Source organism: Impatiens glandulifera, chromosome 3 (genome assembly GCF_907164915.1).
Source record: "Impatiens glandulifera chromosome 3, dImpGla2.1, whole genome shotgun sequence".
In the NCBI taxonomy this organism is placed as follows: Eukaryota; Viridiplantae; Streptophyta; class Magnoliopsida; order Ericales; family Balsaminaceae; genus Impatiens; species Impatiens glandulifera.
The window spans coordinates 15,585,825-15,657,913 of record NC_061864.1 but is presented as its reverse complement, the minus strand read 5'-3'; the positions used below and the strand labels follow the sequence as shown (position 1 = coordinate 15,657,913).

The following is a 72,089-nucleotide window of genomic DNA, read 5'->3' as shown; positions in this document are numbered from 1 at the left end:
ATTAATCTAACCAAATCAACCTAATATATAACATATAACCTAATCTAACATATTAACATATATCCAATTCAAACCAAATATCCATAAATCTAACCAAATTTTCATAAATCTAACCAAATCAACCTAGCTATATATAACATATAATATAATCTAACATGAATCCAACAAAATAAACCTATATATATATATATATTATATACAACCTAATCTAACATTAATTAACCTAAATATATAACATTTAAACCAAATTCAAACATATATTCTTCAAAATCTAACCAAATATTCATTAAATTAACTTAATCTAACACGAATCCAACAAAATCAACCTAAGTATATATTATATATAACCTAATCTAACAATAATTAACATAACATAATCTAACATTAATCAACATAACCTAATCTAACATTAATCAACATAACATAATCTAACATTAATCAACATAACCAAATATTCATTAAATTAACCTAATCTAACCTAAATCGAAATATATTCATCTAATTCAACATAATTATATCCTAAAATTAATTAATATAATTCTAACCTAAACCCTAAATTAACATAAAAAACTAACCTTGGAGGCGGCTGTAGGTGGAGGAGCGACAACGAGATGGCGAGACGGCTATAGGAGGAGGCTGAGGCGCAGCGGCAATGGTCTCTTCAATCGGCAGAGGCGCGCGACGATCAATATGGATCTTCAATCGGTAGCGGGCGACAGTAGGTGTCTTCAATCGTCGGAGGCGTGGGCGGCGTCGTCTTCAATTGACGGAGGCGTGGGCGTCGTCGTCTTCTGGTCAGGAACCTTCGTCGGATGGCTTAATGTGGGAGGCGGCACGGGCAGAAGAGGAAGCGGGGAGAGAGAAAGGGAAAGAAATTGGGGGAAGGAAGAAGAGAAAAAAAGAGGGTTTTGTTTTTTTATAAGGTCATTACCGAAAGTTATATGAAAAATTTTGGTTTTGATCAATTGATTAATTCCGAAAGTTTTCATATAACTTTCGGTTTTGATATTTTATAATTCGAAAGATTTATACATATCTCTCGGTTTTTATCATTTTAGATTCCGAGAGATATTTCTAAATCTCTCGGTTTTGACAGATGCACATTTTATTTTAAATAGACAAAACCGAGAGATTTGTGTATATCTCTCAGTTTTGATGATTATTTTCGAAAGTTATACCAATAACTTTCGGAATTATTACTTGATAAATTGTTAAAAAATTGGTTTTTCACTCTCTAATAACCTTGAACAATATCAATTTAACACATTTGATATCTTTATAACATTACACAATTCATGCGATCAAATTTTACACACATTCATATAATCATCAAACACAAACATACATATACACTTATAATCAAACACATTAATCATAAAGATTTTAAAATTAAACACAATCTCAATTCTTAAAAAATAACACACATGTGATTACATTAGTTAGGAGTCTAGATTAGAAAGTGAAATGTTAATTAAATTAACAAATTATGTAGTGGTAATACCGAAAGTTAATGGTATAACTTTCGATTTTGATGGTTATTTTCGAAAGATATACATAAAACTTTCGGTATTATCACTTCATAAATTGTTAAATTAATTGGTTTTCACTTCTAATAACCTTGAACAACATTAATTTAACACATTTGATATTCTTAAAACATTACACAATCCCAATACATCATTACAATCAAACTTTACACACAATCTTATTATCGTCAAACACAAACATACATATACATATACTTCTTTATATTATCAAACACAATCTTATACATTTATAACATTAAACACAATCTTCATTCTTAAAATATAACACACTTGATGTGATTAAATAGTTTAGACAAAACAATTGCAAAAAATCAAATAAAATATGGAATGAATACCGAAAGTTAATTAATTAACTTTCGGTACCTATATTCAAAACCGAGAGATTATTAAATATCTCTCGGTCCTTATCTTATTGGAAAAGCTTCGCAATTAATCATTCCCAAACTTTAAATTATATTTCATTTTTTTGGAATTAGTCAAAACCGAAGGTTTATTGGGAAACCTTCGCAATTAATAATTTCAGGAAAGGTAAACCCGAGGGTTCTTTGAATAAATTTATTTCTCATATATAAAAAAAATGGAACAACGGATTAAAAAAATATATATATATATAATTAATGATAATTAAAGTTAACAAACACTACATTAATCAATGTCAGTCATCAAATATTTTATCTCTCCTCTCTTTCTCTCTTTCTCTCTTTCTTAACTAAATTTAGTTTTTCATTATCACATATATTATATATATAATATATTTATATACTTCCTTATCCTATATCATCTAAAAAATTATCTATATTAATATTAATTCAAGATATAAACAATTTTTTTTTATAAATGCACTTACCTTCATAATTTTTATATTTATTTTATTTATATATATATAAATATTTTTTTTTTTGTTATAAATGCACCTACCCTTCATAATTTTTATATTTATTTGTTACCTTATATATTATATTATTTTTCATCATTAATTTTATATAAATACATTTTATCTTTATCATCCATTTTTTCACTCATCATATATATATATATATATATATATATATATATATATATATATATATATATATATATATATATATATATATATATATAATATTTTCGTTATGAGTATAAATAATTTTTATGTTAATGTAAAAATTAATTAATTGATAATAATATTAAATATAAAATATATATACATACACAAAATAATAAAATTATTTCAATAATCATAAGTGGTTTAGCGGTTTAAGTGTTCACATTTCATTCTTAAAACTAGGGTTCAAATCCCAAAACATGTAAATTTATATTTTTAAGAATGTATTGTTGACTATAATATATGATGCCGCAACTTTTAAACAAATGATAGGTATCTGAAAGTGTGAGGTCGGAATTAGTGGTTGGTTTGACGGACATTTGAAAATGTGTGATCACGAGATGGAGGTCGGAATTAGTAATTGGTTTGACGAACATTTGAAAGTGTCTGATCACGAGATGGAGGTCGGGTGGTGGGTAGTTTGTCGAGTGTGAGGTCGGAATTAGTAGTTAGTTTGATAAACATTTAAAAGTGTGCATGATACATAGTCGTGAATCTCGGTAAGTCTAATAGTAATATTTTTATTCATTATATTATAATGCAACAATAAAATTATCTTAACTCAATTCTTTTATTGAAAAAAAACAAAGCAGAAAGAATACTAAAAACAAAACATGCCTCATTTAGGGTTTAACATGCATTCTCCAAAATTCTTTTCATTTTATTTCAACTAGAAAGATCCCCGTGCGATGCACACGGAAAAAAATATATTGTTACAACGTCCCGCGTTCATCAAATTTAGTAATAAATTTAAAATATAAAGTGTAATTATTAGCCTAGTTGTTTACAGAGTTGTACTTGTTTTTGTTAGGTTGCGAGTTCGAAACATACCTATAACATTTTTAATTGTTTTAAATTTATGATCATTTTTAATTGTTTTAAGTTTATGAGCAGATCAATCTCAGAATCCGACTCAAATATCCATTTACTCTGACATATATATATTCAAATTAACCACAACTTTCGACCCGACAATCCAGACACTTTCAAAATTAAGCATTATTATATATATATATACCTGTGCTCCATATAGTGTAACTGATCATTCTAACACATAATTATGGACTTTCTTGAACCAATAAAACATAAATGTATTAAAAATAATTTATAAAAAAACAAAAGAAAATAAATATAGGCAAAATAATTAAGCAACTTTTGTTACATAAACTAGAAGCCAAAAAGAAGAGAAACATATTCAGCCTTTGAACCCCCAAGATTACAAAAGGAAGAAGATTCCAGACACGGATTAAAAGGAATTCAATAACAATACAATTAAAAGGAATTTTATAACAGTACAAAAATAATTAGAAATGAAGAAAATGCTTGATATGTTTGCATGGGTCAGTTTCTAAAATGGCAGTTAAGCCTTATCTGGCCTTTCTTCCCGGTAAGAACACCAACCTTTCCCATCTTGACCATGGCAGCAGCAAATTTCTTAGCCCAAATGGACCCATATCTTGCATTGTCCAGCACCGCCTTAGCCGTGGATTTAGTGGTTAACATTGTCTGATCAGACGTAAGTAATCCCTTGTTGGAGATCACATCAACGTAGTACAAGTTGTCCAACCGGTTTGGAGTCAGCGGGTCTTGATTCACCGTCGGGTCGACCGAACCGGTTCCGTTGGCGGTCTGAGGAGGGCAAATTCTCTTTAGCGTTTTGGCGTAAGCTGCGTTTAGGGTGGGGTCAACGGTTGGGTAGAGGCGGGAAGCAAATGAAGTGCAGTGACTGATCCCGATGGAGTGAGCCCCGGAGAGGGTCACCATCTCGTCGGCGGAGAAACCCTTGCTTTTGAAGATCGCCGCGTTCTGGGTAGCGGTGAAGAACGGGGGAGGGAGGTTTCCGCGAATATCGCTGGCCAGAGAGGTGTTGCCATCTCGACGCCCGGCAGGAACCTCGTACCTGTTAGTAGTAGGTATTGGAATTAATATTAATTAGCTAGCGATATTGGATAACATTAACAAATGAATGCATTAATTAATTACCAGATATTTCCGAGCCTATAAACGCTATCGCGGGCAGCAAACGCAAGGATGTCAGCACAAGAGACGGTCCTTGGGCACACTCTTTCGAGAATGGCTTTTGCGGCATCGATGATTTCAAAGCCTCTTAAGCTTGGGTTGTTGGCCGGATGGTCCTTTTCAGCTGCCGGACCTCCGGGCAATGCATCCAACAATACTGAAGCATCGCAACCCTGCATTTCGTACGTACACATCCAATTTCAAATTGATCAGCCTATTCATATATATATAAACATGATTTTGATTTGGGATTCTTACCCTAACAAAGCAGTCGTGGAAATGCAGTCTTAGAAGGCCAGCGCCGAGGCCAGGATTCTTGGAGATGAACTTGTTGACGGCGTTACTGATAATTTCCTCGGCAGGTGGGCAAGTGCGTCGGTAGAATCCCACACTAAATGGACTGGTTTGGACCGGGTGGCATGTTGCGATCGAGAATAATGTCAAGCTGCAAAGGAGTAAAAGTTGCACACTCTTGTTGTTGATCTCCATTTCGATCTCTTCCTAATTACCAATTTACAAGGAAATTGGGATGTGTATGAAGATGATGATATTGGATTGGGATTATATTGCATTTATAGTGGGAGAATTTTGAACTATTCTTTATTTAATTAGGGTTGAGTTTGAGACAACATGTTGAGGAGGTGTTACCATGTCTTCTTAATTATTTAGTCACAGCAAAGAACTAGATTATCTTTTGTTATTAGGTTCTGACCTCTAATCAAAGAAATTTATAATAATCAAAACTTTAATTTCCCTCTTTTGATTATATATATATTTGAGTTATTAAAATTAGTCATCAGTAATCCTAGTCTCCTCTAACCCATGTTTCTAAGTGCATTGGATCAAGTACTCTTTGTCCCTTCTTAAAATAAAATCGAAGACTAATTAGCCAAACTCAATTTTCTTTTAGCAAAGACCATACATTTTAAAAGTCCCCTTCTTTTATTCAACGGGCAACCTTTCCCACGAGACCCAAGCAAACATGAGTTGTTGTCTTTTTTTTTTTTATTTTTATTTTTATGTTTTCTATGATATATAGACACATAATTAAATTAACAAAACTCACGAGACCAAATTTTGTTGCCTCATTTGGTTAGGTTACAACCTCTGATAAGCTTATATCGATGAGAGACAATTTCACTGCATCCTTTTCTTCAATCAACATTCGCATCAAACACCTTTGAACATATTATAGGGTTTCAAACACCTCTCTATAATTAAATTTGATTAGGTTAAGCACTCTCAATTACGCGCTCAAAATACACTAACTGGTGATGAACCTTAATAACTCTACACTATTTTACCAATTTGACTAACTGTACAGTTACGTCATTACTTTCAAGGTGTTACCATTAATATAAAGATTTTCAACTGTAACAAATGTTCCAGGATACAAAATTAGCTAAAGGTTTATTGCCCAAAACGACTGCAAATACAAACAGTGAATAAACACTACAAAAAAAAAGGCTGATTTGGAACAAGTACCCAGTTACCTTCTTTGCATTAAAACGAACTTTAACAATTTTCTTAGCACTAATTCGGAACTTAGCAACTAAATTTATAGGTACACCTAAACATTACAAATAGCGCAGTTTCAAATTTGTATTAGTGTTTACAATAATTGTTTCAACATCATTTTCACTCGATCCAAATGTAATGCAAAAAATCTTATTTTTCTGAAATTGTAACTAACTATGGTTAACATATATTTATATATTTGTAATAGGTTTTGCAAAGCCTAAACAAAATCAAGTTCTTGATATTGTTAGAGAACTTCACATCTATATATTATATCCTCGTTATTTGATAAAAACAAGTTATATTGTTGATGTTTGAAATATATAAAACGTTAAATTGAATTGCTTAATAGTAAAATCGTTGTTAAAGATTAAATCAGCAACTAAATACGTCGCTAAATACTAAAACCAACTGCTAAAGTGTCGCCAAATATAAATCAAATTCTAACGTGCCGCTAATATAATATTGAACATGCTGCCACCGAAAAACACCTAATTATCTATGCTGCTAAAGCACCAGAAAAGTCCATTTTTACCTACAATACCTTGTAACGCCCAAAGAAAGATTTGTTGAATTATTCTTATTTAAAATTTTATCTTTTTATTTTTTTATTTCTCTAAATTTCATATTTTAAATTTTAAGATTTTTAATTTCAATAATCTTAATCTCATAATATACTTCCCTCTCGAATCTTGTAAAAAAATATAAAAAATTAGAACGAATAATTCGACTAAAGAGAATATTTATTTTTGAAATTAATTCGTTGATTTTAAAAGTTGGGTTTTAGAATCGCCACTTGATTTTCTATATTTAGAAACCAAGAAAGAAATTATTTTTGTATAGGAGTGAATCTCCAGAAAATTCTAATTTGGTTCGATATTCGATATTTCGAATGTATTCCATGCTATTTTGGAAGATTTTGCGTCGGCTATCTTCTCAAAGCCAAATTCGTCGACGACTTGGTATAGTAGATACAAAGTTGCCTTATCTTTAGCTCGAACAACCTTCAACGCGTCCAGCTGGGCATTTGAATACCATCTATGTTCGCCAGTTTCTCATACATAGTCTCGACCACATCCCATCTATCTTGGAGCCGAAAAGAGCCTTCATCTATACCTTGTCGTAGTTGACACCTTTTGTCAACTTGGGTAGCAGGATGTCAATTGTTAGACATTTCATTTCTCTCAAGTGTTTACACTCAACACACATCTCACAAAGCTCTTGATCGCTCATCTTTCTCCCTCGGCCAACGCACACCGCGACGTTCCCTCGTAAGGATAAAAGGTTATCTCACGCTCACCTCACACACAACGAATCTGATACCAATTTGTTGGTAACAAGATTGAAAAAACCTATAAGAGTTGAAAGTCATTTTGTTAACTTTAACTTGCTATATTTATTCTTATTCACATCAAATGGATTATTAGAAGTCTAGACAAATTATTGTCTTTTCAAATGTTTGTCCCTTCAAATGTTAAAATAACTCATATCTCTTGGTTATTCCAGATACTCTAAAATCATTAATATTATTATAGGAATACTAAAAATAAAAAATAAAACTTCTTAATTTAAGTTTTTTAACCTTAAAAGTATTTAACGACTCAACAGAAGAGCTCAACTTAATAAATTATGTCAACTGTTGTTGAATTGAGTAAATTTGAACAGTGATATATATATATATATATATGATTATTTCTTATAAAGAGAAGATTGTGGATGCAGGGATCGTACCTCCCAAACTACATAACAAATAGGAGGGTACACATCAGAAACAGTAAAAGAAACATTGCATTCCGCAGCGAAAAGAGTGAAAGATGCCACACTGGGAATAATTTAGAAAATCGACTGGCAACAATATACATGGCGATTGTTGAGGTTGGAAAACAACGGTTGAGTGCGCTACACAGAAAAAATGGCCGTAGGTGCAAAAGATAAAACGGTGATAGTCGGGTGGGGGTCGAATTACACAACGGAGAAGGAGGAAAGTCGGGTGCCGCAAAGGACTTGTCACCAGGTCACGTAGGGTAAAATATTGTGAACGCAAAAAATGGTAGGGTTAGCGGGAGGAGAACTTAACTAAGTATACTGCGAGGAAGAAAACATATGCTGACAAAAAGAGAAAAGAGAGCGGTTGGTGATGAATAGAAAGGCTCACTACTTAATGACTACTTGAACTGAAGATTTATCATTATAAATTAGTTTTTGGCTATTTTTTTTTAGAAAATCAATCCATAAAATAGCGACATTTTTTTATCTTAATTAAGTCTCACCCATATATATATTAATTCTGAATAACATTAAACAGGGAGAGAACGATAGTGACGACATGGTTGAAGGAAATATGAAAAAGGTAGGTAATAAAGGGGATGATAATATTGATGAGGAGAACAAAGACGGAATTAGCTTGATGTCTAATAGATATTTGTCGACTAAAATGACAATAAGCTGGTTTGTGCCCCTCTACCCTATCCTTCTATTTGTTTAGACAATTTTAGAATATAATTAATTCATATGTATCTAATTTTAGTTATGATTATGGATGGCAATGATACCCATATACTCGATACCTGCGAGTACCCGATAGTCGGATTCAAGTGAGTATTTTAAATCGGATTCAGGGTCAGAGATAAGGAGTGAAAAAGATTATCCGAATGATTAAGGTACAAAACCCAAACCGATACCCGAAATATTAATATTAAATATATATATATTTGATAAAGTTTAAAATACGACTTTCAAAATTCACATCAATACAATCATTACAAATTTACAATAAATATAATATTTATTTACCTATACTAACACTTCTACTCCTCGCCATCATCATTTTAATTTATGTCCCATAACTCTTAATCTTCTCTTTTCTTTAATAAGAAGATAGATATATAGTTTTTAATTTTATTTGAAGAGGTTATATTAATAAAATAATTTAGAGAAATAAAATATTGTTCACCAAGTTATAACTAACACCTATAAAAGGTGAAAGTTTAATTTAGAACAATGTCCAAGAAAATCACACTAGTGAAAAAAGGGTCAAAATCGAGAGTATAAACTCTCGGTAATGACCATATATCTTTCGGTATAGACCTAATACCGAAAGTTTGGGTGACTCTCACCATTCCTCGGTATTGACACTTTCGGTAAATATAATTGGGCGTTTACCGAGAGATATCGTAGAGTTTTTGATTTAGATACCCGAGAGAAAAACTGAAAGTTAATTCGAAAACTTTCGGTTTTTCTTTATAGAGAAAAACCGAGAGATTTCCATATAACTCTCAGTTTTTCCCTCTGAAAAAAACCGAAAGTTTTCCAATTAACTTTCGGAAAACTTTTCTTTCAAGGAAAACCGAAAGCTTTCCAATTAACTCTCGGTATTTTCTTTCAAGGAAAACCGAAAGTTTTTCAATTAACTCTCGGTTTTTCCTTTTATAATAAACCTGAGATGTATATGAAAATTTTTCGGTTTTTCTCTTTCAAGAAAAACCGAAAACTTTTCATATAACTCTCGGTTTTTCCTTTTCTAATAAACCGGAGAGGTATATGTAAAACTCTCGATTTTTCCGTTTGAAGAAAAATCGAAAGCTTTCCATTTAACTTTCGGTTTTTCCTTTTCAAATAAACCTGAGATGTATATGTAAAACTCTTGGTTTTTCCATTTGAAGAAAAACTTAAAAGCTTTCCATTTAACTTTCGGTTTTTCCTTACAAAATGTACAAAATAAGCCGATTGTTTTGTGCGTAACCAAAACTTGTTCAGCAAAACCAATTTATCAATTCATAAAGCAAATGACATTCATAAAGCAAATGACCATTATCATTCTAAAATTCTCAACCAAACCAATCATCCAAACAACCTATTATAATTCGAATTAAAACGTACTCAATCAAATCATAAACCAGTTATAAGTCGAAACAACCAATCAAAACGTACTAGAAATAGCTGGTGGGGGGAGGGAGTGATTGATATTTCCTCATAAACATTTCAAAGCTCTCCATTCTTGTATTCATTTGTCATCAATTCTAGATTTTCTACTTATATTTCATTAATCGTTCGAGTTCTTTCTTCATCCCTCTTTTCCAATTCCTCCACTTTCATCGCCAATCTTTGATTCTCCTCAAACAATCGATTAGTGGATCGTTGTGAATTGTTTCCACTTCGACAATCCTCACGAAAGTGTGTGTCCCGGACGCCTGATCCCATACCGATCACTCCCCCATGCTTTTGGCGTCCGGACACCCTCTCCGTCAACTCAAAGTCAGATATTTCCGGTTACTTCTTACTTCCTCCATCTCAACCTGAACATTTGAAATAAATTTTCAATTATATAATAAATAAACTAGCTATATGTAATTTATTTAAATTCAATTAACTTACAATTTTCTCTTAAGCTCGTTCGTCCAGGATGGGGCTGAATTTTCTTTCGTAGGTTTTGGGGTACGGGTCCTCTTGAATACTTCAACGACAGAGGGGGTCCATCCCATTTCAAGCGCCTATTGAAATAAATAATTTATAAAATTAATAACAATCTTTATATTAAGTTATTAGAAATAATGTACATACCAACTATTTCTCCACTTGAGCAAATTGTCTACTTCCAATATAATGTTGAAATTTTAGCTTATTTTTGTTAACAACATTGGTACGACTGTTGTGCTGTATTGGAAATAAAAAATGAAGTTATAATAATTAATATCATATTTTATTTGAATTATGAAACCATACCTTAAATTTTTCCATGAAGTAATGGTTTCGACACACGAACTCCCAATCATCTTGATCGTAGTCTCGTGGAGGATTGTCCAGTACCGACGCCTCGTCTCCTTGATGAATGCAAATATAATCTCTGTTCAAATCTGAGCGCCACATATCCCCTATCTGTTTGGCGTGTGCCAATCCGGACATTCGATATTGATCAATAGAACCATCAATACACCCAAATGGATCCTGAAAAATAAATCATTCAAATGTTATAAAAAAAGTATTGAATGATTAATGTATAATTAAGTAATGATTACCGTCATAGCAATCCAAAGTGAATCCAATTGGTCAGCACTTAATGCCTTCCACATCAGAAGATGATGTGAGACGGCTGAGGGGTCCCACACAACCGACCCAAAATGTCGAGACGCCGGGCCTCCTATCAACCGCTCTAAAAGTCAGAGAAATTTTTGTCCCTGGTGGATTCCTAGATAGCACAATATTCTTGTTCTTCCCCGTCTCTTGCAGGCGGAAGATTCTTCAAAATTATCAAATTCATAATTAGATGTAAATCAATATAAACAATAACTAAGTGTAAACATGTTACTTGTCGATGATGGGTCGGGAGTGGAATGATCCTCCTCGTGAGCCTCCTCGTTGTCCTCCTCGTCATCCCCCATTGATACAAACGTACTCTCAATAAACTCTTCACCCTCAGAATCAATATCCTGGTCATGTGTATCTGCTGGGGGAGCAGTAGCTAACGGATCGACAACTAATGGTGCGTGATCTTTAGAAGACTCTTCTCGGAGCCTTATGTTTTATGACTGTACAAGTAGGTTTTAGCATGGTTTAGACATTTTATTGGGTGTTTTCCTCATACTCTTCCAAGTTTCTTTACGACTTTGAGACATCCTTAATGCATACCATTAATAAATTAGAGAATAATTGAAATAAAATAGTAATAAGAATGAATATAAAGTAAAAACATAAAAACTACCTAATTAATCTGAACTATATATTCGTAAACCGTGGATTTATTTTTGTCACAATCTTTCAATCGGGTCGTGCTGATATATCAAGGGCGTAGAATACTTGTTTCGCTTAACTCGCCAATATATACGGGTCTTGACTTTTGAGTTTTTAAAATTCGGTTTACATTTATACTTAAGAAGCCATATTTATTCACTTTCACTCTTAGTTTCTCGAGTGTGTATCAAACCACTTACTATTGAATAAGATAACTCGTTTGTGAGAAAAGTATTGTACTTCGATTATATCCGTTAAAACTCCGTAATATGACATAGTATCTGACCTGTTGTACCCTTCAACAACCACCCCAATATATTTAACTTTATCTAAATTAATTAGGCTTACATTTCTCTTACATAATTCTAACCAAATATAACCTAAATCAAATTCAATATATAACATATTAATCATAAATCAAACTCAATATAACAATATCAATCATTTATGGAATATCCAATCTAATCAAACATCTATCAAACCAATTATTCATTAATCTAACCAAATCAAATCAACCTAATATATAACATATAACCTAATCTAACATATTAACATATATCTAATTCAAACAAAATATCCATAAATCTAACCAAAATTTCATAAATCTAACCAAATCAACATAATCTAACATGAATCCAACAAAATAAACCTAAATATATATTATATATAACCTAATCTAAAATTAATCAACATAACCTAATCTAACATTAAGTAACCTAAATATATAACATCTAAACCAAATTCAAACATATATTCTTCAAAATCTAACCAAATATTTATTAAATTAACCTAATCTAACATGAATCCAACAAAATCAACCTAAATATATATTATATATAACCTAATCTAACAATAATCAACATAACATAATCTAACATTAATCAACATAACCTAATCTAACATTAATCAACATAACCAAATATTCATTAAATTAACCTAATCTAACATAAATCAAAATATATTCATCTAATCCAACATAATTATAACCTAAAATTAATTAATATAATTCTAACCTAAACCCTAAATTAACATAAAAAACTAATCTTGGAGGCGGCTGTAGGTGGAAGAGCGACGACGAGATGGCGAGACGGCTGTAGGAGGAGGCTGAGGCGCGACGACAATGGTCTCTTCAATCGGCGGAGGCGCGCGGCGATCGATCTGGATCTTCAATCGGTAGCAGGCGACTGTAGGCGTCTTCAATCGTCGAAGGCGTGGGCGGGGTTGTCTTCAATTGACGGGGGCATGGGCGTCGTTGTCTTCGGGTCAGAACCTTCGTCGGATGGCTTAATGCGGGAGGCGGCGCAGGCGGAAGAGGAAGCATGGAGAGAGAAAGGGAAAGAAATCGGGGGAAGGAAGAAGAGAAAAAAGAGGGTTTTGTTTTTTTAAAAGGTCATTACCCAAAATTATATGAAAACTCCGGTTTTGATCAATTGATTAATTCCGAAAGTTTTCATATAACTTTCGGTTTTGATCTTTTATAATTCCGAAAGATTTATGCATATCTCTCGGTTTTGATCATTTTAGATCCGAGAGATATGTCTAAATCTCTCGGTTTTGACAGATGCACATTTTATTTTAAATAGACAAAACCGAGAGATTTGTGTATATCTCTCAATTTTGATGATTATTTCCGAAAATTATACCAATAACTTTCGGAATTATCATTTGATAAATTATTAAAAAATTGTTTTTTCACTCTCTAATAACCTTGAACAACATTAATTTAACACATTTGATATCTTTATAACATTACACAATTCATGTGATCAAACTTTACACACATTCATATGATCATCAAACACAAACATACATATACACTTATAATCAAACACATTAATCATAAAGATTTTAAAATTAAACACAATCTCAATTCTTAAAAAATAACACACACTTGATTAGATTAGTTAGGAGTCTAGATTAGAAAGTGAAATGCCAACTAAATTAATAAATTATGTAGTGGTAATACCGAAAGTTAATGGTATAACTTTCGGTTTTGATGGTTATTTCTGAAAGATATACATAAAACTTTCGGTATTACTACTTCATAAATTATTAAATTAATTGGTTTTCACCTTCTAATAACCTTGAACAACATTAATTTAACATATTTGATATCCTTAAAATATTACACAATCCCAATACATCATTACAATCAAACTTTACACACAATCTTATTATCATCAAACACAAACATACATATATACTTCTTTATATTATCAAACACAATCATATACATTTATAACATTAAACACAAACTTCATTCTTAAAAAATAACACACTTGATGTGATTAAATATTTTAGACAAAATAATTGCAAAAAATTAAATAAAATATGGAATGAATACCGAAAGTTATTTAATTAACTTTCGGTACCTATATTCAAAACCGAGAGATTATCAAATATCTCTCGGTCCTGACCTTAAACAGAATGTTTTTTAGGAAGGGGCAAAAGCGAAAGTTTTCCAATAAACTTTCGCAAATACCCCTTCCCAACACTTAGAATATTTTTTGATTTTTTTAGGAAGGGTCAAAAACGAAAGTTTTCAAATAAATTTTCGCAAATACCCCTTCCCAACACTTAAAATATTTTCAGATTTTTTTAGAAAGGGTCAAAAGCGGAAGTTTTCCAATAAACTTTCGCAAATACCCCTTCCCAACACTTAGAATAATTTTCAGATTTTTTTTTAGAAGAGTCAAAAGCGGAAGTTTTCTAATAAACTTTCGCAAATACCCTTCCCAACACTTAGAATATTTTCAGATTTTTTTAGGAAGGATCAAAAGCAAAAGTTTATTAGAAAACTTTCGTAAATACCCCTTCCCAACACTTAGAATATTTTCAGATTTTTTTAGGAAGGGTCTAAAAAAAAGTTTTCCAATAAACTTTCGCAAATACCCATTCCCAACACTTAAAATATTTTCAGATTTTTTTAGGAGGGTCAAAAGCGAAAACTTTCTAATAAAATTTCGCAAATACCCCTTCCCAACACTTAAAATATTTTCAGATTTTTTAGTAATGGTCAAAATCAAAAGTTTTCCAATAAATTTTCGCAAATACCTTTCCCAACACATAGAATATTTTTCAGATTTTTTTAGGAAGTGTCAAAAGCGAAAGTTTTCCAATAAACTTTCCCAAATACCCCTTCCCAACACTTAGATATTTTCAGATTTTTTAGGAAGGGTCAAAAGCGAAAGTTTGTCAATAAACTTTCGCAATTAACCTTCATCAAAAGCGAGAGTTTTCAAATAAACTTTTGCAATTACCAATTCTGAAAAGTTAAAACTGATGGTTCTTTAAATAACCTTCGCAATTACCCTATTTTCCTCCATTTTTTTGACAATGGTCTAATCGAAAATGTTCAATGAAATTCTTAAATAAAGGAAAACAAATACATATAGAAAAACATTCATAAACAACATTAATAAACCAAAACATAATTATAATTCTTAAAACATAAACAAAAGTCAAAACGTACCAAATTATTCCAAACATGTTATCAGTCGAACGAAAACGATTACAAATAATTATTCAAACACTTAAATCTACTTAGTAGATGTGGGAGGGGGGGGGGATGGGGGTTGATTCTGCCTCCTAAAGAAATCAACTTGTTGTTCAAGATTCTCCAATTTTTGCGACATTTGTTCTTTGTCCGTTTTAATTTCATTAAGCAATTGAGCTCTTTCTGCATCTCTCAACTGAATTTGCTCCAATGCCAACGTTATGTGTCTCGCATCCTCCTCACATTTAACATTCGCAGTAGTCACTGGGTCCGCCGCGACAGACCCTGAGTCATGACTTGATTGGGCGAGCAAGTTCTGGAATGACTAGGAGAGTTTCTCTGGTGTTTTCCGAAGACGCTTCCAATTACTCATCTTGAAACCATTTCGTTAACAAATGTAAATTTTTAAAATGAGACAAATAAATATAAGGGACTATGCAAACAAACTTTCAGATTCTCCAAAATGTCAATAATATCCCCAAATGAGTTGCAAGGTGACCCAAATCAAACCTTAAAAAATTAAAAATGAAGTTCAAGACATCCGAGTTTGCATCTTTTGTTCATCTCAAGCCAAATAATCCACGTTAAGCCAAATAATTCTAAAAACCTTCGGGATCTATTTTCTAATAACGAAATATTTGCGAATCTATTTAACCAAAACCACCATGTAAAAAAATCAACCCATGGACATTAAGCTAACAAACTCAAAAGACATAATGGATTGGCGACATAACAAACTCAAAAGAAATTAAGCTAATAAACTCAAAAAAATCAACCCATGGACATTAAGCTAAATAGTTTCCAACATTTAGCTAATCCATAATTATAAAATAACTGAAGGTGTAAATCCAGAAAACAATCTCTACGAAAAAAAAGATAAAAAAATATCTAACCTTGATTGGCGGCGGAGAAGGCGAGACGGTAGTTCCGTCGAGGGCGTCGGCGCGGGCGGAAGGAGAAGAGAGGAAGTAGAGAAGAAGAGAAGAAGAAGAGGTGGAGGCAGCGCGGGCGGAAGAGAAATCGGGGAGAGAGATAGGGGGAAAAGAGAAACGACGGAAAGAAGAAGTAGGGTTTTTATATTTAAAAAGGTCATTACCGAAAGTTATATGAAAATTTTCAGTTTTGATCGTACATCAAAAGTTTTCATATAACTTTCGGTTTTGAACTTGAGTCAAAACCGAAGGTTTATAAGAAAACCTTCAAAATTAATCATTCACAACACTTAGAATTATTTTTAAGAGTTTTGGGATGAGTCAAAACCGAAGGTTTATTAGAAAACCTTCGCAATTAATCATTCCCAAACTTTGAATTATATTTCATTTTTTTTGGGATGAGTCAAAACCGAAAGTTTATTGGGAAACCTTCTCAATTAATAATTTCAGGAAAGGTAAACCCGAGGGTTTTTTGAATAATCTTCGCAATTACCCCATTTCCAATATTTAGAATTATTTTGTTTTTTTTGGGAATGGCAAAACCGAAAGTATTTGTAAAACTTTTGATAAAAAATTGTAAATCCGAAGATTTTACATGACTCTCGGAATCTATTTTTAATAACGAAATATTTATTCCTCTCGGGATCATTTCCAAAGGTTTCATAAAACCCTCAATAATTTCCGTCGAAAAATGTCAATTTTTACCAGTGTCATCTTCACAAAAAAATAATAATTTATTGAAAGCCTGATGTATGTATTGATGTATGTATGCTGAAAAGATATCATAGTAATCTATAATAAGATTACTCTAGGCTATAAAGACTGTATTTATTTCATAGATTGAAACTTTTGGTGTATTAAACTTTTTTCTCCGGAGATTAAAGTTATAAACTCTATACACAAGGTGATGAAGTTTTGTAACAACTCAATTATGGTCTTTATGAAAAATAACAATAAAGTAGTAGTTAGAAGAAATGACATGAACATAAATTTATTTGTCATAAAAATCTCTATATATATATTATATATATATATATATATATATATATATATATATATATATATATATATCAACGGATTAAAAAAATATATATATATAAAATGATACTTAAAATCAACAAACACCACATTAATCAATGTGAATCATCAAATATTTTTTTTTCTTCTCTTTCTTAACTAAATTTTATTTTTCATTATCATATATATTATATATATAATATATTTATATATTTCCTTATCCTATATCATCTAAAAACTTATCTATATTAATATTAATTCAAGATATAAACATTTTTTTTATAAATGCTCTTACCTTCATAATTTTTATATTTATTATATATATATATATATATATATATATATATATATATTATATATATATATATATATATATATATATATATATATATTTTGTTTGTTATAGATGCACGTACCTTCATAATTTTATATTTATTTGCTACCTTATATATATTATATTATTTTTCATCATTAATTTTATATAAATACATTTTATCTTTTATCATCCATATTTTTCACTCATATATATATATATATATATATATATATATATATACATATTTTCGTTATAAGTATAAATATTTTTTATGTTAATATAAAAATTAATTAATTGGTAATAATATTAAATATAAAATATATATATACATACACAAAATAATAAAATTATTTCAATAATCATAATTGGTTTAGCGGTTTAAGTGGTTAAGTGTTCACATTTCATGCTTAAAACAGGGTTCAAATCCCAAAACATGTAAATTTATATTTTCAAGAATGTATTCTTGACTATAATATATGATGCTGTAACTTTTAAACAAATGATAGGTATCTGAAAGTGTGAGGTCGGAATTAGTGGTTGGTTTGACGGACATTTGAAAGTGTGTGATCACGAGATGGAGGTCGGGTGGTGGGTAGTTTGTCGAGTATGAGGTCAGAATTAGTGGTTGGTATGATGAGCATTTGAAAGTGTGAGGTCACGAGATGGAGGTCGGGTGTTGGGTAGTTTGTCGAGTGTGAGGTCAGAATTAGTGGTTGGTATGATGAGCATTTGAAAGTGTGAGGTCACGAGATGAAGGTCAGGTGGTGAGTGATTTGTGGAGTGTGAAGTCAGAATTAGTGGTTGGTTTGATGAGCATTTGAAAGTGTGAGATCACGAGATGAATGTCGGGTAGTGAGTGATTTGTCGAGTGTGAGGTCGAAATTAGTGGTTGGATTGACGAACATTTGAAAGTGTGAGGTCACGAAGTGAATATATGTTAATATTAGTTTAAGATTAAACTTAAATTTTATCAATTAAAACTAATTTTAAATTAATTAGATTTGAATAATATTAATTTTATTTAAAATATTTATAGATAAATAATATTATATAATTTTTTATTCGCACGGGATTCATTCTAGGGATTCATTCTAGTTGTATTAAGGATAAAAAGTGTTTAATTAATGAACAAGATAAGTTGTGCATGATACATAGTCGTGAATCTCGGTAAGTCTAGTAATATTTTTATTCATTGTATTATAATGCAACAATAAAATTATCTTAACTCAATTCTTTTATTAATAAAAAACAAAGAAAAAGAATACTAAAAACAAAGACATGCCTCATTTAGGGTTTAACATGCATTCTCCAAAATTCTTTTGATTTTATTTCAACTAGGAAAATACTCGTGCGATGCACACGAAAAAAAAAATTGTTATAACGTCCCACGTTAATCAAATTTGGTAATAAATTTAAAATATATAGTGTTATTAGTCTAGTTAGTTAAAAGTTGTATAATGGGTAGTTATTGAACGTTCGTCATTTAGCTTAAAACATCTTCAACATATGACCGAGCGAACCACCCATGTATAAAGCAACCTAGCAATTACTTTAGATAAGAGCTGGAGCGAATTGGATGATTGTTGTGGGCTGCCCTTCTCCCTCTCACTCTATTTTCTCTAATGTTCACAAAGAGTCATCTAAGTCTTTTTTTTACTCATCCGATTTAAGCTTAAAAGTGTTTTCTATTTTTAATTTTTCTCTTTAAATTTAAGAAAGAGAAATGAGCTTAGCAAATAAGAAATAGAAAGTACATCCTTTAATTCAAATTTAACTAATTTCAATGTGAATGTATTTTGTCCTATCATGATACATATAGACAAGATTTTTGGTTAAATGCTGTCTATTAAGAACATATTGATAGGTTGAATATAAAATAAATAATATGTATTGAAAATGGTTCACTTACATAACAATTGTCCAAAAGAATAAAAACATTTATATTTAGCCTTTGAACCTCGGCCCGGCCCAAGAAGAAAATATTCCACACTCATGATCAAAAGGAATTCAATAACAACAAGAAGAGTACAAAAAGAGAGACAAACAAACTTGGGCTAAAATAGAATTAGAAATGAAGAAAATGCTTGATATGTTTGCATGGGTTAGTTTCTAAAATGGCAGTTAAGCCTTATCTGACCTTTCTTTCCGGTAAGAACACCAATCTTACCCATCTTGACCATGGCAGCAGCAAATTTCTTAGCCCATTTCGACCCATATCTTGCATTGTCCAGCACCGCCTTAGCCGTGGATTTAGTGGTTAGCATTGTCTGATCAGACGTTAATAATCCCTTGTTGGAGATCACATCAACGTAGTACAAGTTGTCCAACCGGTTTGGAGTCAGCGGGTCTTGATTCACCGTCGGGTCGACCGAACCGGTTCCGTTGGCGGTCTGAGGAGGGCAAATACTCTTTAGCGTTTTGGCGTAAGCTGCGTTTAGGGTGGGGTCAACGGTTGGGTAGAGGCGGGAAGCAAATGAAGTGCAGTGACTGATCCCGATGGAGTGAGCCCCGGAGAGGGTCACCATCTCGTCGGCGGAGAAACCCTTGCTTTTGAAGATCGCCGCGTTCTGGGTAGCGGTGAAGAACGGGGGAGGGAGGTTTCCGCGAATATCGCTGGCCAGAGAGGTGTTGCCATCTCGACGCCCGGCAGGAACCTCGTACCTGTTAGTAGTAGGTATTGGAATTAATATTAATTAGCTAGCGATATTGGATAACATTAACAAATGAATGCATTAATTAATTACCAGATATTTCCGAGCCTATAAACGCTATCGCGGGCAGCAAACGCAAGGATGTCAGCACAAGAGACGGTCCTTGGGCACACTCTTTCGAGAATGGCTTTTGCGGCATCGATGATTTCAAAACCTCTTAAGCTTGGGTTGTTGGCCTGATGGTCCTTTTCAGCTGCCGGACCTCCGGGCAATGCATCCAACAATACTGAAGCATCGCAACCCTACATTTCGTACGTACACATCCAATTTCAAATTGATCAGCCTATTCATATATATATATATAAACATGATTTTGATTTGGGATTCTTACCCTAACAAAGCAGTCGTGGAAATGCAGTCTTAGAAGGCCAGCGCCGAGGCCAGGATTCTTGGAGATGAACTTGTTGACGGCGTTACTGATAATTTCCTCGGCAGGTGGGCAAGTGCGTCGGTAGAATCCCACACTAAATGGACTGGTTTGGACCGGGTGGCATGTTGCGATCGAGAATAATGTCAAGCTGCAAAGGAGTAAAAGTTGCACACTCTTGTTGTTGATCTCCATTTCGATCTCTTCCTAATTACCAATTTACAAGGAAATTGGGATGTGTATGAAGATGATGATATTGGATTGGGATTATATTGCATTTATAGTGGGAGAATTTTGAACTATTCTTTATTTTATTAGGGTTGAGTTTGAGACAACATGTTGAGGAGGTGTTAGCATGTCTTATTAATTATTTAGTCACAGCAAAGAACTAGATTATCTTTTGTTATTAGGTTCTGACCTCTTATCAAAGAAATTTATAATAATCAAAACTTTAATTTCCCTCATTTGATTATATATATATATATATTTGAGTTATTAAAATTAGTTATTATTATATTATCATAGTTTTCTCTTTCTTAAAATAAAGTCGGAAGACTAAGCAAAACTACTTTTTCTTATAGCAAAGACCATAATAATTATAAGTTCCCTTTTTTTATTCAACGGCAACCTTTCCCACGAGACCAAAGCAAACATGAGTTGTTGCCTACATAATTCAACAAAACATAACTCATGAGACCCAATTTTATTGCCTCATTTTGATTAGGTTAATCACACTCAATTACGCGCTAGTTCTGAATATACCAGTTGTTGATTAAGCTTATCTAACACTAACTAATATATGATATTGAATGCATTTAACTAACAATGCAATTACGTTTTGGGAGTGTTTTGTTCTAAAGATTTTCAAAAGTAACTATTGTTGAAGTATATACCTTAGGTTATAGAGTATATCAAGTCACAAAAACTATAGTTTTATTTCCCAAAACAAATGCAAATACAAACGTGGATAGGAGCCTAAACAATGTCAAGTTTTTAATATCCTCAAAATAGTTGTTTGATAAAAAAAAAAGTTATATTGTTGTTGTTTGAAATTTATAAAATATTAAATTGAATTGCTTAATAGTAAAATCGTTGTTAAATATTAAATTAGCAGCTACAAAACGTTTACTAAAACCAATTGCTACAAGTGTCACCAAATATTAAATCAGATTCTAGAGTGTCGCTAATATAATACTGAACATTTGCGGCATATATAGTGTCGTTTTAAAAACGACTATAAAAACTCTAGCTTAATTATCAGTACTGCTAAGCGCCAGAAAAGTCCACTTTTTTACACTGAAGTAAATATCAACAATACCCATTATTTCCATTTTGATAATAAAAACTTCAAAATAACAATTTCTTGCAATTGACAATTTTCCAATATTATCCTCCTAAACATTTTAGGAAAATTCTGCATTCCAAGTTTTCATGTTTTTTGTTTTAGGAAAAAGATTTTAGACTTGTCATACCTAATTAACAATTTAAAAGGATCCAACTCTGTTACACAATCAAGCACTTTTGATTTACTGGAGCAAAACATAGACATAAACTTTGAGCTTGTTGACAAATTAAGAATAGATATAGAGACAAAGATCCTACTCATTCAGTTGATTGTTTAGCTTCATAAAAAATGTGGAGATCTTATGAACTGTAAATGGTTAATAAAAAGTAGGAGTATCTTTATTTTATTTTTTGAAAATTGATGAAGTAAACCCTATTAATCTCTTCTTTTAGTATGAAGTGGCTAAGAAAGTTTTATCTGTAGCACTTCAAAACAAAACTTCCTTTGAATCCTTCCAAACAGTCTATGAACTTTTTTAGTCAACTGGAATCAATTCTTTATCTACCTGTCCATAATTAGTATGAGCCAAAACAAAATGTGCATCCTCTTCTAGCCTAGAATATCTCCAAGTTTTTTTTTATTTTTAAGTTTTAGGTTCGAATCCGTCAGATAAAATTTTGCATCTAGTTAAATGAATAAGTGTGTTTACGGGACATGTGCTTAACCTTTTGCAACCACATTTGTTTTTAAACAAAATAAACAGTCACTAGTAGAAAAAGAGGCTTTGGTAACGAAGTTTAGTAACGGTGTTATAGCTAGTAACGGCGTTATAGCGCCCTTACTGATCATTTTTATCAGTAACGATTTAATATATTCGTTACTGTTATCCAGATATCAGTAACGGTCATATAAAACCGTTACTAATGAAAATGATCAGTAACGGTCATATAAAACCGTTACTAATGAAAATGATCAGTAACGGTCATATAAAACCGTTACTAATGAAAATGATCAGTAACGAGTATATGGAAGAACTGTTACATATATTAGTGTTTTTAATCTTTTTTTCCGAAATAAAGGTATTAATAACGGTTATTCTTAAAACCGTTACTAATATGCCTTCACTTTTTAATTTACTAAAGACGTATCAGTAACAGGTTTTCCTTCAAATAGAGTTGTGCATCGGCCCATTGATCTATAAATCGCTTCTCGTTTTACCCATGTTTTCTGTTTGTTTTTCTAAAATACCCACTTTTTTGTTTGTTTAACTTCTTACAATACTCAACCTTTTATACTCATCTCCTCCACCTAAATAATTTCTTCAGGTTCTACCTTGTTTCCTAATTTTTTTTACCAAATTATCCACATTTTCTTTTAACTTCTCAAAATACTAACTTTTTATACTTCTATTCTCAACCTAAACAAATTGTTTGACATTTTTCCTTCATAAAATAGTCTCAATTATAAATTATGATTAATTTTATAAATCTAATTATATTTAAATGATTATCTTTTCTAATTAAAATGTGTACACAAAATTAAAATTGAAACAATATTTATAAAAAAAAATGAATAATATTATATAAAATTTATACTGAATTATAATTTTATGTCTAATTTATAAACATTAATTTATGTTTATAAAAAATTTAATATAATAAAATATTAATCACAAAATTTAACATTCTTAATAAATATTGTGATAATATATATATATATATATATATATATATATAATAATTTAAATTGACAATAGACTCAAAAAGTTAATATAGATTATTTATTGAAGAGTTTGATAATACAATGTAAATATAAAATTGATAAATAATATAAATTAATTTAATAATTATATGTTTAAAATTTATTAATTATATATTTAAAAAAATAATTTTACAAATTTAAAATTAATTATGTTTAAATGTAAAATATTTAATTTATAACTTAAAAAAATTATGTGAAATATTTAATTTAAACATAAAAAATAAAATATAGAAGAAAAGAATAAATATAAATATTAAATAACAAAAATGAAAATTAAATAATATGTACGTGGATGAGATAATTATAAAAAGTTAGTATTTTGATAATTTAAATAGAAATGTAAAGTTTGGAAAAAAGACAAACAAATTTTGTTAGGTAAAGTAGAAAATATAAAAAGTTGAGTATTTTAAAAAATTTAGAAAAAAAGATTGGTACTTCGGGAACAAACCAAAAAATTGAGAACAATAAGGAGACCCGATCATTTGTGTAGTCACTGCACAACGTATTTATCTTTGTTTTTTTCATTATATAATACATTTCAAATTAAACTCGAAGTACTAACAAATTTGATACATTTTATAATAAATTATATTATTTTAAATATTTTATCGTTTTTTTAATAGTAACTTTTAATCTCTTAAAAATCATTATTATCACTTAGTGAGTTAAATATTTTGTCGTTTTTAAGCATAATATAATATTAATATATATTTGAAAACTAAACGTGCATCCCGATGTATAGTCGGTACACATATAGTGTGCCGAGATATCATCGTAACGTCACAACCAATTATGATCCTATATAATAGTCCTATATTCAGAATGCATTTTAAGTTGTTACATCTTAAACTCTCAATTTTATTTTATATTTTGTTAGGTGCAAATTAACAAATATATTTTTTCAAATCTCTTTTGAATGACTAATAAAATAACCTAAAACAAATAAAAATATAAAATGTATTTAATTAATAAAAGAATCTGATTATTTAAATAAAAATAAATAAATAAACACAGAGGTGTTTGTAATGAAACTGTTACAAATTTAAATTGAGAAATGGCTTTTGGAACACAATTAGGTTTATGGCCTTTGGATTTAAAATGTCTAAAACCTTAAATAATAAATGAGATTTTAAAATAAGACAACGTGTTGAGTTGTTTGTATGTGTAAAACTTAAATATTGACTACTAAAAAACTGACATCTTTTTCATTGTTAATATTTAATCTCTCCAAACTAGGACTTAATAATTAAGCAATTTTCAAGTTAGATTAAATAACTTATTAAAATCCAAATTCTAATCTAGCTAAGAATGAATAATTAAGTATTTCCCAAGTTAGATTAAATAACTTATTAAAATGAGTACGTGCCTATAAATTACATTATCTTTTATCCATTAAAACACAATTATATTAACATACTGTTCTCCGGTCATATGAGGTGCCGAGTACCAAGATATATTCTAAAAAATTCTGGAAAGAAATATAAGTTGTAACAAAATGTATGTGCAAAAGTATAATATTGGCTATCAGGAGACATTTGCACATTCACTTTTGCCGGATAATCTTACTTTTGTTAGGTACTTTATAGCTTTTATTATTATGTCAAAATTTTCATTGGTTGTGGTGGAGTGCTAAATAAGGGTTAACAATGAACCCTAGACATAATCTGAAACTCCATTGTGTCTATGTTCTGACTGTTTCTCTTATTAAAAAAAATGAAACACTTATTTGAATTAATTTTTGTTTTTGTGATCTTAATTTATTTTTGGGCCTAAAGATTAAATTATCCCAAAATGCATGACTCTCTTTTAAATCATAGCAAGAGCATAAATAACCGGGACTCAAACAAGGGATTGAGATAATATTGAAAACATAATTAATGATAAATATATTTGTGCAATAAGATTTCTTTCAAATAAATCTCAAAATATTTTTTCATGGTGATCCTTTAAAGTAAATGTACCTCTCCAAGTATAATTAAAATCTATAAAAGATGAGTTCAATTTGGACCAATGTCAAAAAAATCATCTAAACAAGAATATATATAAAATATATTCTGTACTTCATTTATTGAAAAACATGATGGATGTTGAGAAAATATGATAATTCATAATATCATAACTCTAAAGCTGGCAAAGAATATGAGATACATTTAAGGAACTAAAGTTGAATACGTTTCATGTTTTGGGTCACCTTATATTGTGTACTAAAGAGTTAATTGCTCGAACAGTGTCGACTCCGAATTTTGGGCTGTTCCAAACTAAAAAAACGTCAATTTTGACAGCTAAAAAAATGATTAAAAGTAAATTTTAGTGAGGTTAGAACTCATTACCGAATAAAAGTATTTTGTTTACATCCTAAACAACTATGCTAGATCTATTTATCTTTAAACATTATTAGAAATGTCTTCTTTATTTTAATAAATGGGATGCTCTACCCTAGCCCGGGGTTGCTGGGCTTACTCCAGGACCGACCCGCGATAACTCGGGTTCTCAGCATACTCCAGTTGAGATGAGGTAGGCCCACCACTTCACTCTCACTTAGACCAAGTTAGTGGGACCCTATCGGGCTCCTCCCCCACCCAAAAAAATTGTGGTCTAAGATCAGATAAGATAAGATGTGTTATCTCTTTGTTTGTTGTCAGTATAGACCTCGCTAAATGCATTTTTGATAAAGTGGTAGTCGAACTAAGGATATCAACATATATATTTTATCATAAAAGATTGCGGTTAAGTCAAATCTCAATATAAAGTCTAATAGCAACATTTTTATTTATTGTTTTATCATACAACAATTAAATTATCCCAACTCAATTCTTATAAAGAAAAAACAGAAAAAGCATTTTGGGTTTAGCCTGAACCCACCAAAATTCTTTTGATTTTATTGCAATGTGCTTAGTATAGTAACTCAGTCTAAGACATAATTATGGACTTTCTTGAACCAATAAAACATAAATGCATTAAAAATAATTTGTAAAAACATGTAACCAAAATATAAAGAGGGCGGGACCTAGAATTAGAGATACATGCAAGAATATAAATTGTGACCCACAAAGTTAGAAATTAAAATGATATTAAATTACAGGGAGAGATTTCAAAACTTAGTCGCTAATATTTTAAATATTAAAATTATTCATTTTTCTTTTATAATATATCAATATTTTAAATTTATTTTGCAACAATTTTAATATATAAGGTTAGTGTACACATTTTGAATTTGTTTATAAATAAATAACTAGTTATTAAGAAAACGGTGAAAATGAAAAAAATCCAATTATTTATTTATTTATTTTCAATGTTTCTTTTCAAAACATAATAATGTTTTATATGATTTATTCATTATTACTTTTATTACTCTAAAATATATATAAATAAATAAGTTAACTAATAAAATATATATTTACAAATTAATAGATAAAAAGTGATTATTAATGAAGAGGTGATAATAGTTCCCATCATTATTTCACATCATTTGTTTAAAAAAAAAAAATAGCTCTCACAATCATTATTCTTAAAATACATGCATAAATTAAATATATAAATATAATATCTACTATATAAAATTTGTTATAATATATAAAAAAATATTAATATAATTGAGATTTTTTTATTAATTAAATAATTAATAATACTATATTTTTTAAAATTTTGAGAAATTTGGGACCCTTAATCAGTGGAGTATATATATACAATTGGATAGTTTGGCTCACATTATGAACGGGTCTGAATACATATAAACATAGAAAATATAGAGGCAAAATCATTATGTAACCTTTTGTTACATAAACTGGAAGCCCAAAAGAATAGAAACATATTCAGCTAAAGAATCCCCGTGATTACAAGAAGAAGAAGAAAATTCCAGACACGGATCAAAAGGAATTCAATAACAGTACAATCAAAAGGAATTTTATAACAATACAAAAATAATTAGAATTGAAGAAACTGCTTAATGTGTTTGCATGGGTCAGTTTCTAAAATGGCAGTTAAGCCTTATCTGACCTTTCTATCCGGTAAGAACACCAACCTTACCCATCTTGACCATGGCTGCAGCAAATTTCTTAGACCAAGTCGACCCATATTTTGCATTGTCCAGCACCGCCTTAGCCGTGGATTTAGTGGTTAGCATTGTCTGATCAGACGTAAGTAATCCCTTGTTGGAGATCACATCGACGTAGTACAAGTTGTCCAACCGGTTTGGAGTCAACGGGTCTTGATTCACCGTCGGGTCGACCGGACCTGTTCCGTTGGCGGTCTGAGGAGGGAAATTCTCTTTAGCGTTTTGGCATAAGCGGGGTTTAGGGTGGGGTCGACGGTTGGCGGGTAGAGGCGGGAAGCAAATGAAGAGCAGTGACTGATACCGATGGAGTGACCTCTTAAGCTTGGGTTGTTGGCCGGATGGTCCTTTTCAGCTGCAGGACCTTTGGGCAATGTATCCAACAATACTGAAGCATCACAACCCTGCATTTCGTACACATCCAATTTGAAATTGAACCTATATCCTATTAATAAACATAATTTTGATTTGGGATTCTTACCCATGCAGTCTTAGAAGGCCAGCGCCGAGGCCAGGATTCTTGGAGATGAACTTGTTGACGGCGTTCCTGATAATGTCCTCGACAGGTGGGCAAGTGCGTCTGTAGAATCCCACACTAAATGGGCTGCATGTTGCGACCGAGAGTAATGTCAAGCTGCAAAGGAGCAAAAGTTGCACACTCTTGTTGTTGATCTCCATTTAATTTGTTGTGTGAAATTAATTGAAGATGATGATGGATTCGGAATGATATGTATTTATATTGAGAGCATTTGAACTTGAGAAATGCCCATAAAATAATTAAATAAGTGATTGAACATATATAATTAATCTATTATTGTTTAACTTTTGAGAATGAGACTACGTGTTGAAGTGTTGGTATGTGGCACGTAATTGTTCATCACAAAGAATGACAATAGGAATAATTAATCAAATAGTACGCCCCTAGCTACTTAGAATTACATGACTTACATAACCAATATTTAAATGTTGTTTTGTTAACTTCACATTAAATATTAATGCTTGATTGATTAAAATAAAATTACATGTAGACTAAGCTGAAGTCAAAGTCATTTTCTTTTAATGAAAACCTTAATTTTGTGTCTAACTCAATCGTGGGTAAAGAAAATTCCATGTGGACGGTCCCATTATAATGCATTACGTCTTGAATAGATAAATGTGTACTTTTATTGAGGGACTTGTACTTTTATGGAGGGGTATGCAAGTTTGGGGTGCCCATTATTTTTTTATTTTTTTATATATATTTTATGTTAAATTGATTAATTATAATATTTCATAAGTTAATCAATACATGTTGTGTTATAGGAATCAAACCTTCTTATTAGACTTTTTTGGGGGCCTTGGTAAGGGTGGTCCTAGGCTGCCTAGCTGAACCTACCCAAGGCCGGCCATGCTTTTAACACATATTGGCATCCAAAATTAAACTATAGACACTTTAGAATCATAATATACTCTCAAACAATATCTATGAAAACGTGATAGTATTACCTTTTGTTAGGTGTGTACCTCAATTACCATTTTTATTCTTATTGTTACTATGAACTTTCTCATTAGATGTCATAACAATGGGTTAGCTATTGAACATAAGGAGTAAGCTAGTGTAAAAGGGTTCATAGTTACAATTAGATTATCCGTCGCTATTACTTCCTTAGTTATATACTATTGGTTAATAGTGATGGGAAAGAAAATAGTTGTTATTTCCCTGTTGAAACTCAAATTGAACCTTCTCTATGTTCTTGTTTCGACTATTGGATTTTGTTCCATATTTTTATGAGACTCCTTATAGAAGGTTTCAAAACTCACACTTATTTCAATGTGAAGTGTAATGGATTGTAAGATGAGAAGTGTTTTAGATTAATGTAAGAGTGTATTTTCATGGTGAATTTATACAAGAAAAAACTGGACCACACACTAGTAAAATGAGAGAATTATCAAAAGCCTTTAATATAACTGTAAAAGAGTCTATAGTTATCAGTACACCTATTAACAACACTAACTGTTATCTTTGTAAGCATTAATTCTCAAACATGGTTTAGCTAATTGAAATAATTTCCGGTGGTAAGACCTTATCAAGACTAGAGCTAATTAAGTCCATCTCCTACTGTTATACATTGCCAATTTTAAGACCTTGTTCTTCAAGGTGCAATAAATAAAACAATGATGAACACCACACCATTTACACTTCTAAGTTGCACCCATTAATTTCCATTGAAATTATCTTAATTATTTATTGTTGCTTAAAATAACCAAAAAAAAAAATAATCCAAACTTTGGTCGAAATGGACAAACTCCATAATTTTCGTTATTTGAATTCACTATAAGTTGAAGCACATGATATATAAAATAAAATCATTTTACTTATAAAGACATCACTAAAATGTTGCAAAATCAATTGTTCTTATCAAATTTAACGCTATAATTTTTTTTTTGAAAAATGTACATTTAATATAATATAAATGATAGTCGTTTAAGCATAACGATAAAAACAATAATAAATACGAGTGTTTACATTATCATCAAACACAACGCGATTAACCATTGAGGAGCAACAATGAAAACATAAGCAAAAATGCTCACCAACGAACAAACATAACATAAAATAAAATTTTATGAGCTCGGAGATCTTCAAGAAGATCAATGAGTTCATCGACTGCCTCCACCGGTTTCCAGAAAAGATCTCTCCAATCGTCATAATAATATCGGTATGGAGTAAGCGCATCGGTCGACCGCGGTCATTAAATGTCATGCGGTTCATTTCAAGCCAAATATTCCACCATAACTGTGATGGGAATTCATCGACTCAATCCGATCGAGCTTGCAGTTTCTATCTAGACATCACATCAATCGACGATTGATTCATGCATCACTAATTCAATGTCAATCATATTTCAAATTAAGTAGGCTCCAAATTATAGTCACTCCTTTACAAGCAAAAGCAAGTGAGGTGTTGTCTCCACCTTTTCACAAACACATAACCATAATGCACTATTTTTAATGCATTTATCGTCCGTCAAGATCCTTCAATGTATTACACTCAATTCAAAAAATGAGATTTTTGAAGAAAATTTAGAATTCTACAACTTCTCCCATTGGAAGTCATATGGGGCAATCTCCGCCAATAATGTGTAACAATGAACAACCTTAAAGAAATCAATGTCTTTCCAATGTAAAATATCACGTAGAGAAGGAATCACAACGTTACGCCCCCCATTAAGTGCAATATTCTTTCTTGTAAGATGACATCTCTATCATTAAGTCTTCTCGTATATCTAATTTTACTCGCAAAATTATTCAAACATTGTTCGAACATTTATTTGAGTAATGCATTTCTACAGATTGTTGTTGAAGCGAGGGTTGAAAATGACAAGACAAGACTTCTAACACTACACTAAATATTATTCTTGATCGATGAGTCCTTGCCAACTAAAAATATGCACTGCCTATAGAAAGACTTTCACATAGTAGAGATGTATCTCCAAACACTACAATCAGCTGGCTGAAAGCTAGCTTTAGTGAACCATTCAGACCAATCATTTTATACTTAAATTTAATCATATCAATTATAAACAATTAGGTTTTGAAGAGAATCTGCTACACCCTTTTGACAAGAGAACTTTGTTAAATGAAACCAAATATCTAAACCCAAGTCTCCTTAATCATTGTCTCTCTTCACTTTATCCCAACTCACCAAATGATTAAAAGAGGACTCGAGAATCTCCAAAGAAATTTGAACATAATTCTTTCAATCTTCATCCATCGTCTTAGAATTAAGAAACAAAGACATTATAAAAGTGGGAATAGAGTCCAATGCACTTTTGATTAGGACCAAATGTCCCCCTTTCAAAATCATCTCGCTCTTCAAAATAGGTAACTTCCTCTCAATTTTTTAGATAATTGGATCCTATGAGGCTTGGGAGTGGGCTCTAGAATTCAGAGGCATATCAAGATAAGTAGACGGAAATGTACCAATACCAAAACCTAGAATATTTTCCAAATATGTTTTCCTCTTAGTGAAAACAGAGTCCGAGAATAAAATATCAAATATACCGATATGGACTCGTAGTTTAGAGCATGGTCTGAACAAGCATAATATCTCGCAAATGCTTAACATTTTTGTGTGTGGCCTGTAACATGCGCAATGTATCGTCAGCGAAGAACATATGTGAAGTGATAAAAAGAGACATCCTTTCCCCTCAATCCACTCTATGATGAGACCAACTTGTTTTTCGAACTTCATCATTCTAGAAAATGCTTCCATGACAATGACAAACAAGAATGGAGACAACGGGTCACCTTGTCTAATATCCATTGAATTTTCAAAATACCCTTTAAGACTTCCATTCACAATCACATAGGACTTGACCGTCAAAACGTAGAATCTAATCCAACCAATCCACTTATTCCTCATTTTCATTCTACCTATTACATCAAATATTCTCAGTTCAAATTATCATATTCTTTTTCAATATCCAACTTAATAAATGTACACTTATCCCCTGTAATTTGTCAAGTCAATAAATTTATTTGCGACAAGTGTTGCGTCACAAATTTTCCTACTTTGATAAAAGTCATTTGATTAGTTGAAATCACTGATTCAATAACCCTACGCAACCTGTTCGTCAAACATTTAGATATAATTTTATAGAACGGCACAAGACTGATTGGTCTAAAATTCTTTATATCGGTGGTTCTGGAAACCTTACAGATTAATTAGCATTGAGTTACAACTCTTATCGAAGGAAGAGAATAAGAAAAAATGCTCAAACTCTTGTTTGGAGCTTTATCACTACCACATCCCATGATTGTGGATTTCACTTCCTCAACTGTGAAACCAACTTACAAAACACTATTTTGCTCCTTACTAATACCATCAAAAGACACACCATCCAATTTCGGTCTGACCCTATACATTTTTTTAAGTAGATCCTTATAGAATTGCACGATACTATATGAAATTACTGGTTCACCATCATGAAGAACACCCTGAACCAAAATCGAGTTAATTGTATTGTTTCTTTCTTGTGCCTCTAAAACCGTGATTTTTTTAATTCATATTTCCTTCTCTTAGCCATATAGCACTACTACGTTGCCTCGCCCCGATCGATCTCCTATTCCTTACAGAGATCTAGAAGATTACTCACCAAACATATACGAGACTAACTTCCAAAGCTGAAAAATCTTGTATCTCTTCCGCCCCATTGATATCATTTATATCATTACATAATTCATTAACCTTTGCACACAATATTGTACGTTCCCCGACATACCAACTTCTTAAGAGTTTCCTCAAATTTTTATATTTGCAAAAAGATTCGACGATGATGAACTCAAGGGTCCCTACTTCCCCCACCACTCTTACACTCTCGGCAAAAAAACAACCATAATCAATCACTTATTTTTGAATCTGGAGGGACAACACACCCTAGCCTTTCTCTACGCTTGAGTAGGATAGGTCGATGATCCGAACAACTCTAAGGAATGACCTTTTGGAAAATATTCGTCACTCTCAAAAAATCAATTCACTAATGAGAAATTTGTCGATGCGAGACTAGACCAACCTACCTCTCTCATTGCCTTTTCTGAACGTATACCTGATAGAGATTAATCCCATGGTTGTTATTGATAAACAATGTTACAATATATACTAGTCAAAAGACTCTTAATAAGGTAAACCACTAATCTAGGAATCTAAACAAGGTAACCCACTAATCTAGGAATCTAAACAAGGTAACAAGATATATACAATATACTAATACACCCCCGCAGTCGAAACGGGAGATTCTCGGACGCTGAGACTGTCTCTGAAATCTTCAAATAGTATGCGCGGAAGTCCTTTGGTGAATATGTCAGCGATTTGAAAACGAGAAGGCATATGAAGAATGCGAACTTTACCTCTATCTACTTTTTCCCTTACAAAGTGTATGTCCATTTCGATGTGTTTGGTACGTTGATGTTGGACCGGATTTTGGGAGAGATAAATCGCACTTATGTTGTCGCAGTAGACCAGTGTGGCTTTGTCCAATGAGATACGAAGTTCTAACAATAAATTGCGAAGCCAACAGGATTCGGAGACAACATTGGCAACTCCTCTATATTCAGCTTCAGCACTAGAACGAGAAAGTGTGGATTGCCGTTTTGACGACCAAGACAGAAGATTATCGCCTAGGAAGACGCAATAGCCAGATGTAGAGCGACGGGTATCTGGACATCCTCCCCAGTCTGCATCAGTATATGAAACGAGTGTAGACAGTGAGGATTTGTAAAGATGAAGGCCATAGTGCTTTGTACCCTGTAAGTATCGAATGATTCTGTGTAAGGCAGCCAAGTGAGCCTCTTTCGGATCATGCATGTGGAGGCAAATTTGCTGGACTGCATATGAAATATCAGGACGTGTGAAAGTAAGATACTGTAGTGCTCCGGCTAAACTTCTGTAATGAGTGGGGTCAGAGACTGGTGGACTAGTTGATTTTCCAAGTTTGCCATTTGTATCGACCGGCGTTTGTGTTGATTTGCAAGTAGACATTCCAGCACGATCAATAATTTCTTCAGCATATTTCTTCTGACTAAGACAAAGTCCATCCTTAGTATACGATACAGCAACTCCCAAGAAATAGCTTAATTTACCTAAATCCTTCATAGCAAATTCTGCGCCTAAGCTTTTCATGAGAGTCTGACGTAACTGATCAGACGAAGCCGTAATGATAATGTCATCAACATACAAGAGTAGATAGGCAATTTCGGACCCATGTTGATAGATAAAAAGCGAATGATCAGTCGTGCTGTGTGTAAAACCGATTGTAGAGACAAAATCTGCAAACCTTTGATACCAAGCACGAGGAGCTTGTTTTAAGCCGTATAAAGATTTGCGCAATAAACAAACATGGTCGGGAAAGATTTTGTCTCTAAAACCGAAAGGCTGATGCATGTAAACTGTTTCGTTGAGATTACCATGTAAAAATGCATTCTTGACGTCCATTTGGTGAATGGACCAAGACTTCGATAAAGCAATGCTCAGAACAGTTCGTATGGTGGCTGGTTTGACAACAGGACTAAAGGTTTCTTCACAATTGATTCCAATCTGCTGAGACCTGCCATCACCAACAAGACGGGCTTTATGCCTCTCAAAAGAGCCGTCAGAGTTAGTTTTATGCTTAAAAATCCACATGCATCGTATAATATCAACACCCTGAGGACGCGGAACCAAGTCCCAAGTCTTATTACTAATTAAAGCGTTAAACTCATCGTCCATGGCGGCTTTCCAATTCGGGTCTGATAAAGCTAACTTTGGGTTTTTGGGAATAGGCGATGGAGATGTGAGTGTGTTTAGATTGAAAATGCGTTTTGGACAGACAATCCCATCCATTGCGCGGGTTCGTATTGTCCGTGTTGGATTGATGATGGTTGGTGAATGATTTGGACGGTTTGGTCTTGTGGACGGGCTGGTCGTGTTTGGGTTTGGGCCTGGTGAAGTGGTGATGGGTGATGGTGGGTTTGGTGGAGTGTGTTGAGTTGATAATGGGCTCGGTAATGGAGTGTTGTTTGGTGGGGAAATGGACTCGGTGATGGGCGGGGTTTGGATGTGTATTGGGATGGTTATTGGTTCGGATTGAGATGGGTGAGTTGAGTTTGGGTTTTGGACAAGAGAAAAGGGAAATTTTGTTTCGTCAAAAATGACGTGACGAGAGATGATAAATCTTTTTGAGGCTGGGTCGTAGCATTTGTAGCCGCGATGATTAGAGGGGTATCCTAAAAAGACACAAGGGGTAGAGCGTTTATGAAGTTTGTGAATAGTGGTTGGAGGAAGAAGAGGATAGCAAAGACAACCGAAAATTTTTAGGTGAGAGTAAGAAGGAGTTCGGTTATATAGAAGTTGAGTGGGTGAGAAATTTCGAATTTGTTTATTTGGAAGAATATTTAGGAGATAAGTGGTCATTTCGAGGGCGTGATGCCAAAAATTTAACGGGAGAGAAGCATGAGTAAGCAATGTTCGAATCATGTTATTTATGGTGCGTATTTTTCTTTCTGCTTTACCATTTTGAGGAGAAGTATAGGGGCAAGAGAGGCGAAATTGTAGACCATTTTTGTCACAAAATGTACGAAATTGACTGTTGTTATATTCAGTTCCGTTGTCACATTGGATTGTTTTAATGGGCTTTTGAAATTGTGTTTGAATTTGATTTTGAAGTGTAGAGAAGACGGAGAATACTTGGGATTTGTTTCCAATTGGAAAAGTCCAAAGGAAATTTGTGTAATCATCAAGAAACAGAATATAGTATTTATGTCCATTTGTACTTAGCACAGGCGACGTCCACAAATCACTATGAATAATATCGAATGGGGAAGTAGTATAAGAGACAGAATTGGTAAATGGTAACTTAACTTGTTTACCAAAGATGCAAGACTCACAGAGTTTAGACCCTAAAACGGGCTTACAAGAAATAGAATTTGATTTATTGAGAGAATGCAAAATATCGACACCGGGGTGTCCTAATCTATTATGCCATAAATTTGACGAAATTGCAGTAAACGAAGAATTAGTTGGGGTTTTTTGGCTTTGGCTCGACAGAGAGAGTGGGTAGAGATCCCCCGAGCTATTGTTCCTCATGATAACCTTCCCCGTCTGGAAATCCTTTACAGAAAAACCAAGTGAGTCAAATTCTACAGAGACGTTGTTATCACGAGTAAACCGACGAATAGATATAAGATTTTTAATGAGTTTGGGAGCATGTAGAACATTGTTCAGAAGTAAGGGTGGTAAGGGTGGTTTTAAGTTAGTTTTACCAATACCGCGAATCGGGATTTCCTGTCCACTCCCAACAATGATATTTTTAACACAATTTAAATTAGAATAAGGCGAGAGACTACCTGAGTTGGGTGTCATGTGTGAAGTTGCTCCCGAATCCATGTACCAAGTATCGTCAGGCGGAGTAAGGGATAAAGTGTGCATCGCCTGATTGATATCGGTTGCAACGTAACTTTGGGGCTGCTGCTGGCTCGTCTCAGCCATGTAGGCCTGCTGTGGCCGAGAACCGAGTACGCCTGCTCCTGCTGTCCGAGTGTGTTGCTGCTGATAGCCAGAACCGCGCCAGGAGGCGCCTTGTTGCTGTTGACCAGATGCGTGCCAGGGGGCGCTTTGCTGCTGCGGCCAGATCTGTTGTGTCGGGTAGGGACAAGGGGGTGCTGTCCAGCCCGCAGGCGCCCACTGTGCCCATTGCTGTTGGCCAGGAGGTGCCCAGAATTGCTGCTGCTGGTGGTATGTGCGGCTGGTGTTGCGACCGCGTCCTCTGCCGCGCTGGCTGCGTCCTCGGCCCTGGCCGGCCTGTTCCTGCTGTCACGGGCTCAGTCTTTCCACTGACGATCCGTGCGGCACTAGTTATGATCTTCTCAAGAACGAGTAACTAGTCAGCCTTTCTCGACGCAACACTCGACGTTTAATAGAATTGACACAAGAATTCTAGAGAGAGAGTAACTCTTACAAAGAATATTAATATTATCTCACTTGAATACTTGGTACCTTACAAAGGAATACCTCAAAGGTATTTATAGTGTTAATCTCAACTACTACATTAATTACTCAACTACCTCATTAATGGTGTACTAGCCAACCACCACAATAATGAGTTACTATCCAACTACCACCCTAATAACCACCACTACATTAAATGACTCACAAGGCATTCTAGCTTTCTAGAATGTTCTTTGGGTTGGGCCTTTATGAAAGATTAAGCCTCTTGGGTTAGGAAGACAAGTGGGCCGTGACATTCTCCCCCACTCATTCCGGCGACGTCCTCGTCGCATCCTCTTTGTAGGTCTCAATGATGTCTCCAAATGCGACAAAAGTTTTGAGCGATATGTTAACTTTCCAACCCGTTTCTTCTCTAAGAAAGGGCCTTCGTATCGCCTCACAGACCCCTTATGAACTTTGGAAAATCGTCTCTCTTGATAGAGGAGAAGTTTTACTACCACTCGGTTTCCTCCGAACTCCAAGTGTCTTCTCTTCTTGTTTTTCCATTTCTTCATTCTTTTGGCGGTCTTGTCAATTTCGCACTTCCCTTTCTTGAAGAGCAACTCCTCCGATTGTCTCTTCAATCCCTCCAATTTGGGAGATTCAATGCGATAAATGATTGTCGCCGATGGTTTAGTACCATTGACTAACTCTTCTCTATGGTCCACCTCTCTCTCATGGTGGAGTTTCTTTGGAAAATCGGCGGGCATTACATCCTGAACTTTCTCTAGGACCGTTGTAATTTTCGGAGGTGTCTTCTCTTGGACCACAATTTTCTCATCTTCTTTCAAAGTAACAAAAGATGATGAATAGTCCTCCTTTACACCTTTTGAGAGTTGCATGGCAGAGAGGTGCCTAGTTTCTCTCTTGCCTTCTCGTGTTAAATGTATTGTGCAAGTATTGCCTTGCTCTAGAATGTACATAGCATTAGCAGAAGGGAGTATAAATGCATTTACCTTGTCTAGGAACTCTATTCCAAGAACCATTTTGTAGTCGTCCATGTCAATAATGGAGAAATCAAGAAGGCCAGTCCACTCCCCCAAGTTGACTTTTACATTACGAGCAACTCCATAAGTTGCACTTGGTGCCGAGTTGACTGCTTTAAGCCACCCCTTTTCTTTGGTGTACCTAATCCCTAGTCTTTCCGCCTCTTTTACCTCTAGAAAGTTGTTGTTGGCTCCCGTATCCAACAAAGCTTTAACCATATGGCTTTTTACTTTTGTTTCCACGAATAATCGTCCTTTCTTCACGGTCTTTGGCCCTTCAAACTTTGCTTTAACGGCACTAAGGAGATTTAACGACCCCAATCGAGCTTCATTGTGAAGGCCTTCTTGCTCCTCCATTAAAGCGGATAGTTTGTTCTTCATAGGACACTCTCTTGCTTTATGCGGCCCTTCACAAAAGAAACATTTTATCCGGGGTCTCTCTCCACGTTTCTCGTCCCGATCTCCTCTACCATTGGGCTTCGTCCTCTTAGTTGGGTCTTCATTGCTGTAAAAATGGTCTCCACCATTTCCCCCCTCGTCATTCCTCTCATAAGTCGACTTTGGTTTCTCTTGTCTTCTCATTTCGACAAGAGATTCAGCAATAGCGATCGCGGTGTTTAGATCTTGGACACCACGCCGTTCCAACTCAAGCTTTGCCCACATTTGTAGACCATCTGTGAAAGCAAACAAGGCTTCGTCGTCTGAGTAGTTAGGGATCTCAAGGAGAGTAGCGATGAACTCCTTGACATACTCCTTGATACTCCCCCTTTGTGAGAGTCGCCGCAACTTGGCTCTTGCCTCTCGAATAGCATTTTCAGGATAAAACTGCCTCTTGAGTTCTTCCTTGAATTCGGTCCAAGTGTTAATAGAACACGTACCTCTTTCTATGTCGCTACTCCTTCGCCTCCACCACAACATTGCGGTGTCTTCTAAGTATGTCGTGGCAGTATCTATCTTCCTCGCCTCTTCTACCAGGCCGAGAGCTTTGAAGTACTGATCCAGACCCCATAAAAAGTTATCAATCTCCTTCGCATTTCTCTCGCCTAAATACGCTTTAGGTCTTGGAACATCTATCCTTGACGGATTTGGGATTCCTACAGGCGCACGTCCGCACTCTTGCGCAACCGCCTTTTTGAGTAACGCCACATTCTCTTCAGTGGCTTGTAATTTAGATGACATTACCTCGAGTTTCTCGGTCAAGGTACTGATTTCGCCAAGTAGAGTCTGCTCCATGATCTGAGTTTGCTCTTGACATTTAGACAAGACCTCGTTCAAGGCACCTTGCATTCCTTCTCGGAGCTCGTCTCTCTCTTTCTCGAGCTCGGCAATGCGTTCCTCTAGGTCCCCGGCATTATCTTGTCCGTACGCCATAGTGAGTTCTACCTTCTCCAGCCTGGCGATAATGTCAACAATAGCATCCCTTGATCTCTCTCTTTCTTTGGTAGCTTTGGATCCTCCCGTTTGAACTTTGCGGGAGATCCTACCATCTTCTCCGGTCCCGCGGGGAAGATTCTCTACTTCATCCACGACCTTTGAACTTTCATCCGATCTTTTCGTCATTTCCGCTCTGATACCAATTGTCACGGGCTCAGTCTTTCCACTGACGATCCGTGCGGCACTAGTTATGATCTTCTCAAGAACGAGTAACTAGTCAGCCTTTCTCGACGCAACACTCGACGTTTAATAGAATTGACACAAGAATTCTAGAGAGAGAGTAACTCTTACAAAGAATATTAATATTATCTCACTTGAATACTTGGTACCTTACAAAGGAATACCTCAAAGGTATTTATAGTGTTAATCTCAACTACTACATTAATTACTCAACTACCTCATTAATGGTGTACTAGCCAACCACCACAATAATGAGTTACTATCCAACTACCACCCTAATAACCACCACTACATTAAATGACTCACAAGGCATTCTAGCTTTCTAGAATGTTCTTTGGGTTGGGCCTTTATGAAAGATTAAGCCTCTTGGGTTAGGAAGACAAGTGGGCCGTGACACTGCGCGCTAGAGGTGCCCTGCTGCTGCTGCTGGCCGGTAGCACGGGCTGATTGGCTAGAGTTGTTTCCGCGGCCTTGGCTACGATCGTCCGAGGCAATAAAAGAGGTGTTTGTGTGGACGAATTCATCCTTCCTTGTTTCAACAAGGAGCAAATCAGATCTAGCATCGTAGAAAGATGGGAGAGGCTTCTTTTGACCTATTATGGTGGCGATTGTTTCGTAGTTTTCATTCAAACCCCCAAGTAGACGCAACACCAGTCGATTTTCAGAAACGGGGCAATCAACATTAGCAAGTTGATCCGCAGTCATCTTCAATTCAGTGCAATAAGCACTCATGTTTGGGAAATCATTGAGACGAATTTGAGAAAACCTATTTTCAAGATACATAGCGCGAGAACCTGTGTTATCTTGAAATATATTCGCTAAACGTTCCCAAGCCTGAGCAGCCGTCATACCAGGTTTTTGGATCGTGTTTAGTAGATCCTTGGATATTGTTCCAAATATCCATTGCTTGACAAGGGCGTCAAGGCGTTTCCACAGAAGAGAGTCGGTCTCGGAAGATGTTGAAGGTGTTTCGGAGGCGTTGGGAGTTTTTGGTTTGAGATGTTCGTAAACATTGTGAATCAAGCAGTGGTTTTCGAGAAGGTCTGCCCAAGAGAGATATTCCTCGCTACCCATCTCTAGGGTGATAGGAATTATGGAGCGGAGATTGTTAACAGAGAAAGCAGAGTGGTATTGAGAAACAGACATGGTGGTGGGCGTCTGACTTTGATTGGAGGAGGAGTCTGAATTAGTAGGTGGGACAGACATTAGAAGTTTGTGCGTGAGGCAGCAAGGTGGGAGGAAGAGAAAAAAAATTCGATTGATGATCTTGAGAGGATTTTTACTCTGATACCATGATAGAGATTAATCCCATGGTTGTTATTGATAAACAATGTTACAATATATACTAGTCAAAAGACTCTTAATAAGGTAAACCACTAATCTAGGAATCTAAACAAGGTAACCCACTAATCTAGGAATCTAAACAAGGTAACAAGATATATACAATATACTAATAATACCTCTCTCCCAACGGCGGATCAACAAGCTCAAAATTATCGATATTATCAGAAAACTCATTCATTATGTCGATCGGTCTTCTGGCCTAGTTCTTTCAGACGGGTCTCTCAACTCGTTAATATTACCCGCAAAACTGATCGACAAATCCAATAAAGCTGTCACTCTTGATAATTTGTTAAAAAACTTCGATTTCTGATTTTGGAACACCGGCTCGAAAGTTTTCACCCATATTCCTTAGTTTTACACTAACAAAAAAAATTTTACACTTCAACATCCAACTTCTCGAACAAATCGTCGTTCCAAGTAACTAAAATTCCGTCTGACGCCCCGATAGAATCAAGAGTCTCACATCCACACAATCTCCAATTACATAAATCTCTAACAATTCACTGATCCATATGACAAATTTTCATCTCATAAAAGCATTAGATTCCACCCCATAGATTCCGTTAGAGTTTTTCGAAATAATATATACAGTACTACTCACGCATTGTTACTTTCTTTTATGTCAACAACTTTCATTATTTTTGGAATAGATATAAAAAGTTACTCAAAGGTTCACAAGTAGAAAACATAGAATAGCAACCGTAAATAATGTCACTATTAACTTGTATAGTGTAACTAGTTCATACCACAACAGTTTTGATGATATTCTTGTTAAGAAAAGTAAAAACAAGATATCAATTCAGAAAAGCATGGATACGGATTTTTTTAACCAATTATATTAATAATAATTTATAATAAAAACAAGTAGCAACAATACAAAATTACAAATAAACACATGATCATATATATAAAAAAAAAATTTAGAAAATGCAACTTTTGTTACATAACCAGGAAGTTTAATCCCAAAAGAATAGATCAAACATATTTATCCTATGACCCCCTCGTAAGAGGACGATACCGAAAAGGAAGACACTAGTCAAAAGGAATTCAATGACAACAAGATGACAAACAAACTTGAATGAAAAAGAATTAGAATTGAAACTGCTGGATAAGTGATATGCATGGATCAGTTTCTAAAATGACAGTTAAGCCTTATCTGGCCTTTCTTCCCGGTAAGAACACCAACCTTTCCCATCTTGACCATGGCAGCAGCAAATTTCTTAGCCCAAGTCGACCCGTATCTTGCATTGTCCAGCACCGCCTTAGCCGTGGATTTAGTGGTTAGCATTGTCTGATCAGACGTAAGTAATCCCTTGTTGGAGATCACATCAACGTAGTACAAGTTGTCCAACCGGTTTGGAGTCAACGGGTCTTGATTCACCGTCGGGTCAACCGAACCGGTTCCGTTGGCGGTCTGAGGAGGGCAAATTCTCTTTAGCGTTTTGGCGTAAGCGGTGTTTAGGGTGGGGTCGACGGTTGGCGGGTAGAGGCGGGAAGCAAATGAAGAGCAGTGACTGATACCAATGGAGTGAGCCCCAGAGAGAGTCACCATCTCGTCGGCGGAGAAACCCTTGCTTTTGAAGATCGCCGCGTTCTGGGTAGCGGTGAAGAAAGGTGGAGGGAGGTTTCCGGGAATATCGTTTGCCAGAGAGGTGTTGCCATCTCGACGGCCGGCAGGAACCTCGTACCTGTTAGTAGTAGGTATTGGAATATTAATTAGCGACGGATAACATTAATAAAAATGAGTATTAATGAATGAATTACCAGATATTTCCGAGCTTGTAAACGCTATCGCGGGCAGCAAACGCAAGGATATCAGCACAAGAGACTGTCCTTGGGCACACTCTTTCGAGAATGGCTTTTGCGGCATCGATGATTTCAAAACCTCTTAAGCTTGGGTTGTTGGCTGGATGGTCTTTTTCAGCTGCCGGACCTCCGGGCAATGTATCCAACAATACGGAAGCATCGCAACCCTGCATTTCGTACACATCCAATTTCAAATTGAGCCTATTCATATATAAACATGGTTTTGATTTGGGAATCTTACCCTAACAAAGCAGTCGTGAAAATGGAGTCTTAGAAGGCCAGCGCCGAGGCCAGGATTCTTGGAGATGAACTTGTTGACGGCGTTCCTGATGATGTCCTCGGCAGGTGGGCAAGTGCGTCGGTAAAATCCCACACCAAATGGGCTGGTTTGGACCGGGTGGCATGTTGCGACCGAGAGTAATGTCAAGCTGCAAAGTAGAAAAAATTGCAGACTCTTGTTATTGATCTCCATTTAATTTGTTGTGTGAAATTAATTGAAGATGATGATGGATTCGGAATTATATGTATTTATATTGAGAGCATTGAACTTGAGAAATGCCATAAAAATAGTTAAATAAGTGATAGAACATATATAATTAACCCATTATTGTTTACCTTTCGAGAATGAGACTACGTGTTGAAGTGTTAGTATGTGGCACGTAAATGCTCATCACAAAGAATGACATTTAAAAAAAAATAATACGAAGAATTACTTATCAAATAGTACTCCCCTAGCTACTTAGATTACATGACTTAATATATTAACAAATATTTAAATGTTGTTTCAATAACTTCACATTAAATATTAATGCTTGATTGATTAAAATAAAATTACATGTAGACTAAGCTGAAGTCAAAGTCATTTTTTTTTTAATGAAAACCTAGATTTTGTGTCTAACTCAATCGTGGGTAAAGCAAACCATGTGGACGGGTCCCATCATCATGCTTGACATGTCTTGAATAAAGGGCGTGCAAGTTTCGGGTGCCCTAGTTGAAAGTTTTAAATTTGTTATTATTTTTTTGTTTTATTATATATATTTTATGCAAAATTAATTAAATATAATAGTTCTTAACAAAAATTATATAGTCTAGTTACTTAAATATTAAGTTAATTCATACATATTGTGTTATAGGTTCAAACCTTGTTAATACATGCACTTTTTTTAGTTTTTTTATGGCCTTTAAGATGATGGTCGGGTGGACTGCTTAGCTGATCTTACACGAGCCCCGGCCATGCTTCTAACACATTTTGACATCCAAAATTAAACTTTGGACACTCTAACACCATGATATACTCTCAAACATATTTATAACAATATCTATGCAAAATTATGATAGTATTGCCTTTTGTTAGGTCTGTACCTTACCATTTTTATTGTTATTATGAACTTTCTCATTAAATGGCATCTTCTAAACAATGGGTTAGCTATTGAACATAAGGAGTAAACTAGTGTAAAAGGGGTCATAGTTACAGTTAGATTATCTGTCACTATTAGACCAAAATAAATGATGATATTTAATATAATGAGGTGAAAAAGCGACGGAAAAGGGTCGCTATTGATCAAAAAACGTCGCTAAATATTATTAGCAAGATTTATTAGACACGTCACTAGTCGTCACTATTACTTCCGGCGTTTTGATAATTTTGGTTAATAATGGTGGGAAAGAAACCTGTCGTTATTGTCCTGTTAAAACACGAATTGAACCTTCTCTATGTTTGTGTTGGACTTTGTTCTTTCATTGAATAAAATAAAATCCATATTGAGATCTTCATTGGCATGACGTGATTTGCACCACCAGAGTTTATAAGACTCATTATAGTAGGTTTCAAAGCTCGGACTAATTTTAATTTGATTAGTTGAAACATAAGTGGAATGGAATGTAAGATGAGATGTGTTTTAGATTAATGTAAGAATGCATTTTCATGGTGATTTTATATAAAAATCACTAGTGAAGAAGAGAATTATCAAAATCCTTTTAATAACAGTAAAATAATCTATCAAAGTACACCTATTAACAACCCTTTATCTTACATATTAATTTACACACATTGTTTTGCTAATTGAAATAATATCTGGTGGTAAAACCGTATCAAGACTAGAGCTAATTAAGTCCATCTCTTACTGTTATACATTGCCAATTTTAAGACCTTATTCTTTAAGGTGCAATAAATAAAACAATGATGTGGACAATTGCCCCCATTAATTTCCATTTAAAGTATCTTCATTGTTTATTGTTGCTTAAAATAACAAACAAAAAATAACATCCAAAATTTGGTAGAAATGGACAAACTCCACAATTTTCGTCACTTGGATTCACTATAAGTTGGACCACATGATACAAAAAATAAAATCGTTCTACTAAAATGTTGCACAATCAACGGATCATTTCTATCAATTTGACACTTCAAAATTATTCATATATACAGTTTTTTGAAACAATATATACATTACTCACATGCTTTAATTTGTTACTTTCTTTTATGTCAACAACTTTCATTATTTTTGGAACACACCACCATGAACATTATAAAAAGAAACTCAAAGGTTCATAAGTAGAAAATAGGGAATAACAACGGTACATTCCGTCACTAAAGGTTTGAATACAGTCGCTATTGTCTTGTATAGTGTATCTGGTCAATCTTGCATTAATATTCACTACAGTTTTGATGATATTCTTTTTAAGAAAAAGTAAAACAAAAGATCAATTCAGAGACAAATATGGATATGGGTTTTTTTAACCAATTAAACATATTGTATTAAAAATAATTTGTAATAAAAACAAGTAGCAACAATACAAAATTACAAATAAACACATGATCATATATTTATTTAAAAAATGAGAAGATGCAACATTTTGTTACATAACCAGGAAGTAAGAAGACGATTCCAAAGAATAGATCAAACATATTTAGCTTTTGACCCCCCTCTCGTAAGAAGACGATTCGAACAAGGCAGACACTAGTCAAAAGGAATTCAATGACAACAAGATGACAAACAAACTTGGAATGAAAAAAGAATTAGAATTGAAACTTCTGGATAAGTGATATGCATGGATCAGTTTCTAAAATGGCAGTTAAGCCTTATCTGACCTTTCTTTCCGGTAAGAACACCAATCTTACCCATCTTGACCATGGCAGCAGCAAATTTCTTAGCCCAAGTCGACCCAGATCTTGCATTGTTCAGCACCGCCTTAGCCGTGGATTTAGTGGATAGCATTGTCTGATCAGACGTAAGTAATCCCTTGTTGGAGATCACATCAACGTAGTACAAGTTGTCCAACCGGTTTGGAGTCAACGGGTCTTGATTCACCGTGGGGTCAACCGAACCGGTTCCGTTGGCGGTCTGAGGAGGGCAAATACTCTTTAGCGTTTTCGCGTAAGCTGCGTTTAGGGTGGGGTCAACGGTTGGGTAGAGGCGGGAAGCAAATGAAGAGCAGTGACTGATCCCGATGGAGTGAGCCCCGGAGAGGGTCACCATCTCGTCGGCGGAGAAACCCTTGCTTTTGAAGATCGCCGCGTTCTGGGAAGCGTTGAAGAACGGGGGAGGGAGGTTTCCGGGAATATCGTTGGCCAGAGAGGTGTTGCCATCACGACGGCCGGCAGGAACCTCGTACCTGTAATTAGTAGTAGGCATTGGAATATTAATTAATTAGCGATATTGAATAACATTAATAAATGAATGCATTAATTAATTACCAGATATTTCCGAGCCTATAAACGCTATCGCGGGCAGCAAACGCAAGGATGTCAGCACAAGAGACGGTCTTTGGGCACACTCTTTCGAGAGTGGCTTTTGCCGCATCGATGATTTCAAAGCCTCTTAAGCTTGGGTTGTTGGCCGGATGGTCCTTTTCAGCTGCCGGACCTCCGGGCAATGCATCCAACAATACTGAAGCATCGCAACCCTGCGTAAACATCCAATTTCAAATTGATCAGCCTATTCATATATATATAAACATGATTTTGATTTGGGATTCTTACCCTAACAAAGCAGTCGTGGAAATGCAGTCTTAGAAGGCCAGCGCCGAGGCCAGGATTCTTGGAGATGAACTTGTTGACGGCGTTCCTGATAATGTCCTCGGCAGGTGGGCAAGTGCGTCGGTAGAATCCCACACTAAATGAGCTGCATGATGCGACCGAGAGTAATGTCAAGCTGCAAATGAGCAAAAACTGCATTCTCTTGTTGTTGATCTCCATTTTGTTCTTTCCCAAGGACTTATTGAACTTGGAAATTGGAAGTTTGTTAGGAATGAAGATGATGATGGATAAGGAATTATGTGTATTTATAGTGGGAGGATTTGAACTTGGGAAATGACCTACTCTTTCTTTATGTTTGTAAAGGACACAACGTGTTGAGTGTTAAGCATGTCTTACTTATATGGTTGGACATCACAATGAACATTGACATTTATTTTGTTGTTAATTTCCTTACCTTCAATTTAGGCATTATTAATTAGTAAGCGCTCTTTTGTGAGATTAGTTTGACTTATTCATATGAGCTAGATTACTTACACTTATTTTAAAGAGTGACTAATGTATTATCCTATGTATTTGTTTCTTTGATTAAAATATAATCACAATACCAAGCCTAGGAATTTCATGTTCTTTGTTTCTTTATTAATGAAATTAATCCGGAAAATATGCATACAAACATCTTCCATGTCTCGACCTAGCAATTCAATCATATAACGAGACATGTTTCTACAGGATAATTCATTCATTAGCAATAATAAGTAATGCATTGAAAACATTTATATTAGTGTAGAAAATAATTAAAGAAATAATAGTTTGTTTATGTTAAACGGTAAATAACATTATTTAAATTTAATCTTAATTAAACATATTAAAAATGAAGTCTTCCAATAATTTATAGTCTACCAGGAATGTATTATTATTATATATATATAATAAATTATTGAAAGAATTCATTTTTGTTTTTGTCTACTTGTTATTTAATATGTTTAATTAAGATTAAATTTATTGGTATTTTATTTAATTACATAATATAAATGACATTATTATTTTATTGATAAGTTTGTATTTTATTTAGTTAGTTTATTATTTTGAAATTATTTAAAAATAGGTTGAATACTTGAATGTGAATTTTTGTATAATGGGTTTGGATATTAAAAAAATGACAAATCGAACTCCTAAGGATAAACAAGGTTAAATATAAATTTATCGAAGCAAAACTATGAACCCAAACAACAAACATACGTTCATTATATATTTATAAATCATTATTTTAATTAAAAAAAATAAATTTTAAGTGTATGAGTTAATTTTTGCACATCTAAGCATTTTCATCATTATTTTAATCAAGTCAAATGACCTATTAATGTCCAAAAATCGAACACTAGGCACGGTAAAACAAGCTGTTTATAATTCTATCACAAAAATCACTAGGCCAACTTCATTTATTATTAAAAGATCCTTTTTAATAATATATATTAAATATTTTAACTTAATTATTTTTATTATAAATAAACAGTAATATTTTTTTAATAGGATTAATAATTTAATTATTTTACATATTCTATTTATAATTTTAAAATTAAGAATAATTCCAATTAAATAATTTTATTTACAATTTAATAAAATAAAATAAAATAATTTATTTGTATATAAATAGATCTATAATAGATTTGATTTAAAATAACTATTTAAATGTTTATTAAATAACTATTAATTAAATTATATAAATAATAATAATTTAAAATAAAATATTTAGAAAAAATAATTCTATTTAATTTTTTAATAAAATTAAACCATTCAAATTATATATATATATATGGAAGGATAGAGAGACGGAATTTGGAATTTGGTAAGGAAGTGGGAGGCAAGAGAAAAAAGAGAGAAATTAAATTTTCTCACCTCATCGTATATATATATTTATTAGAGAGATGTTAATGATTTATATATAGTTATAAATAAAGATATGTATGGGTATTAATCTAGTAGGTATTTTGCATTTTATATATTAGATTAAGTTTTAAATATTTTTTATATATAATTTTTTTTTTTTTTTGTAAATGGTTCATACAATTATTATTGTTTAAAATTATTTTTGCTTGAATTTACATCTTAAATATCAAAAATCATTTAAAATATTATAAAAACGTTTTTTTTTAAAACGACTTATCGTCATTTCATTAAAAATTCTCAAAACGAAAAAAAATCACGAGTTTAAGAGATCATTCTAGACAGAACTAGAATTATTTTGAAGTTGTATCATTCTAAATAAAAACAAAAATATAAATGAACTATCTGATTACAATGTTTTCGTTTCTAATGATTTTAGTAAACGGTAAATTCCAATTCCTGCTGATATTCCAATTCTGCTCCGTACTTAGAACTTTTCTCCACGTTTCCGCAAGTACGCCACAATCCGAGACTATGTCTCTCCATAATTCTTCAACACTTCTACGGGTTCTGCCATAGACTCTCGCATTACGTTCCTGTCAAATGTTGTAAACTACTGCATTAAAGCTGCACTTGAATATGTTTGTTGTGAATCTGTTTCCTTTGGCTTCTTTCTATTCCTTCGGGAAATTGGTCAGCTCCAGACTTTTAGAAAATCTGTCCCAAATTTTCAATACTATACTACAGCTCCCAAACAGGTGATCAATAGTTTCTTCACTTTCATTGCATAGAAGACAGCTCACGTCTGGGATGCTCATATACTTGCTTATATGGTCACGAGTGCTGAGTCTTTCTCAGAAGGTAAACCATAGGATGAACTGGTGTCGAGGAATGATCTTGGTTGACCATACGAGAGGAGCACATTCTACTTTCTGCGTATTTTCTCGGATTACATCCCATATTCTCTTTGAGACTAGCTTCCCATTGTCTTATGCATTCCATTCATGAACGTCAGGTCTGTCTCGGAGTTGTATTTTACTGATGTGATTCAGTATCCTCTGTCCTTCTAGATTTATTCTCAAAAGCGAATTTCAGTCATCGTCTTTTACGTCTCTGATTTTTTCCACTGCGCAGTCCCTTCTGATACGTGTATTTTTGAACTCTTTTTTGTGAATGATTGACTGGTTTAGAACCAGGGATCGTTCCAAAACAGAGTGCCTTTCCCGTCCTCTAGCCGAATGTCGTAAAGGTCTGCAATATCACTTCTCAGTTTAAGAATTTTTTTTAGTGACCAGCTCATACCTTCATTGATTTTACACGTCCAGATACTAGTTTCCTATTTCATAAATCGCGTGTGTACCCATTTGATCCATAATGATTCCTAGTTGCGTTCCAATGCCCACAGATGCTTGAAGGTTAGAGCCTTGTTCCACTCGACGTAGTTCTTCAGGCCAATGCATCCCTCCTCTTTCGGCTTATCGAGAGAAGTCCATTTGATTTTATTTCCTCCTCTCCCGCTACTGCTCCAGATGAAGTTCCTCATTAACGTGTCTAGCTCCTTCATTACCTTCTTCAGAATGACCAGCTGCTGCGCCCAATATCCAATTATGCCCATGACTACAGTTTTTATAAGTTCGATCCTCCCTACATAAGAAAGTTTCTTCGCCGCCCAGCCAAATATCGTGTTTTTTATTATAAAAACGTAAATTTAGGATAAAAATAGGCACACATACCTCTTATACGTGGTATAACTATTTTTTTAAATCCTACCACGGGCAACGCTTTCACTTTTGTCTGACTTTGTTATCAAACGATAACGCAACTCATTTATTTTATTTTTAGATAACGATGTTACAAATTAAGATGAGTTGCGCGGAAATATCCCGCTTTCGTTGCAGCGGGCTACGCGGTTGGCTGTTGGGCGTTGGATGATAATTCATCGCTCATCCTATGGCTGTGAAGTATGTTGCACTGATCTTTTCTAATTTCGACTTTAGTAGATTCCGACCATTTTTCAACGTTGATCTTATTTAAATTGATTTTTTTTCAATCTCTTTTGCTTCAGTTTCAACCTACAAAATATAAAAACTGTTTTTAATAAATATAACATTTATTTTGCCCATTTATTTTATTTATTTATTGTATATTTTTTAGATTAAATAAATAATTTATTTGGGATAAAATGTATACAACATTTATTCTAAATTATATATTTTAATTCCTTTTTATTTTCTTAAAATTAATTTAAAATAAAATGAATATAACAGTTATTCTAAATTATTTTATTTATTTTTCTTGGTCATTACCTTAATTAATTAGATTTAATTATTACAATAATTAATCCAATAAATTATTTAATCATGTTTTGTCTTAATTTTAATTATTTTAATTTTATTTATTCAAAATAATTTATAAATTAGATAACTAAAATTTTAGTGCTTAAATTAGTTAAACGTTTACTGTTTTAAATTTTATAATAAAATTTTATAAATTTAGATTAAAAAAAATGAATTTATATTTATAAATTTAAAAAACATTATTTATTTAAATAAATGAATTAGGTAAATGATTTAGTAAATATGACTCCTTGTAATGTTAATTTATTTATTGTTATTATTTTATTTTATTTTTTTATATATATATATATATATATATATATTTAATAGGAAGTTCTGTGAGTTACTAAAGAAGTTTCAAGTTATATTTGGTCATGGATTGATCCAGAATAATAAATAAAATATTAACTGCAAATTCTGTTTTATAAATTTACAACTTTAAGTAAGTCAGTTTTGACTCTTTTTTTTCTGTCATTTATTTCTTTAATTTAGTAATATTTAAAAAATAATTCATATAAAAAGCATGTAAACAATACAAATAAACATGTGAAAAAAAATATTAGCAAATTTGATTATGCAGTGCAACATCTGTTACATAACCTGCAGGAAGCTTAATAAATTATTCTCCAAAAATAATATTAGAATCCTATTCAGCCAAGAAGAAGATTCCAAACATTAATTGATGAAAAGGAACTCAATAACAACAAAAGGAATTAGAATTGAAGAAACTGTTTGATATATATGTTTGCATGAATGGGTCAGTTTCTAAAATGGCAGTTAAGCCTTATCTGGCCTTTCTTCCCGGTAAGAACACCAATCTTACCCATTTTGACCATGGCAGCAGCAAATTTCTTAGCCCAAGTCGACCCAGATCTTGCATTGTTCAGCACCGCCTTAGCCGTGGATTTAGTGGTTAGCATTGTCTGATCAGACGTAAGTAATCCCTTGTTGGAGATCACATCAACGTAGTACAAGTTGTCCAACCGGTTTGGAGTCAGCGGGTCTTGATTCACCGTGGGGTCGACCGAACCGGTTCCGTTGGCGGTCTGAGGAGGGCAAATACTCTTTAGCGTTTTGGCGTAAGCTGCGTTTAGGGTGGGGTCAACGGTTGGGTAGAGGCGGGAAGCAAATGAAGAGCAGTGACTGATCCCGATGGAGTGAGCCCCGGAGAGGGTTACCATCTCGTCGGCGGAGAAACCCTTGCTTTTGAAGATCGCCGCGTTCTGGGAAGCGTTGAAGAACGGGGGAGGGAGGTTTCCGGGAATATCGTTGGCCAGTGAGGTGTTTCCATCTCGACGTCCGGCAGGAACCTCGTACCTGTTAGTAGTAGGCATTGGAATATTAATTAATTAGCGATATTGAATAACATTAATAAATGAATGCATTATTAATTAATTACCAGATATTTCCGAGCCTATAAACGCTATCGCGGGCTGCAAACGCAAGGATGTCAGCACAAGAGACGGTCCTTGGGCACACTCTTTCGAGAGTGGCTTTTGCGGCATCGATGATTTCAAAGCCTCTTAAGCTTGGGTTGTTGGCCGGATGGTCCTTTTCAGCTGCCGGACCTCCGGGCAATGCATCCAACAATACTGAAGCATCGCAACCCTGCATTTCGCACGTACACATCCAATTTCAAATTGAGTATATAAACATGATTTTGATTTGGGATTCTTACCTTAACAAAGCAGTCGTGAAAATGGAGTCTTAGAAGGCCAGCTCCGAGGCCAGGATTCTTGGAGATGAACTTGTTGACGGCGTTCCTGATAATGTCCTCGGCAGGTGGGCAAGTGCGTCGGTAGAATCCCACACTAAATGAGCTGCTGCATGATGCGACCGAGAGTAATGTCAAGCTGCAAAGGAGCAAAAGTTGCACACTCTTGTTGTTGATCTCCATTTTCTTCTTCCCCAAGGACTTATTGAACTTGGAAATTGGAAGTTTGTTAAGAATGAAGATGATGATGGATAAGGAATTATGTGTATTTATAGTAGGAGGATTTGAACCTAGGAAATGACCTACTCTTTCTTTGGGTTTGTAAAGGACACAACGTGCTGAGTGTTAAGCATGTCTTACTTATTTGGTTGGTCATCACAAAGAACTTTGACATTTATTTTGTTTTTAATTTTCTTGCCTTCAATTTAGGGATTAATAATTTTTATGCACTCCTCGTGAGATTAATTTAACTTATTCAAATGAGTTAGATTCTTAGACTTATTGAAATGATTGACTATAGTATTATCGTGTTTGTTTCTTTGATTAAATAAAATCACGACACTAAGCCTAAGAAATATGTCAACACCTTCCATGTCTCAATCTAGCAATTCAATCATCACCCGAGACATGTTTCCAAAGGACATTGAATAGTGGCTCATAGTTATTCAAGTATTATTAAGGGTGAACAAGATATCGACCTTAACGGCTGACGCGTTTTATCGAACTAATTTTGTCTTCATTAATATATAGGGAAAACAATAGGTACATTTCCATCTAGTATCCATCATTCATAAATAAAATTTCATACTCCCAATGAGGAAATTGACTTTGGACCTGATTGTTGTCTATGAGATTATCGAAGAAGAAATGGAGCAACAGAGTTTCTTCTTCTCCTTTCTGATGTGGTCGATAGTTCCTCGATTGCTGTTATTGTCGGCTACTATACAAAATTGCTTTTACCTACATAGATATTTCATTTTCAATTCTACTAAACTCGATCAAGATCAATATATAAAAATGTTGGCAAACTCTGAAATACTTAATATCATTTTTTTAATATAAATCAAAATAGCTAATTTATCTTTTTACACATCAAGTTCACGGTTTAATCTTTTGTCTTTTATGTATACCTAAATTATTAAATTTTTTATTTTTCTCTTTTCAGGAGTGTATTGAGATGATATATATATGGTTACAGCTAATGCAATGTATGAAATGTAATTGATTTGCTTTTCTTGAAGAAAATGAAGTTCCTAATTACTTCAAGTTCAAGGCAATTATATATCTATTACTCTTTGTAATGAATAATGTTTATATCATTTCTCACTTATTTTAAAATATAAAAAATCTCACCTTTTATACACATTTAATCAATTATTTGTATATTTAGCTTTAAATTTTTATTAATAAATACTTATTTATTTAATTTTTTTAAACCATGTAATTAATATATAAAAATTCGATAATTGAAAAGGTTGGAATAATAGACGAGCTTCCCGGATAATTTAAATTTCTCTATTTATAATATAATAAAAAATACTAAAAACATTTGTAATAGATTACGGACACATGTTTATTTTTTACTGACGTAAATTTATGTGTCAGTAAACTTATTTACCGACGCATATTTATTCATTACTGGCACAAATATATGTGTCGGTAATTCACTTTAACGGCACCTATTTATGTGTCGTTAACTCTCTTTGCCGACGCATGTTTATCTTTACAGTCACACATTTATGTGTCGGCATAAACTTTTCCCGACTCCACTTTTGCTGACACTATAAAAGTCTTTATTTTGTCAAATCTTGATTCTAAGTATGAAATCTAAAAAAAAATTATAATTTTATTCATTGAATAATTAATAATTCTAAAAATATTTAAAATTTTGATTTTGAACTCAAGAAGAAGTGATAGTTTGTTTATGTTCAACAGTAAATAATACTAGGAGTAAGTTCATGTTTCTAGTAGACTATAAATTATTGGAAGAATTCATTTTTGTTTTTGTCTATTTGTTGCTTGATTAAATTTATTGGTATTTATTTAATTAAATAATATATTTCACATTGTTATTTTGTTGATAAGTCGTTTGTATTTTATTTTCTTAGTTAATTATTTTGAAACTATTTAAAAAACATGTTGAATAATTAAAAGAAAGGACTAAATAAAAAAAATAGCTAGCACTAATATAATTTATATTTATTTTGCAGAAAAGAAATAAAAAAAAGGGGGAAATCAAACTACTTAAGTCAAAGGCTAACCAAATAGGCCTATACCAAAAGGGCGACCATTAATGACCTCTTTTCATGGGACCTACTTCGTCAAATGAAGCAACGGAGCCCGACCAGGCACGAACCTAGGTCACCCAGGCCCGAGAAAGGAAGCCCGGACGCGGAATGACCATCGCGCATCTCTAGATCCCCGAAAACAGTTTGCCTTCTTTTTCGCGTGGATAATGACTTAGTCGGATTTTTAGATTAGGTAGTAGAAAAAATCAACTCTGTCTATACTTTATCAAATGCAATAATTCAAAAATCAAAATATCATCAATTAAATTAATCATTTTCCCTACAACTCTAGATCATCCAATAGTCAAAGAAGATAGAATTCAACCGAAGAAGTGACAAGTCATTAGTGACATTTGTCCAAATTCGACTTCCTTAGTGACTTGCTAGCTTGAGCTAGCTATAAAAAGCATCATCTAATTATTATGAAGAGGCCGAGAAAAAAAAAGATAAAAGAAGAGTTCTTAAATGAAAATCCGTCATTGAAGAAAACTTCATAGTTTCTGATTTTTACAAAATTTTGAAAAAAATGAATTATAAGCTATTTTAATTCATAAAAACTTCAATTTGTTTACAATCGACTATAAACTTTCGATTACTTTACAATACAAGTTTCAAACAAATGTAAATTCATACACAGTTCGGTTATTGGGTTATTACAACGGACACGGAAAAGTAAGCACGAATGCCCTTTTCTGAGTGTAACCAAGTTCCGAACCGCAAAACATAATATTTAAAATGTGTTTTAATACGCAAAATGTTTTTCTAATTTTCAAGAAAAATTATGTGACGACTCTACTTCCTAAAGTCAAATTTCCGATTTATTTTAAATATTAAAAAAAATCTAAAATCAAGTCGGAAACTAAAAGACTTGAATAGAATATAAGAAAATAAAATAACACGAGACTTTACCAGTATGATCTAGGTAACTGTAACCCCTGGAAAATTCTTATATTGGAAAAATTCGAGATTCGATAAATTTCTACATCGGTTTTTGTGTCCATAATCTTTTTTAATAAAACATTATTTTAAAAGATTTATAAAAATATGCCATGAAATTTTGAAATTAATTATAACAATAGTTAATTTTTATCAAATTTTAAATAATCTTTTAGATTTAAAATAATCAAATTAAAATTTTATTAAAGAAATCTGTATTTTAAATTAATTGAAAATTAATTAATTTAAAATATTATATTTTTGATAAAAGTCGTCAATTAATTTTCAAAACCAATAAAATTATACGTCTGCAAACGTATTTTTGACCATAGTCTCTTTTTAAGTTTGATATTTGGTAATACTCGGGAAAGAGTTTTTCGCACTATATTCTCTATACCCATTAAAGAACGGTCATTACTTTATAAAGTCTTGACTTTTGAAAATTTAGTTTTATTAAGTTTTATTTAACCAATTATTCTTCGGGTCCTAGACATGCACATATTTTTCTTACATTTAAAATTGTAAAATAATATTTAAATGATGACCTTGAGATTGACATCGATGATGATAAAGAAAGTACCTAAAAAATAACAGTTTCAGGCATTAAGATCTAAAAATAAATCTCAATCAAGCCCTTATCAAAGTACTTTTTATGAAAATATTTCGAAATTGTTTTATATTTTTATAGATTTTTAAAAACTAGTTAGGGGTTCCAAAATTATAAAATAATTTTGAAATTATAAAATTTAAACCAAATAGGCCAAGACCAGTCTCTTCGGTCCTAGGTGTGGATTCCCTCGGTCTTGGGTCGAGATCCCTCGGTCGAGGTGTGGGAAGCTCTTAGTCGGGTGCGTGAGGCTCTTGGTCGGCTGCGGGAGGCTCTCGGTTGGATGAGGGAGGCTCTCGGTTAGGTGCGGGAGACTCTCGGTCTAGTGCGGGATCGGGATCTCAGTCGATGCGGGAGGCTCTCGGTCGAGTGTGGGAGGCTCTTAGTCGATGCGGGAGGCTCTCGGTCGAGGTACAGGAGGCTCTCAGTCAAGGTACGGGAGGCTCTCGATTGGATGCGGGAGGCTCTCGATCCTAAGTTAGAAATCCTCGATTGGGTGCGAGATTCCTTGGTTGGGGTGTGAAGAGATCTCGATCCTAGACTAGGAATTCTTAGTTGGGTGCGAGATACATCAGTCGAGGCCCGAGAAGCTCTCGGTCATGGGTTAGTCTAGGTCTAAGTTTCTTCGGTCGGGTGTAGGAGAGTGTTTGATTTTCTCCGTCCTAGATCGAACCCTAGTTGAGCCTTTGGTCGGACGTCAGAATAACAAACGGTAGGTTTGATGTTTTTGATTGGGGCTTTAATCCTTTGATCCAAGGGAATGAGAAACTTTGCCTAGTCCCAATGATCATTTATAACATTATCATGATGCATCATTCGATCAAGATGTGTCTCACTCAACTCAAACAGTTTTGATACAAAAAACGTGTATTTGAGTTTTAAGGTTTGATGAAGAATATGGAGTTTACCAATATCTTTATTATGCTTCATATAGTTAAATGAAACTAAAATATGAACATTGGATGTACGTTTTAACCAATTCAAGAATTGAAAATTTTATTTTTATAAAAAATTAGATTTTTTATCAAACATGATCGGGATAGCTTATAATTGGTTTGAATATGTTCCTAACATCCTTAAAAACATGTTAGAATGTTTTCTAGGTTACTAGTCTTGAGAACATAAACTTGATTTTGAAAATGTTCTAAATCAAATTTGGGTATTTTTAATTTAAGTTGATTGATCCAGTTTTGTTTCGATAGAAATCTTATAAATGATCATAGGATTGTTTTCCAATCAAGAAACCAGGCAAGCAAACAGTATATAAAACTAGTTGAACTGAAATGTAAAATTTTCAATTTAAAATTATAAATCGAATTACAATATGATTTGAAGTTTACTGTGAGTTGAAGAACACTCATTAACTCTTTTAGAATGCCTAAATCCAAGTTTATAGTCTTACACGAAAATAAAATTTCAGAAAAAACTAGAAGATCTTCAATGGCGGATTTTGTTCGTGATCGATTGAGAGTTTGAGCGTGGATCTCGTGTCTTCGGTTACCCATAAGAGGCTATTTATAGCCTCCCATGGTCGTTTGATCAACCAAGTGACCTTAATTTAGTTAATTGTTTGATCTTCAGCCAATTGCCCGTATATGCAATGATGTTGCCTCAAAGTGTAGGGGAAATGATCACTAGAGTAGGGTGATCATTTCACGTTTTGAACAAAGTCCAATGGTGGAGAAACGAAAGTTACATCTTTGAAAAATCAAATATGGAAATTGTTCTTATCATATTCGTCGTCGCGAGGATGAAGACAAAGAAAGAGAAACGACGTCGTTTTGGGCCAAAGTGCGGACGACATCTGCATTTCGACTACGTTGGGGCATTCCGTTGCATCCGAGCTAATGGCGTTGAGGCACATGTCTGTTGATCTACTGTTGCGCAGAAACATTCCTACTTTTGTTGTAGCAGCTACGCGGTTGGTTGTTGGGCGTTTGATGATAATCCAGCACTCATCCGCTGGTTGTGAGGTCTACTACACTTCTGATTTCGACTGTAGCAGATTCCGACCATTTTTCAACTTTGGAGATTGTTTATTGATTTTTTTTCAATCCCTTTTTGCTATATTTTAACCTAGAAAATATAAAAAAAATATTTTAATAAATGTGACATTTATTTTGCCTATTTATTTTATTTTATTTTTATATTTTTGGGGTTTAATAAATAATTAATTTATTCGAGATAAATGAATATAACATTTATCTTAAATTATTCATTTTAATTCTCTTTTATTTTTTTAAAATTTATTTGAGATAAAATGATTATTAATATTTATTCCAAATTATTTTATTTATTTTTCTTGACCATTATCTTAATTAATTGGGATTTAATTATTATAATAATTAATCCAATTAAGAGACATAGGTCTAAAGAGAGAGCCAAAAAGTGATCTTTTGTGTATAATCCTGCATAATCTCGAATGTTATCAGTTCCGGTACCTACATTTATCGAATTTGAAAAAGAGTCAGAAGAAATGGTTTAATCCTCTTATTTTTAGTTCTCGAACCGAGAGATCCATGAATGGGGACAAATCTATTTCTACTTTTGTATTGTTTTTTATTTTATTTTTCTTAAAAAAATTAGAGGGGTTACCCTTTTTTTAATGAAAAAAAAGTTCAAATCAAAAATAGTTAGAATCTTCCTGAAAAGAGTCTCTAACATGAGACTACACATCTCGCGCACTGCCCCTTCTATTCTAATGGGTTTCGAATAAAAAAATCATTTAGTCGCCCATAACCTGAAGTTGGATAGTTCTCAAAAAAACTAAAAAAAAATCAGATTTCTTTTATTGAGTGGTCTTTAAATCCCTTTCAATATTATATATATACATAGTGCTTCCCTAATTATTTCTTTTGCTTTATTAAAAAAAAACTAGTTAATTTTTACTCTATTCTAATTTGCCCTTTCTACATAAAAATGGAATCTTTTATTACAATAGAAGGAGAAGTGATGATGTGGATTATTCAAGAATCGAAGTCGAATTGAAGAACTGCTGAAACTGTATGAAACCATCACAAGGGTTTATGTATAAAGAACGGGCAAATCTTTACGGGTTGTATCCGAAGACATGGAAAGAGATGCTTTTATGCCAAGAAGTGGATCCCACTCTAATAGCTCCGAATAAATTAAATACGTGCATTAATTGTTGTTTTTGGCACAATTAGAATCCCACATCGGAAAATTATAGGAGTGAAAGAAGTTTCTTAGTATATAAAAGAAACTATATATTCACAATTAGAATAAATCCCACATCGGAAAATGAAGGGAGTTGGGGAAGTTTCTTAGTATATAAAAGAAACTCTCCCCTCTTTGGTTTATTGCACCTAATACTTGTATCTCTTATTCTTTATTAATTGATACCCTTAGTGCTCGGAGACGTAGGCAACATTTTGGCCGAACTCCATTATCAAAATCTGTTAGTGTTCTTTCATTTGTTTTCTTCTTTTGTGTTTCTGTCAGGATTTTTCCCAACAAGTGGTATCAGAGTCGAAGGTTCGTCCTTGGCATGGTGGAGTCTTCAAAAGGGGGTTAACTTCTTTGTCATCCTGGATGAGGACACCGATATCGAATTTGAAGTTTAAGGTGGAAATCTTTGATGGAACTGGGAATTTTGGCATGTGGCAAGGTGAGGTTCTAGATTGTCTTTTTCAGCAGGGTTTAGATGTTGTTATTGAGGTCGGAAAGCCATATGGTATAGAAGAAAAAGAGTGGAGTATCATGAATCGGTTAGCGTGAATTCGATCGTGCATGTCTAGAGAGTAGAAGTATGTTGTGAAGAACGAAACTTCTGCACATAAACTGTGGAAAGCATTGGAGGACAAATTTCTGAAGAAGAGTGTTCAGAATAAGATCCTTATGAAGAAGAGGTTGTTCCGATTTGATTACCAATCAGGTATTATATTAATGAACATATTACTAAGTTTAATGAATTAGTAGCAGATCTGTTAAGCCTTGATGTTATGTTTGAGGATGGAGATCTTGCTTTGATATTGCTATCGTCCCTTCCTGGTGAATTTGAACACTTAGAAACAACGTTACTTCATGGGAAGGGAAATGTTTCTTTTGATGTTGTAAGTTCTGCTTTATATAGTCATGAATTGAGAAAGCATGACAAAAGGAAAAACAAAATAGGTACAGCAGATGAAGCATTGATGGTTAGGGACCGTCAGTAAAGCAAAATCAAAAGGGAAAAGATGAAGATTTGAAAGTAGAGTTGCCAAAGATGAATGTGCTTTCTGATGTGAGAAAGGACATTGAAAGACTAACTGCCCAAAGTTGAAGAAGAAAGAGAAAGATTCTGAAGATGCAAATATTGCAAAAAAACAAAGGTGATGCAGATTCAGAATACTCTTTATCGATGTCACACACAACATCACATTCTGATGTGTGGATATTGGACTCAGTCTGCACTTATCATATGACACCAGTTAGAAAGTGGTTCTTTGACTTTAAGGAACTAGATGATGGAGTTGTTTACATGGGAGATGCTAGTTCATGTAAAATAAAAGGAATAGTTTCAATTAAGTTGAGAAATGATGATGGATCCACCAGAATTATCAGAAATATTTGGTACATACCGAATATGAAAAAGAATCTCATTTCTTTGGGGGCTTTGAAGTCAAAAGCCTAAATGTGAAATTGAAAAATGGAGTTCTTAGGGTAATCTCTAAAGCGCTAGTGATGTTGAAAGCTATCAGGAAAAATAATAATTTGTATTACTATTAAGGTAGTACAGTTAATGGGACAGCAGGTGTATCAACTTCCGGGAGCAGTAAAGAATTAGAGGCAACAAAGCTATGGCATATGCGATTGGGGCATGCTGGTGAGAAATCTATGCAAACTCTTGTCAAACAAGGATTGTTGAAATGTACAAAAATTTGTAAATTAAATTTTTGTGAACATTGTATTCTGAAAAAACAAAGGCGGATAAAATTTGACACTGCTATCCATAACACCAAGGGTATTTTGGACTATGTGCACTTAGATGTCTAGGACCTGCCAAGACTCCTTCTCTTGGAGGTAGACATTATTTTGTTACTTTTATTGATGATTTTCCAAAAGAGTATGGGTGTTTACTATGAAGAACAAAGATGAAGTGTTTGAGATTTTTCTTAAATGGAAAACTCAAGTTGAAAACGAGACAGGAAGAAAGATCAAAATTCTCCAGACTGATAACGGTGGAGAATACAAGAATGATCCATTCCAGAAGTTATGCCAAGAGTGTGGCATAGTTCGACACTTCACAGTCAGAAAAACACCACAACAGAATGAAGTATCGTAATGTATGAACATGATATTGGTGGAGAAAGTTCGATATATGTTGTCTAATGCTGGGTTAAACAGGAAATTTTTGACAGAAGTTGTGTCATACGCTCAACATTTGGTAAATCGCATACCATCATCTGCACTTGGTGGCAAGACTCCGTTAGAGGTATGGTCTGGAAAACCTACAACTAATTATGATTTTTTGAATATTTTTTGTTCTACTGTATATTATCATGGAGTTGAATCAAATTTGGATCCACGAGGAAAAGACTCTTTTTATGGGATTTACTACTAAAGTTAAAGAATATTGTCTCTGGTGTTTGAATGCAAAGAAAACCATTATCAATAGAGATGTTATTTTTGATGATTATTCAATGTTGAATAAGGTAACACTAGACAAGATTGATTGTACTCCGCAACATGTGGAGTTTGAGCAGATAAAGATAAGCCCAACTATAGGTGACTCTCCGACGACAGACGAAGAGTTAAACAAATAAGAGATTCCGACCCAATAACCTTCAGAACAACGTGAATCAATTGTTGTGAATAGGCCAAGACGAGTTATTCAAAAACCAGGTTGGTTTGTTGACATGGCGGTCTATGCACTTCTAGTCGTAGATGATGTTCCATCCACCTTTTCAGATGTCAGTCGAAGTACTGAAAATGGAAAAAGAAAGGTCTTATGGAAGATGAGATGCAATCTATTCAGAAGAATGAGACATGCAAGTTGACGCATCTACGAAAAGGGAAGAAGACTATTGGTTATAAATGGATCTTTTCTAAGAAAGAATGATTTCTCGAAAAATTTAATGTTCGCTACAAGGAAAAATTGGTAGTTAAAGACTACGCTCAAAAGGAATGAGGTGATTATAATGAGGTACTTTCTCCTATTATTAAACACTCTTCCATTGGAATTTTGTTGGCATTGATAGCGCAGATGAATTTGGAGCTAGCTCAAATAGACGTGAAGACCGTAGACATACACGGTCATTTGAACGAGGAAATCTATATTTATCAACCAGATGGATTCAAAGTTGCAGATAAAGAAAATTGGGTTTGCAAGTTGAACAGATCATTGTACAGGTTGAAGCAATCATCTAGACAATGGTACAAACGACTTGACAAGTTTATGATTGAGCACAAGTACACAAGAAGCAGATTTAGTTCATGTGTGTATTTGCGCAAACTGCAAGATAAGTCTTATATCTATTTACTCTTGTACGTTGATGACATATTAATAGCATCAAAGAGACAATATGAAATTGACAAATTGAAGGCTCAATTGGGTAAAGAGTTTGAGATGAAAAACATGGGAAAAACCAAATCTGAACCTTGTTTAGATTTGGTAAACATATTCTGCGTTTGAGTCGGCACTGAAGAGCGCCAATTGGAAGCACTGAAGAGCTATTTTTAATATTGAATATTAGTATTTGGATATTGTGTCAAGGTGGAGATTTTTTATTTTTGACACAATTAGAATCTCACATCGGAAGATTATGGGAGTGAAAGAAGTTTCTTAGTACATAAAAGAAACTATATTCATAATTAAAATAAATCCCACATCGGAAGATGAAGGGAGTTGGGGAAGTTTCTTAGTGTATAAAAGAAACTCTCCCCTCTTTGGTTTATTGCACTCAATACTTGTATATCTTCTTCATCATTAATTGATACCCTTAGTGCTCGGAGACGTAGGCAACATTTTGGCCGAACTCCGTTATTAAATTATGGTAGTGTTCTTTTATTTGTTTTCTTCTTTTGTGTTTCTGTCAGGGTTTTCCCCAACATTAATGACTAATCTTAAGGGAAAAGGTCGAGAAACTCAACGCCATGTACGGTTCTGGAATAACGACGGTAATAGTGATGTTATCACTGACTATGATTATCTAACAGTTCTTTCGATTCACTCGTGGGATCCGGGTGGTCCAGAGGGGACCTCCGCGGCTTGATCAACCAAGTGACCTTAATTTAGTCAATTGTTTGATCTTCAGTCAATTGTCCATATAGGCAATGATGTTGCCTCAAAGTGTAGGGGAAATGATCACTAGAGTAGGGTGATAATTTCACATTTTGAACGAAGTCAAATGGTGGAGAAACGAAAGTTCCATCTTTGAAAAATCAAAGATGGAAATTGTTCTTATCATATTCGTCGTCGCGAGGATGAAGACAAAGAAAGAGAAACGACGTCATTTTGGGCCAAAGCGCGGACGACGTCCGCATTCTGTCTATGCTGGGGCATTCCGTTGCATACGAGCTAATGGCGTTGAGGCACATGTCTGTTGATCTATTGTTGCGCAGAAACATCCTACTTTCGTTGTAGTAGTTACGCGGTTGGTTGTTGGGCGTTTGATGATAATCCAACACTCATTGGTTGGTTGTGAGGTCTACTGCACTTCTGATTTCGGCTTTAGCAGATTGCGACTATTTTCCAACTTTGGAGCTTGTTTGAAATTGATTTTTTTTTTCAATCCCTTTTTGCTATATTTTAACCTAGAAAATATATTAAAAAAAAATAATAAATGTGACATTTATTTTGCTTATTTATTTTATTTATTTTTATATTTTTGGGGTTTAATAAATAATTTATTCGGGATAAATAAATATAACATTTATCCTAAATTATTTATTTTATTTCTCTTTTATTTTTTTAAAATTTATTTGAGATAAAATGCTTTTTAATATTTATTCCAAAATATTTTATTTATTTTTCTTGACCATTATATTAATTAATTGGGATTTAATTATAATAATAAATAATCCAATTAATTATTACAATAATTAATCTAATTAATTATTTAATTATTTTAATTTTATTTACTCAAAATAATTTATAAATTGAATAACAAAAATATTAGTATTTACCGCCAACTCTTAAATTAGTTAAACATTTATATTTTAAATCTTATTATAATAAAATTTAAAATAAATGAAAAACTTGTACCCATTTATTTTGATGTTATATAAATAAATAATTATGATGTTATATGATTTAAAAAACAGTTGAATTTATATTTATAAATTTGAGAAACTTATTATTTATGTAAATAAATGAATTAGGTAAATGATTTAGTAAATATGACTCCTTTTAATGTTAATTTATTTATTGTTATTATTTAATTAAATATATATATATATTTAATAGGAAGTTCTGTGAGTTACTAAAGAAGTTTCAAGTCATATTTGGTCAAGAAGAAAAATAAATAAAATAGAAACTAAAAATTCTGGATTTTATAAATATATAACTTTAATCAGCTAGATTTTGACTTTCTTTTTCCGTTGTTTATTTATTTATTTAATTTAGTAAAATTTTAAAAATAATTCATATAAAAAGCATGTACACAACACAAATAAACATGTGAAAAAAAATATTATAAGCAAATTTGATAATATGGAGTGCAACCTCTGTTACATAACCTGCAGGAAGCTTAATAAATTATTCTCCAAAAATAATATTAGAATCCTATTCAGCCAAGAAGAAGATTCCAAAGATTGATGAAAAGGAACTCAATAACAACAAAAGGAAATAGAATTGAAGAAAATGCTTGATATGTTTGCATGAATGGGTCAGTTTCTAAAATGGCAGTTAAGCCTTATCTGGCCTTTCTTCCCGGTAAGAACACCAATCTTACCCATCTTGACCATGGCAGCAGCAAATTTCTTAGCCCAAGTCGACCCAGATCTTGCATTGTTCAGCACCGCCTTAGCCGTGGATTTAGTGGTTAGCATTGTCTGATCAGACGTAAGTAATCCCTTGTTGGAGATCACATCAACGTAGTACAAGTTGTCCAACCGGTTTGGAGTCAACGGGTCTTGATTCACCGTGGGGTCAACCGAACCGGTTCCGTTGGCGGTCTGAGGAGGGCAAATTCTCCTTAGCGTTTTGGCGTAAGCTTCGTTTAGGGTGGGGTCAACGGTTGGGTAGAGGCGGGAAGCAAATGAAGAGCAGTGACTGATCCCGATGGAGTGAGCCCCGGAGAGGGTCACCATCTCGTCGGCGGAGAAACCCTTGCTTTTGAAGATCGCCGCGTTCTGGGAAGCGTTGAAGAACGGGGGAGGGAGGTTTCCGGGAATATCGTTGGCCAGTGAGGTGTTGCCATCTCGACGTCCGGCAGGAACCTCGTACCTGTTAATAGTAGGCATTGGAATATTAATTAATTAGCGACGGATAACATTAATAAAATGAGTATTAATGAATTAATTACCAGATATTTCCGAGCTTGTAAACGCTATCGCGGGCAGCAAACGCAAGGATGTCAGCACAAGAGACGGTCCTTGGGCACACTCTTTCGAGAATGGCTTTTGCGGCATCGATGATTTCAAAACCTCTTAAGCTTGGGTTGTTGGCCGGATGGTCCTTTTCAGCTGCCGGACCTCCGGGCAATGCATCCAACAATACTGAAGCATCGCAACCCTGCATTTCGCACGTACACATCCAATTTCAAATTGAACCTATATCTTATTCATAAACATGATTTTGATTTGGGATTCTTACCCTAACAAAGCAGTCGTGGAAATGGAGTCTTAGAAGGCCAGCTCCGAGGCCAGGATTCTTGGAGATGAACTTGTTGACGGCGTTCCTTATAATCTCCTCGGCAGGTGGGCAAGTGCGTCGGTAGAATCCCACACTAAATGAGCTGCTGCATGATGCGACCGAGAGTAATGTCAAGCTGCAAAGGAGCAAAAGTTGCACACTCTTGTTGTTGATCTCCATTTTGTTCTTCCCCAAGGACTTATTGAACTTTGGAAAATTGAAGTTTGTGAAGAATGAAGATGGTGATGGATAAGGAATGATTATATGTATTTATATATGGTGGGAGGATTTGAACTAATTGGGAAATGACCTATTATTTATTTAGCTTTGAGTTTGTGCTAGACATCATGTTGAGGTGTTAGCATGTCTTCCTTATTTGGTTCACCATATTTATCTTTCGTTATTAGTATCTGACCTCTAATCAAACAAATTAATAATCAAGCTTTATATATATACACTTGATATTAAAATTAGTTAAATCATTATTTTATCCTTCTCTAACCCATGTTTGTACTAGGTGGTTCAAGTTGACATTTGATCAAGTCTTTGTTTCCCTTATTAATATACAATAGGAAGATTAATCAAACAATTTTAAACTCCTCCAAATTTAATCTAATTAATGAGTAGAGATAAAGAGAAATTAAAGTTTACTTGAAATGAGTTGGGATGATATTTGTATCATGATCTCACCCATTTTGTCACAAACATTAATAAATACAATTAAATATATAACATATATATTTATTTATTTATTTTTATATTTTATTAGAGTTTTAATTTTATTTTATAATAATATAAATTTTTAATATATATTATAATATATAATATTAAAAATTATTTTATTAAATAAATTTTTATTTATTTTAGAGAATATGGTATAGTTGGGTTGTGCACTATTCTCTGAAATCAAATTGAATGAAAATGATAGTAAAAAAATTTTAAAATAAAATGAAACATAGATGATTAATATATTTCACATTTCGATCCTTCCGCCCATTGTCATTCCTACTATTAAGATTAAAATATGAGTTTTTATATGAGACCCCCAAATGTTGTTGCTTCATTTTTATTAGGTTACTCTCCCAGCAAGATTATATGCAAAATAATTTTTAAGGCAGTCTTTTCTTCAATAAACATTTGCACAAAACACTTTACAACCTATTAATATTAGGGTTTTCAACACCTCTTTATAAAAATAGTTTAATATTTTTAATTTGGATATTAATTGAAATCAAATAATATTTTAAAACTTCTCTCATATTTTTCAAATCTTTTTATATGGTAAAATCAAACAATACTTTGAAATGAAACAATAAATTTGCTATTTCCTTTTCTTTTGTGTAGCTATTAAAGCAGTGTACGCGGTTGAGGATCCAATTATGTTCTTTGACAAGAACTTAAAATAATAAATTGTTACTTAATTAAAACAAAATAAAATTACATTTTTTTTAGTAAAATCTAAATTTCATTTAAATTAGTAAAAAATATTTTTAAAAATATTAGTTATATATAATTAAATATAAAAATTAATAATAAATAAATAACACAAACAAAGTTACAATTACATAAATTTATTCCATTCATTTATTTGAATAATTAATCAATATTTTTAATTTATAAATATAGATTCATTTTATTTTTGTAAAATCATAAAATTAAACTAATTTATAAACTACTACAATTTTAAAATCATAAATTTAAAATAGGAAGAGTTTAACTAGTAAAATTTTAAAATATTAAGTTTAATTAGTTTAATTTTTTAAACAAAATATTTTTTAAAATTATAAATTTAAAATATTAAGAGTTTAATTAGTTTAAAATTTTATTTAAAAACAAAATAATTATCTTTAAATCTATTTGTGTTAGGTGACTAGAATCAGAATTAAAATTTTGTAAATCATTTAAAATTAAAAATTTTAAATTAAAATTAAAATTTCAATGAAACTATTTTTAGTCTGGAATTATAATTTCAATATTTATTTTTTATATATTTTTAAATAAAATATTATTTTTTGAATTTAAAAAATTAAAAAATATTTATTTTTGAATTTAGGAGATTAACATTTGCATATTTTTATTTATTTTGAATTTATAAAATTAACATATATAATTTTACTTTTGTTTTTGTTTGAATTAGAAAGTTAACTTGTCACATTTTATTTAATAAGAATGACAAAATCTATTAGGAAATGTCAATTGTAAACAAATATATTAATAATTTATATTTAAAATTTTTTATTATATATTTTTTCAAACATAAAAAATTAAATTAAATTATATCATATTTTCATAAATAAGAATTAAATTATAAAAATATAAAAATCAATTCATGTGAATTGGAATTAGAAATTCAATATAATTTTAATTACAGCCATCCAAATATTTTTTTTAAACTTACTTTGACTCTTTAATATATGTTTTATTGTTTTAAAATCAACTTATGTCTAAAATATAATGTGTTTTGTATTTAAAATTTTAATTATATAAAAATAAATTAAAATTATTTTAATTGATTAATTTGAATGGTTAAATATATATATTGTTTTTTTAAGAAGAGAAGTAAAAGAAAAAAACTAAACTTGAGAAACCCACATTTAGTGTTCTTTAGTTGTAAAGACTGGCTGCGCCGTCGCGACTGAAAGACTGGCGGAATCTCAGAACAGTGCAAAAACAATCAAAGAAATCTGGGCGGGGATCGAAGTGTAGTAGGAGAGGTTGGCTTCAGTTCTGAAATTATGACTACTATGTCGGAGGCCGGTGACTGGTGCTTTCGCACTGGGCCTTATCTTGGTGACATTTCTGCACTTTGTTTTCTACATGTACCTCGCCATCTCTCTATCCGTCCTTATCTCCTTGCTGGTAAGTTCCTTAAACATCTCCGGTTTCTATGTTTGATATTCACTTATTGATGTTCAAATGCTACAACTTAGCTGCAATACTTTCTTTAATATATTTAGTTGAACAAACCAAATCACATTGTTTATGAGTCAGTTAGTCTTTTTGCTAGATATATCAATTTAACTCGTCATTCGAAATTTGATACTGATATTTTGATGCTTTCTTGCTAATCCTTGTTTACCAGGAACGGGTTCACAGCTTCTATTATATGATCTAGAATGTGTAGAAATCATCAGATCGTTTCAAGTGTTTGAAGGTATTCGTGTCCATGGGATAATCTGTAGCTTCTTCAACTTCAATAAGGACCTACTGAAAACAGACCATTCTCTGTCTCCTAAATTTGCATTCACCATTGCGGTATTTGGTGAAAGGAGAGTCAAACTATTTAATTTACAGATTGAGAGAAAAAATACAGTTCATCTGTCTTTGATACAATCATTGCCCAAATTTAGTCACTGGATCTTGGATGTCAGCTTCTTAAGGGTAATGCATCATGTTTTAATTCTTCATTAAGTAATCTCTCTCTATTCTCTCTTTCAAATTTCATTTTTCTTATGGTTGTTTGTAAGTTAATAATTTATCTGTTATACTGTTGGTAGGATAATGAGAAACCCGTTCAGTATCTTGCCATTGGATGCAGTGACAACTCTATCCATTTCTGGGATACCGTCGGAGGCAATGTCATTCGAACAGTCTCCTCTCCAGGTTAAGTTTTAAAAAGTGAATTCAAATGTTTCTTCCAGGAGTATAATCTTGTAGCTGTTTATTAATCATTATTTATGCATTTGTTAAAAGGTCTAGATTTCCAATTATTTATAGCAACCCCATTGGCTGCTGGCTGAATGGAAAGCTGGATAACTGTTTAACTTATTATTAGTACTAAATTTTTTAACTAACTTTTATCCTAGAGTTGTTTATATCCTAGTCTCCACCTCTTATTAGTTTTGCTGATTGTTATATCATACATGCATCATTTGAACTAGATTTTTGGTGTTTGAATCCTTGACAGTTGTATTCTTGATACTTTCTTAGATCGGAGTCTTTTATATTCCATGCGGATGTGGGGGGATACAGTTGAAGATCTTCGTATAGCATCTGGTACTATATACAATGAGGTGCATATTGTATAATAATATTGGTTTTTGGTAATGTTTTCACATTGGCTTTGTTCTTTGGGATGATTATCTGTTTTATGAGCTTTAGTGGCCTTACTGGTACCACTACTCATGTTTTGAGATTGTCAGTCCTTTTTACCCATGGATTGGCAATGTTAATAGACGCAAACTGCCTATAATCCTATTTCATAATCATCTTATTGACTTCAAATATTTTCTACTTTGCCCTCATACTCATGCATGATATTATTGAGTCACTGATTCTTGCAGCCACACTCTTGATGTTAATCTGTTGTATGTCACTGAAAAGATCAAATTAGTTTGCCAAATAGATATGGAGTATTTTGAAAAATGATGAAGTTCACGACAGTAAATCTAGCCTAAATCCTGCACAACTAACTCACCAACACTAATCGGCCAGATCAAATCCAGAAAATCATCCACTTGCAAAACTAAGTACCAATGTCTGGGTGATACCACATTGCCGAGAGGAATATTCAGTTGTCTTATCTGGACATTTAATTGGTTCTTGACATCTTGTTGCTGATTAGTTTTATTGAAGCATTTACTGGAGAAACTACAGTTAGACATAATTGCATGTAGTAATGCTACCAAGTTTATTACCTCTTTCCTCTACAAAAGAAAATGGTAATGTATTTTTGGATCTTACATGAACTCCTGAGCCAATATATTCCGCAGATAATTGTCTGGAAGGTAGCTCCACTCAATGATTCTTCATTGAGAAATCCTGTGGAAAGGCAATATTATGAAGCTGTAGATATGTGTAGGCTGGTTGGGCATGAAGGTTCGATATTTCGGATTGCTTGGACCTCTGATGGATCAAAACTTTTGTCTGTCTCTGATGATCGTAGGTGTGTTATATGTCATTTGTGACTGTTGCTTCTTTTGATATATTTTTAATTCTCGTAAACAAAGATTTCTTTGTTGATTTTCCTGAATCCAGTGCCCGGCTCTGGGTCATTCATACTGAAAGTAAAGAAGTTAAAGCTTCAGATGCTCTTGGCTCACACATAGTTGGCCCTGTTCTATTTGGACATAATGCTCGGATTTGGGATTGTGACATATTCGATAAGGTAAGCTCTGGAGAACACTCCAATGGTGGCTTATTCATATCAGCTAGCTTCTTACCAGTTTTGGCTTTTTATTATTTTCGTGTTCTGTAGTTATAGTGCTTTGTAAATTGACTTTGGTCCAGTTAATCATCACTGGTGGTGAAGATTGTACTTGCCGTGTGTGGGACCTAGATGGCAATCAGCTTGTAACAATCAAGGAGCATGTGTAAGTCACTACATGCATGTATAACTCTTACTACCAGTAACTGTCTGAAGCTTACAATTGGGATCACAGTAAATTTTATACAATTTTTGCATTGATGCCTTGTCAATTGTCTAGAGGGAGGGGACTATGGAGATGCTTATATGATCCTGGATCC

The 72,089-nt window shown here is 33.2% G+C and overlaps 7 protein-coding genes across 8 annotated transcripts in view; 1 reads left to right on the top strand and 6 right to left on the bottom strand.

Moving 5' to 3' along the window:
- Positions 1-3,972: 3,972 nt before the first annotated feature.
- LOC124932867 (peroxidase 5-like) lies at positions 3,973-5,171 on the bottom strand. Its single transcript, XM_047473578.1, has 3 exons — positions 4,909-5,171; positions 4,615-4,823; positions 3,973-4,531 (listed from the first exon to the last, which is right to left on the bottom strand). Exons 1-3 carry the CDS (start codon positions 5,137-5,139, stop codon positions 3,973-3,975), a joined length of 999 nt encoding a protein of 332 aa, XP_047329534.1. The 5' UTR covers positions 5,140-5,171.
- A 14,587-nt stretch (positions 5,172-19,758) lies between these two features.
- On the bottom strand, positions 19,759-20,961 carry LOC124932942 (peroxidase 5-like). The gene is made up of 3 exons (XM_047473656.1): positions 20,699-20,961; positions 20,401-20,609; positions 19,759-20,317 (listed from the first exon to the last, which is right to left on the bottom strand). The coding sequence occupies exons 1-3, from the start codon at positions 20,927-20,929 to the stop codon at positions 19,759-19,761; spliced, it is 999 nt and encodes a 332-aa protein (XP_047329612.1). The 5' UTR covers positions 20,930-20,961.
- Positions 20,962-42,403: 21,442 nt separating this feature from the next.
- Positions 42,404-43,555, bottom strand: LOC124929832 (peroxidase 5-like). Its single transcript, XM_047470219.1, has 3 exons — positions 43,325-43,555; positions 43,042-43,250; positions 42,404-42,965 (listed from the first exon to the last, which is right to left on the bottom strand). Exons 1-3 carry the CDS (start codon positions 43,553-43,555, stop codon positions 42,404-42,406), a joined length of 1,002 nt encoding a protein of 333 aa, XP_047326175.1.
- Positions 43,556-46,139: 2,584 nt separating this feature from the next.
- Positions 46,140-47,281, bottom strand: LOC124929831 (peroxidase 5-like). The gene is made up of 3 exons (XM_047470218.1): positions 47,066-47,281; positions 46,781-46,989; positions 46,140-46,698 (listed from the first exon to the last, which is right to left on the bottom strand). The coding sequence occupies exons 1-3, from the start codon at positions 47,279-47,281 to the stop codon at positions 46,140-46,142; spliced, it is 984 nt and encodes a 327-aa protein (XP_047326174.1).
- Positions 47,282-52,040: 4,759 nt separating this feature from the next.
- Positions 52,041-53,179, bottom strand: LOC124929830 (peroxidase 5-like). The gene is made up of 3 exons (XM_047470217.1): positions 52,961-53,179; positions 52,682-52,890; positions 52,041-52,599 (listed from the first exon to the last, which is right to left on the bottom strand). Exons 1-3 carry the CDS (start codon positions 53,177-53,179, stop codon positions 52,041-52,043), a joined length of 987 nt encoding a protein of 328 aa, XP_047326173.1.
- A 12,471-nt stretch (positions 53,180-65,650) lies between these two features.
- Positions 65,651-66,819, bottom strand: LOC124929582 (peroxidase 5-like). Its single transcript, XM_047469984.1, has 3 exons — positions 66,585-66,819; positions 66,295-66,503; positions 65,651-66,215 (listed from the first exon to the last, which is right to left on the bottom strand). The coding sequence occupies exons 1-3, from the start codon at positions 66,801-66,803 to the stop codon at positions 65,657-65,659; spliced, it is 987 nt and encodes a 328-aa protein (XP_047325940.1). The 5' UTR covers positions 66,804-66,819; the 3' UTR covers positions 65,651-65,656.
- Positions 66,820-69,201: 2,382 nt separating this feature from the next.
- LOC124929581 overlaps positions 69,202-72,089 on the top strand; it is a 9,141-nt gene continuing 6,253 nt past the window's right edge. The window contains exons 1-8 of one of the 2 annotated variants that reach the window (XM_047469982.1): positions 69,202-69,482; positions 69,706-70,004; positions 70,121-70,226; positions 70,554-70,636; positions 71,336-71,508; positions 71,601-71,730; positions 71,853-71,935; positions 72,050-72,089. The exon at positions 72,050-72,089 is cut by the window's right edge and continues 170 nt beyond it. In XM_047469982.1, coding sequence (XP_047325938.1) covers positions 69,359-69,482; positions 69,706-70,004; positions 70,121-70,226; positions 70,554-70,636; positions 71,336-71,508; positions 71,601-71,730; positions 71,853-71,935; positions 72,050-72,089 — 1,038 coding nt within the window. In that variant the 5' untranslated portion in view covers positions 69,202-69,358. Of the gene's footprint in view, positions 69,483-69,705; positions 70,005-70,120; positions 70,227-70,553; positions 70,637-71,335; positions 71,509-71,600; positions 71,731-71,852; positions 71,936-72,049 lie in introns of those variants that run through there. The other variant, XM_047469983.1, reaches the window with a different exon arrangement.

Bases quoted from the DNA above. Each gene is read 5' to 3' on its own strand.
- LOC124929832 (XM_047470219.1), bottom strand. From the start codon at position 43,555: ATGGAGATCAATAACAAGAGTCTGCAATTTTTTCTACTTTGCAGCTTG. The intron at 43,251-43,324 runs GTAAGATTCCCA...TACGAAATGCAG, and splicing joins TTCACGACTGCTTTGTTAGG to GGTTGCGATGCTTCCGTATT. The intron at 42,966-43,041 runs GTAATTCATTCA...TACTACTAACAG, and splicing joins TACAAGCTCGGAAATATCTG to GTACGAGGTTCCTGCCGGCC.
- LOC124929831 (XM_047470218.1), bottom strand. From the start codon at position 47,281: ATGGAGATCAACAACAAGAGAATGCAGTTTTTGCTCATTTGCAGCTTG. The intron at 46,990-47,065 runs GTAAGAATCCCA...ATGTTTACGCAG, and splicing joins TCCACGACTGCTTTGTTAGG to GGTTGCGATGCTTCAGTATT. The intron at 46,699-46,780 runs GTAATTAATTAA...TACTAATTACAG, and splicing joins TATAGGCTCGGAAATATCTG to GTACGAGGTTCCTGCCGGCC.
- LOC124932867 (XM_047473578.1), bottom strand. From the start codon at position 5,139: ATGGAGATCAACAACAAGAGTGTGCAACTTTTACTCCTTTGCAGCTTG. The intron at 4,824-4,908 runs GTAAGAATCCCA...TACGAAATGCAG, and splicing joins TCCACGACTGCTTTGTTAGG to GGTTGCGATGCTTCAGTATT. The intron at 4,532-4,614 runs GTAATTAATTAA...TACTACTAACAG, and splicing joins TATAGGCTCGGAAATATCTG to GTACGAGGTTCCTGCCGGGC.
- LOC124929830 (XM_047470217.1), bottom strand. From the start codon at position 53,179: ATGGAGATCAACAACAAGAGTGTGCAACTTTTGCTCCTTTGCAGCTTG. The intron at 52,891-52,960 runs GTAAGAATCCCA...TGCGAAATGCAG, and splicing joins TTCACGACTGCTTTGTTAAG to GGTTGCGATGCTTCAGTATT. The intron at 52,600-52,681 runs GTAATTAATTAA...TACTACTAACAG, and splicing joins TATAGGCTCGGAAATATCTG to GTACGAGGTTCCTGCCGGAC.
- LOC124929582 (XM_047469984.1), bottom strand. From the start codon at position 66,803: ATGGAGATCAACAACAAGAGTGTGCAACTTTTGCTCCTTTGCAGCTTG. The intron at 66,504-66,584 runs GTAAGAATCCCA...TGCGAAATGCAG, and splicing joins TCCACGACTGCTTTGTTAGG to GGTTGCGATGCTTCAGTATT. The intron at 66,216-66,294 runs GTAATTAATTCA...TACTATTAACAG, and splicing joins TACAAGCTCGGAAATATCTG to GTACGAGGTTCCTGCCGGAC.
- LOC124932942 (XM_047473656.1), bottom strand. From the start codon at position 20,929: ATGGAGATCAACAACAAGAGTGTGCAACTTTTACTCCTTTGCAGCTTG. The intron at 20,610-20,698 runs GTAAGAATCCCA...TACGAAATGTAG, and splicing joins TCCACGACTGCTTTGTTAGG to GGTTGCGATGCTTCAGTATT. The intron at 20,318-20,400 runs GTAATTAATTAA...TACTACTAACAG, and splicing joins TATAGGCTCGGAAATATCTG to GTACGAGGTTCCTGCCGGGC.